Genomic DNA, 60,948 nt, shown 5'->3' with positions numbered 1-60,948 from the left:
AAAATCTGTGACATAGCCCATTTACTGTTTCTTGATCTAAAGGAACATTTAAACTGCCGAATTGTAGGAAAATTTCTATGCCCGTATGATTCTTACTACAAATGGGATATCACATCCCAATGTTTACGATGATGTTGTTATAATTCCAGCAAATTTAGATTATATTCATGTAATTTCATTTATCTTTGGAATAAACTTATTCTGAAAGGTTATCAATTTTACACCATAGAAAGATCTTAAACATGTTAAAGTATTGTTTTTCATCGTTACTGAAATTAATTTTGTTATTGATAAATTAAAGCATAGTCTGGGAGAACATGATTAATTTATAAGTCGTGTTTGGCCTTAAACTAGCTTTCAAGGACTATTATAGCTGGCTGTTTGGTGTGAGCCAAGGCACCGTATTGAAGGCCGTACTTTGACCTATAATTGTTTACTATTTACAAACTGTGACTTGGATGGAGAGTTGTCTCATTGGCACTCATACCACATCTTCTTATTTATATTCATTAACTGCGAGTAATCTTAGATCAGTACTTTGTGACTTTTGTCTTTATGTTAGTTGTGTTTTGTGCTTAGTGCCGGTCTGATGAACCAAGCTATGATCTAACTGTTAACCACTGTTCCGGGCTACAGAAGGGTTGAGCGCTCATTATCGTGTTTAACCCCTCCACATTCTTTATTTGCCTGTTCCTATAAAACAGAAGCTGTCTATCATATTTATTTTGTGTTTGTGTTTATTGTTTTATCGTAAACCAGGTTGTTGATTTTTTCTCGTTTGATTTTTTCATGTCGGTGCCTCTTATAGCTGACTATATGGTATGGGTTTTGATTATTGTATGAGGTCGTACGGATACCTACAATTGCTTTCATCCAAATCTATATATATAAAAATAAGAATATGTGGTATGATTGCCAATGAGACATTGCTCCACAAGAGACCAAATGAAACAGAAATTAACAACTATAGGTCACCGTGCGGCCTTCAACAATGAGCAAAGCCCTTACCGCACAGTCAGCTATAAAAGGCCTCGAAATGACAAATGTAAAACAATTGAAACGAGAAAACTAACGGCCTAATTTACTTACAAAATAATGAACCAAAACCAAATATGTTAAGCAGCAACAAACGACAACCACTGAATAGCAGGCTCCTGACTTGGGACATGCGCATACAGAATGTTGCGGGGTTAAACTAGTTTGTTGGCGCCAAACCCTCCCCCAACCTGAGACAGTGGTGTAACGGCACAACATAAAAACAAACTATGCAAAACAATTAACGAAAAACAAATATGAGAAGCATTCAAAAAAACGACAACCACTCAATCGCAGGCTCCTGACTTGGGACAGGCACATATCGAATGTGGCGGGGTTAATCTAGTTTGAAGGCAGGCACCAACCCTTCCCCTAACATGGGACAGTGGTGTAACAGTACAACATAAGAACAAACTATAAAAATCAGTTGAAAAAGGCTTAACTCATCAGATGAATACAAATAGAAATACATCTAACAAAAACACAGAGTGGACGTGGCAGGGTGCTTATACCTTCCCACAACAAAAAGACACAGAGTAAAGATCTGAGAGTACTTGCAGTTACTGACAGCTAGTTAAAAGCCAATAACAACTAATAAAGAAAAAAAATCATGCATCTAAGACTAAAATATCAATCATTACACATCCAACACCCAATGGATTTAGTAAGGATTTAGTAAATAGAATTGAGAATGGAATATAGAATATGGAGTGTATAGACGTCATTAACAGTCAGAGAAAAACATGACCTTGTGCAATGCCAAGATACAGGTATTGACAGATTGTAGAGCCATAAATGTGCATATGTATATAAAAATAATATTTAGTTTGATTTTAATTTACTGATAGCAAAATCAATATTAATACCAATAAGATAAATATTCAAAGATCTAATTACAGTGTTGAATTGGTAACCTTTTAAAATAAGCTTATTTAGAGGTTCGATAAGTTTACCCGGATCGTTTCTTTCCGTGCGCGGTAAACAACATCTCCGTAAAAATTAGGTTGTGCTATCAAGTTTGAAATAAGTTTTCTACAGGTACAACCAAACTTCAAAACCAAATCTTTATATCTATGGAAGAATTTAGTAAAGGTTTTAAGTAATTTGTGGTAACGAAATCCCTGACTTGATAATTTACCAATAATACATAGATTACGTTTGTTGAAATCCAAAACGTCAATATACAGTCACGGGCATAACGAACGAGTTGTGATACATAAACACCGTAAGATGGTGTCAAAGGAACATCACCGTCCAAAAAAGAAAAATTAACAATAGGAAAAATCGTCCCTTTTGTCGTAAATTTTAGTTTTGAGTTTCCCGTGTAAAACTGAAATATCTAAATCTAGGAAAGGACAGTTATTACCGTTTATATTTGATTTATTTAAAGTAAGTTCCTTTGGGTACATTTCAACAGTATAATTAGAAAATTCTCGATTATTTAACGAAAAAATATCATCAAGATAACGGTAAGTGTTGTTGAATTTATCAATTAAATGCAATCTAAATGGGTCTTTACTGAGTTTGGTCATAAACTGTGATTCATAACAGTACAAGAACAAGTCTGCTATTAAAGGGGTGCAATTGGTGCCCATAGGAATACCTACAACCTGTCGATAAACTTTATGGCCGAAACGTACATAAATATTATCAAGCAGAAAATTACTTTAACAGCTTCAATTATCTCATCACGCCTCCAGTAAGTATAGCTAGCATATTTACCTTTCTCATTATAGAAGAAGGCTTTAAATGAGTTGCTGCAAATATATTTGCATTCAGATTTACCAAACAAGCATTTAATTAAATAGGAAAACTTTTGTTTGATAATATTGTGTGGAAGTGTAGTGTAAAGAGTTGAAAAGTCAAAACTGTTAACAGATAAGATTGTGTGGAAGTGTAGTGTAAAGAGTTGAAAAGTCAAAACTGTCAACAGAATCAAAAGGACAACCAAAAGCACGTAATTTATCTAAAATATTTTTTTACATTCCAAAAATAGTTAATTCCACTATTTTCATATGTTTTATTACAATAGTCTAATATAAGTTCTTTGAAAGTAGTTAAAGAACTAGTTAAAAGCACTAAAAGATCAGTTGTAGAACACTTAGTACAGGTGGAGATGAAACGATATTTGACTGTTTTTTGTGAAGTTTAGGTAACCAATACGTAGTTGGGACCTACAAATGTTCAGAAGAGGCCTTAAGTTGTGATTTGGTTATGATATGATTGTTTACTATATGACTCTCTGTGGAGCGCACGGACTTGAATGTAGAAGAATTTAAAATTTCATTCTTAAGAACGTCCGTGTAGTATTTACGGCATACCACCACCACATTGTTGGCTGCTTTGTCGGTCGGTACAAACTCAAACCGCTTTGAAAGTACTTGAATACAAAAATAAGGAGATGAGGTATGATTGCCATTGAGACAAACTATCAACCAAAGTTCAATTAAAGTAGATGTAAACAACTATAGGCAACCGTACGGCCTTCAACAATGAGCAAAACCCATACCGTATAGTCGGCTATAAAAGGCCCCGATATAAAAACATGAAACAATTCAATTGAGAAAACTAACGGCCTAATTTATAACAAAACAATTTACGAAAAACAAATATGACAGACATGAACCAATGACAACCACTGAACTACAGGCTCCTGACTTGGGACAGGCACATAAATAATGTGGCGGGATAAAACATGTTAGTAAGCACTCAACCATCCCCTTACCCGAGACAGTGGTTTAACAGCAAAATATAAGAACAAACTATAAAAATCAGTTGAAAAAGGCTTAACTCATCAGATCGATACAAAGAAGAAAACGTCAAACATAAACACAGACCGGACGTGGCAGGGTATTTATCCATCCTTCATCCCTAACAACAAAAGGACACTAAGTACAGATCTGAGAGTACTCGCAGTTACTGAAAGCTAGTTCAAAGCCAACAAAAACTAAAAAAAAAGTATCTAAGACTAACATATCAATCAGTACACATCCAACATCCAATGGATTTAGTGTAAAGACGTCACGAGTCATTAACAGTTAGAGAAAAATATGGTTTGTTTCTTATTCTAGAAATAGGCGTTTTAGTTACTCTTTTATTTATTTCTGAATTATTTTCAAAATGTGATATTCGAATATCCATAACTTTCATACATTTATTTAAATAAGAATGATTTTTTATCAGTTTTTCCCCCCGTTTACACCAATTTTACAATACGTTGAAAGAGCATCTTTTGTGAGATGACGACACTGTTTCCAATCTATTTTAGATGGAGGACGATATTTTGGTCCTTTTTGTCAAAAGGTTTTTAAACTCTCGGTCTTGAACGATATTGAGGTCCCCCGTAATAACATGACCATAGGGGTCATATCTAAAATTCGACGATTCACAGTTTCAAGTTAGAGGAGAGTTATTTTCTACACTGACGTCTGATGTTACTGATGTATAATTCAAAAAAAGATTTCTGCTGGTTTTTTTGTATGTATACGAAATAATAGGTGGTTCGATATTATCGAAATAGGGAGGTATAAAGTTTTGAATGGTAGAGTCATTAAATATACTCGATAAGTTATTGAAATCAATACCTCTGTTAATATATTTAATTTTCAGAAAATGCCGTTTATGATCTTCAGGTTTATCGCCGATGATATGCAGGAACAGCCTATGGTGGCAAAAAACTGTAATTATACGCGAATATTCATTGAGTGGGCTGAAGAACGAGATTGTGTCACACTCCTTGATAATATCATGTAATTTACTAATTGGTATTTGGCCAGTTTTAAGGCAAACCGTTTTACTATTTATTCTAACTTCAAGATATCTCATATAGTATATCAGATATCTCATATAATATATATGGTTCTAAAGTTTTATAAAGAATATAAGAAATCTTATAAAGTTTATTAGATATCTTATAAATATTTTTTATATCAGATATCTTATAAAGGAAATTATATGAAATATCTTATAAACTAAATAAGATATCATATAAACTATATGAGATATCTTATAAACAATATAAGATATCTTATAAACTTTATGAGATATCTTATAAACTATATAAGATATCTTATAATCTTTATGAGATATCTTATATAATATATCTTACATAATTTATAAAATATCTCATAAAATATATAAGATATCTCATATAATATATCAGATATCTCATATAATATATAAGATATCTCATATAAAATATAATATACCTATCTTATATATTATATAATATATAAGACATCTCATATGATATATAAGATATCTTATATAATCTAGTTTTGATTAGATATCTTATATATTATATAAGATATCAATTATATGAGATATCACATATAGTTCATAAGATATTTTATATACTTTATAAGATATCTCATATAGTTTATCGATATCTTGAAGTTAAAATAAATAGTAAAACGGCTTGCCATACAGTTTACATAATAATTGATGCCTACCATTGTTTTTAAATACAGATAGATCATCAAATGTATAATTATTACGATGTTTAATTTGTTGATTTCGATTGATATGTTTGCCATGAGATCTATTATTACGTTATCTTTTATCAACAATATTCATGATATAGAAATAAGAAGATGTGGTATGAGTGCCAATGAGACAACTCTCCATCCAAGTCATAATGTGTAAAAAGTAAACAATTATAGGTCAAAGTATGGCATTGGCTCACACCGAACAGGAAGCTATAAAGGGCCTAAAATGACTAGTGTAAAATAATTCAAACAGGAAAACCAACGGTCTAATCTATATACAAAACGAGAAACGAGAAACACTTAAGAACCACACCAACAAACAACAACCACTGAAACAGGTTCCTGACTTAGGACAGGTGCAAACAAATGCAGCGGGTTTAAACTTTTTAACAGGCGCCAACCTTCACCCTAACCTGAAATAGTAGTGTAACATTACAACATAGAAAGACACACTATAAAATATCAATTGAAATAGCTTAACTCAATTAAAAAGACATATTAACAAAAACAAGTAAACACACACTGAACGAATAAATTTGATCTATGACACAATATAAATACAATATTAATAATAAACTAGAGGCTCTCAAGATCCTGTGTCGCTCACCTGACTCTACTTAGGTTTTAGAAATCATGTAAAGATAGATAAAAATCATAACAGATACCCAAATAATGATTGAGGCCAAATTTTGATTAATATTGGTCCCGTTATTTAATAAAATATCCTGGTGGCCATCTTGAACAGTAAATCGGCAACAAAGTAGCAACACTTGGTCAGCACTTCATAAGGAACATTCATGCCATGTTTGGTTCAATTCCATTCAGTGGTTCTCTAAAAGAAGACAATTGTATGTATTTCCCATAGGGTCCTATGTTAAACTAAGTCCCCCGCTGTCGGCCATCTTGGATGATGGATCGGCTGCAAAGTAACAACACTTGGTCAACATCTCATAAGGAACATTCATGCCATGTTTGGTTCCATTCCATTTATTGGTTCTCTAAAAGAAGACATTTTTATGTATTTCCCAAAGGGTCCTATGTAAAACTAAGTCCCCCGCTGGCGGCCATCTTGGATGATGGATCGGCTACAAAGTAACAACACTTGGTCAGCATCTCATAAGGAAGATTCATGCCATGTTTGGTTTCATTCCATTCAGTGGTTCTCTAAAAGAAGACATTTGTATGTATTTCCCATAGGTCCTTTGTTAAACTAAGTCCCCTGCTGTCGGTCATCTTGGATGATGGACCGACTGCAAAGTAACAACACTTGGTCAGCACCTCATAAGGAACATTCATGCCATGTTTGGTTTCATTCCATTCAGTGGATCTCTAAAAGAAGACATTTGTATGTATTTCCCATAGGGTCCTATGTTAAACTAAGTCCCCCGCTGGCGGCCATCTTGGATGATGGATCGGCTACAAAGTAACAACACTTGGTCAGAACCTCATAAGGATCAATCATGCCATGTTTGGTTTCATTCCATTCAGTGGTTCTCTAAAAGAAGACATTTGTATGTATTTCCCATAGGGTCCTATGTTGAACTAAGTCCTCCGCTGGCGGCCATCTTGGATGATGGACCGGCTGCAAAGTAACAACACTTGGTCAGCATCTCATAAGGAACATTCATGCCATGTTTGGTTCCATTCCATTCAGTGGTTCTCTAAAAGAAGACATTTTTATGTATTTCCCATAGGGTCCTATGTTAAACTAAGTCCCCCGCTGGTGGCCATCTTGGATGATGGATCGGCTACAAACTAACAACACTTGGTCAGCACCTCACAAGGAACATTCATGACATGTTTGGTTTCATTCCATTCAGTGGTTCTCTAAAAGAAGACATTTGTATGTATTTCCCATAGGGTCCTATATTAAACTAAGTTCCCCGATGGCGGCCATCTTGGATGATGGATCGGCTACAAAGTAACAACACATGGTCAGCACCTCATAAGGAACATTCATGCCATGTTTGGTTTTATTCCATTCAGTGGTTCTCTAAAAGAAGTCATTTGTATGCATTTCCCATAGGGTCCTATGTTAAACTAAGTCCCCCGCTGGCGGCCATCTTGGATGATGGATCGGCTACAAAGTAACAACACTTGGTCAGCACCTCATAAGGAACATTCATGCCATGTTTGGTTTCATTCCATTCAGTGGTTCTCTAAAAGAAGTCATTTGTATGCATTTCCCATAGGGTCCTATGTTAAACTAAGTCCCCCGCTGGCGGCAATCTTGGATGATGGATCGGCTACAAAGTAACAACACTTGGTCAGCACCTCATAAGGAACATTCATGCCATGTTTGGTTTCATTCCATTCAGTGGTTCTCTAGAAGAAGTTCAAAATGTAAAGAGTTAACGCCGACGACGGACGACGCCGGACGACGCCGGACGACGGCGGACGACGGACGACGGACGACGGACGACGGACGCCAAGTGATGAGAAAAGCTCACTTGGCCCTTCGGGCCAGGTGAGCTAAAAAAGGGGGATGTAAAACAATGTAAAAAAAAACAAAGTACGGCCTTCAACACAGAGCCTTGGCTCACACCGAACATATGATATGTTCCCTTGTCCCAGTATATTGTCATTTAGATATGCTGTCTGCAGTCGTTTAATCCAAGACAGTTCGATGATTTTACGGGAACCTTCAAATTGTTTATGCGATTACCCTTGTTGTTTCTAGATCGTTTCGAGTGGTTGGAATCTTATAAATTTAATATTGCGATTGTGTTTACCTAAATGTTGGTAAATTATACTTTCGAATTTCTTATTTTTTCGGAAGTGGTATAAATGTTGCTGTGTTCGTCTAAAAAATCCCGTCCTGTTTGTCCTACATATTGTATACCAACCTTTGGCTTTTTTCAAGTATCCGGATAAATGAGTCTTTGAGTTTTTCGTGTTATGTCACAGGAAAGGAAAGCGAACTGTTGTCCTAACAATATTATTAGAAGATAATCTAGAGCAGGTAAGTCATTTTCCGGCATATATGTTTATCCAATATATTCATATTTCAGCAAGAAAGAAGAAACAGAAGAATATTAAAGGTAAGATACACAGGAACAACTGATCAAAAACACAACATTTTGTACAAGTTCATATATATATAGAGAGAGATATATTTTTTGTATAATATATAACTGATTATTGAAATAAAGAACAACCCCCTTTTTGATACAAGATTCATATTACAAATATTCCCTAACGGTACAAATCAGCTCCATTTGGATAGCATTTATATTTCAAAACTCGTTGCAATTTATAAAAATAGGTTATAGAGATAGTTGTGCATTTAATATATATTACGTTTTTTTAAATTTATGCTTTAGGCAAGAAGGAGAGTAACAACGAAGTAACAAGAGATTATTGATCTAACGGCGGAAGAAAAGACCAGTCCTGTCTATAATTAAAGGTTATACTAGTATTTCTAGGGGTTTAGTTGTGTTTTTTTTTATGTTTCGATAGATTTTTGATGGGTTGGTCGAATGAGAAATCCAATTTTACACTACATGGTTTTATGTGAACTTATAAAGTGCGTCCTTGAAAACATGTTCCATTGTAAGGGAGATAACTTGTTTAACCAGTTAACCATTGACTTATCATTTGAATAACATTTAAAACTGCCATCAAACTAAGAGACCACTTTACCGCGCCATACAGGCAATCTCAATTTAAACACCATTCTAAACGATGCTTGTATCTAAAACTTTGAGAAATGCACTATCTGACCAGAGTTACATATCTCGGGTTAAGATCGTTGTTGTGATTTAGAACTTGACATGTGATTTGTTCATTGCATTTATGTTAATGTGTCTTTTTAAAGTGTAGAATCTCGCCAGCATCGTTCTAATCGCCCTTGTTTTGTTTTGCTAATTTCTAACAATAAAAAATTTACCCGATTTTACGGATTTCAGACAATAAATTTGATTAGTTGTTACGAAATTAATTCAGCTATGCATTAGGTTATTCTGTTATTTTTTTTATTTTTTTGGTCAAGAAAGTTCCTCACGTATTCAGGTATTCATATACCTATATAATTCTTGGCTTTCAGATGTTCCTGAAGAAGATAAATCCAGAAATGAGAGTTCGATTTGACGCACGAAAATTATAAAGTGTTATTTTCATTTAGTACAGATTTTATTGCAAATCATGTACACAACACTATAATGAATTCAATATATAGTACATGTAAATGTAATTTTATTTGTAATTATGAATTCCCCACAATTTTAAAAATCTTATTGGGTATCTTCCGACAGTAAAATAATACAATTATGGTACGTTATACTCAGTAAATATTTAAATTTGAAATGGTAATTAGATATTTCGCGCACTTTTCCGACTGGTCTCCTAGGATTTTCGGTGTTTGTTCTCCTGCAATGTGTTACGCTAGGACCAGTTTATTTTCCCATAGAGACAAACATGGCAGACGGTTAGTAGAAAACGAAACTATTTCATTGTATTTTAACCGTAAAACGAGTAAAAACATGTGTTATTTACACATTAAAGCAATATCAAATACACAATATATCGAAATAATAACGGCTACAAATTATCAATATACCTGTCTCTGAAAATAACACTGTCATGACAGTTGTGATCTACTGTTTTTCTTTTAAAATTATTTATTACCCCCCCTTTTTGTCTTTTGTACTCTCTTAATTTGACATTAAAAACTTTCTGATCCTGTAAAGTTTCTGTTTCCCTCCTCCCTGTCCAAATCACATGAAGAAAATTTAAACAAGGGGTTTTGGTCAAACACTTTATTGCGCTAGAAACTGAAGAGATTGATTGATTCCCTTACATGTATAAATGCACAGTGCTAACTGGCATAAAGGGGTACCACGATTTCCAGAGAACTCCCCAGAATTGAATATTGACCTGAGAACCCATAAATGTTACCCGAAAACTTAATTTTATATGGAGTTATAGTTATACTGCTTATAGTTATATTATATATATATATATATATATATATAAAAGTATATAATTTTGAGATCTACATGTACAATGGTGTAAGTCATTTTTACTCAAAAAAAGTACAATTTCACTTCAAGAATTCGATTTGTGTGTCTTGTAACAATATGGCGGACGTAATTATTAAATAGGTAGATAACTATCTAAATAAAAGAGTAAAAAAAGTTCTGAAGGATTAGTTTCTTTAATCATGTTCATAATGGAAATTTGATAAGTAAATACATCATTTGGAAACTAAATTTAAAAGAAAAATTATTTATACTTTTTTTACTTTTATTTAGATAGAGTTATCCACCTTTTTGCTTCGCATCACAGTGCAGAGCTATTAGTTTCAGTTGATATACACGCCATCTTGAAATAATTACTTATCTCATATAGATTATGATTGGTTGCTTTATGATGCGGCTGAGATACATGTACAGCAACAGCTATTGGCTTAAATGAGATAAAGAATTACAGACTTTTTCTCGTCTTATGATAAGACATCAAATGCCTGAAAAATTTACTATGTGTATTTCAGTTCCGATCAACTGTCATTACTGATTCATGTTCGTTTTTTTATGCATACATGTATATTGCACACTAAAATTCAATATTGAAATATCAATTATAAATATGTGTTTATTTGCTTTGTTAATCTGCAATATGCACGATTTGTTTTGCTAAACAATGTTCCAATACAATGTTTACAAAAATGCATTATCTGTATTTTATAACTTCTGCCAATCTAGGCACACCTCCAGAGAGGCACACCTCAAGAGTGTTTATTCATAAATGTTTAAATTTTCAACAAGTAAAGTGGACAGATTGATATTCCAAGTCTAAGACATCCATTTTATATCAATCAATATATAAAAATACCACATTTCCAATACTAAATCAACAACCACATGCACACATATTATCTTAAAGTAGGGTAGAGCGAAGCAGTCCATAGCTTTTTAGAAAGCTCAAACTTGTGAATATTTAGGTCTGCCATATTGTTATCCACACTGGACTTGCATACAAGACACACAAATCAAATTCATGAAGTGACATTGTGTTTTATTGAGTAAAACGAGTTGTATCTTAAAATTAAATATACTTTAATATCTATTACAATAGTATAAAACCATATAAAGTAAAGTTTTTGCAAATTTTATTGGAAATAATTGGAAGGCACATCATTTGGCCTCCTCATTCATGAGCCAAAGAAAGCTTTGGACATATCCCAAATTTCATTTCTCCTCACACTAAATTTTACCCCTTGTTTTTTGTCTATTTTTGCCTCTCTTCATCTTTGTTTTCCTTTTGAATTTGTGACCCCAAATATTTAGAATCCTGTATGGATACAGACAAGTTTCAGCTCAATTATAGTCTGTTATTTTGTGGCGCAACTCAAAAGGCAAAAATAAATGTTAATACTTATACTTCTGTCTTTTATTTGATAACTTTTTTTGTTGATTTAGAAGAGGAAAATGAAGTAAAACTTCCCGTTTCCCCATGAAAGTAAACTGTTTTCATTCAGGATGTCTCTGGGTTTTTCCCACTGCAATTGAAATTTTCCTGAATGAAAACAATATATTTTATACTTCCTGTTACAAATTAAATGATTGATGAGGATTGATCAATAATTTGTAACTATAGACAAATTTACACTTGTATGCAAATTTGACTGCCATTACTTAAAACCACACAATAAACGCGCAAGTTCCCATAAAATTTGACATCGCAATTTAAAAAATTTGACGTCATGCTTAAAAGTGATTGTTGCTTGACATCAGAAGGTTATTTGGAGACAGATCTTGGGTCATTCAGAGATAAAATTGAGCTAAATACCAAAAGTGTAAATACGTTAATTATAGCAGCAGACAAACAACTGCTTTTATGGATTGTATAAATGTAACTCTAAAAAGTCTGATCAACTTGAGAAAAAAACCCAATTTGTACAGTCCTCCAAGGGGTGCAACAAAAAAAAAAATTTAAAATGATGAAAAATACAGGAGTCGTATAGAGGTATAAAGGTAGATGAGACTGAATAACTCTTTAAACAAGTTTTAACTAAGTTTGTTGGAATTGCTTTGACTGGAAATATTTATTGTTATTTTTTTTCTTTAATAATAAAAATATTGCAACTTTATTTCTTTGAATTACATACATATACTGTACAATGTAACATGTTTATCCACAAAACATTGATCTAGCAAATGGTGTGTTTATATATTTGTTTAGATCAGAATACAGCAGGTTCAGTCGCCGGAGATGCACTTACAGATCAACAAAGTAGTACACCTTTACCATCAGGCGTGCCAGAAAATGTACAGGTAAACAAATACATTCATATAAATATGCACTTACACACAGATTAATAATAATTATAATGTCCACTAGCTTAATGAGGATTGGCGTCAAGATTTGGATATTCCCTTTACCAAAAGTTACATTATGTTTTTATGCCCCACCTACGATAGTAGTAGGGACATTATGTTTTCTGGTCTGTGTGTCCGTTCGTCCGTCTGTCATGCTTCAGGTTAAAGTTTTTGGTCAAGGTAGTTTTTGATGAAGTTGAAGTCCATTCAACTTGAAATTAGTACACATGTTCCCTATTATATGATCTTTCTAGTTTTAATGCCAAATTAGAGTTTTGACCCCAATTTCACAGTCCACTGACCATAGAAAATGATAGTGCGAGTGGGGCATCCATGTACTATGGACACATTCTTGTTTATGCCTCAACTACAATAGAAGAGGGGCAGTATGTTTTGTTCTGTGTATTTGTCTGTACTTCCCTTTTTAGGTTAAAGTTTTGGTTTAAGGTAGGTTCAAGTTTTGGTTTAGGGGTAGTTTGTGATCACATTAACCTGAAACTTTGTGAACATGTCACATGTTCAATATGAAGAAAGCTGTTTAATATTTATACAAATTTAAGCTTTTGATCAATATTTCACAGTTCTCTGAACATGGAAATAAAATATAGGTAGTGCAAGCAGGACATGCGGTGTCTTATGGACCCATATTCTTGTTTAAATTACTTGACCAGTATAATTAAACTGTAAGCATTTCTGATACAATGTAGCAATATCTAAATATATTTAAGCCTTAAACATGTTAAAGTGCATAATGCAATTTTATATTAAAGCCTTATTGTGTTTTTCAAACATTGTGTGGATTAGCAAAATTGTATGACCTAATTTTCAAAATCTTAATATATGTGTAAGATTAAACAAAACATGTTCATTAACAGCAAAAGTGGCTAATCAAACAATATTTAACATACGAATCTCATAAGCCACCAAAAAAATGTTCATTTTTTGTTTGGGATGATATACCAGTAATTCTGTGGTTTTCAAAATAGATCTAAGTCATGAGTCATATCTTTGAGATTGAAGCTTTCATAACAGAAAACATAAAATCTACTACATGTAATACTTTTTTCTTATACATGCATCTTAAAATTTAGTGCTTTCAATTTTTGTAAGTAGGGTAGAACTGATATTTTTTTGATTGTTCTGTTTACAGAAAATCATAACTAGTGAAAAAGAATTACAAGAGAATCCATCAAAAAGACCTAGGGTTGACTTGCAGTCATTGCCAACGAGGGCCTATCTAGACCAAACAGTGGTTCCTATATTATTAAATGGAATGTCTGTTCTGGCAAAAGAAAGGTAAATATTGTATGGTTAAAAAAAAATCTTGAGAAAAAGTATGTAAAAAAATGAAAACTGATTTACTTTTATATTTTCCGGCACTAGTAATATTGAAGTATTGTTCATATAAAAAACTCAAAGGAATGCTAAAGAAATTAAAACTGATTACTTTTTAACTGCAAAAGCAGGTCTAGTAACCACCTCACTTACATTTACTTACTTAAAATTTTCTTGGCTTCTTTGTAAGGTAATGATTTTATATTAAGTTATCTTGATAATGTTGAGTTTTAACATTTTTAGCAATTTTTACATCTGCCGGGAAGCCACTTCATGTTTGATGATAGTTTTAAATTTTACAACACTCATTAATATTGTACTGGGAAAATTTTCGTCAAAATCAAATTTTTCTTGGCTTCAATACAAGGGAATGATTTTATGTTTTATCTGCAACTTGGATGTTGACTTTTAAGTTATAAGCAATTTTTACATCTGCCATGTATCCACTTTCTGTATGCCCATTTGTTTGAAATTTTACAACACTCATTGCACAAGAAAAATAGTCATTAAATTTTCTTGGTTTCAATGAAAGGAAATAATCAGTTATGCTTCAGTATACATGTTACCTCAATCAATTACATGCAGCGACACAGGTGCAGACAAGGTATTGGTCTTGTTAAATCAAGAAATGATATAGATACTCATAGATTCTACAGCAAAAAAGCAATCTTATTATTAATTAATACAAGCCTCTTAGAAACCTGGCCTTCTTTGACTCATGAGTAAAATCTGAATATGTTGTCACTAAAGGCAGTCAATCACATTTACAAAGATTACATACTGGTACACAGTTTTTAAAAATCAAAGCCACTGAGAATACAAAAAATGATGAATCAGTTAGAAACAAATGCTGTTGTCCATAATTTTTTCCATAGCAAGTGAGGTCTGGTAAACACAGTCTTGAATAAGATGAAATAAATTTTTCGAACATTATAAGGTTTCAGTCCATTATTCTTTTTAAGCTTCAAACTGTCAGTTGCTTTTGAATAGAATTGAATGCATGTCAAACAATTGATTTGTTTTTTGATAACAAAGATAAACAATAAAACTTGTATGCACAAAATATGTTTCAAATGGTCAGTGTGAACACAACCTAAGATGTCTACATGGATCATATTTGAGTTCATGTAAAGCATGTCAACCAGAATGGAAAATAAAATCTGGCTGCTACTTATTATCAATACAATATCCAAAACAAAACAAAATGATATGTTAGATATTCAAGTTACAATATGATGTGTATTTGAATTACTATACTTATCAAGAAGAATTTTCTTTATTGTACATTTGTAATTTACATAAGTAATGTGTGGTGTATGAATCTGTGATAAAAATAGGTTCAACTACAAATGTACAATCATGAACAAAAGAAGATAACTCTAATTCATATTTATTATTTGCCAAGCTAAATACAATTCAATGTTTTATTTTAAATTCACAAAATTGCAAAATGAAAGCAATCTTTACCCATCAGTGTTCACAAGTACTTTGATTGGTAAGTGCCATTGATTTTCATAAAAGATTTGTATGGAGTCTGAAGGCTTTCTGTCATATGGCGGTCAATGGAACAAATTAAACTACATTTTTATGCCCCCGCCGAAGCCTAAGTTTTACCCTTGTCCGTACGTCCCAAAGTTGGTTTCTGTTCTCTAACTTAAGTTTGCCTCAACCAAAAGTTATCAAACTTATACACAATGTTTGTAACAACAAAACACAGATCAAGTTTGGTGGCGTCATTTTTACTGTTCTAGAGTTATGCCCCTTTACAAATGGAAAAATTGCTAAATTTTTCATTTTTTTTTCCAAAAATATCAATGTCATTATTCAAGTAATTTTTAAAATTGGAGTTATCTTCCTTTGTCCATGATTAAAGTTAAATCAACTACAATCAATGCTTTATACAATGCAATGTTTAATTTTGCCTTCCACTGATAAAACACAGATCAAGTTGAATTTGGGTAGTGTCACTTTAACCATTATTGAGTTGTGCCCCTTTATAAATAAAAAAATTGTTAAATTTTTAGTTTCCATTCTGTAACTTAAGTTTGCCCCAACCAAACATTATGAAACATATACACAATACTCATTACCACAAAACTAAGATCAAGTACAAATATTGTTACGTTCTCTAACTTTAGTTTGCCTCAACCAAATGTTATGAAACTTATACACAATGCTTATTCCTACATAATACAGATTAAATACGAAATTCAGTGGCGTCACTTTTACCATTCTTGAGTTATGTCCCTTTATAAACATAAAAATTGCTGAATTTTTCGTTTCTGTTCTCTAATTTATGTTTGTCTCAACCAAATGTTATAAAACTTATACACAACCGGTCTAGAGTTATGTGTGTTTACAAATAGAACAATTGCTGAATTTTTAGTTTCTGTTCTCTACTTAAGTTAGCCTCAACCAAATGTTATGAGACTTACAGTCAATGCTTATTACCACAAAACTCAGATCAAGTTCAAATTTGGGTAGCGTCACTTTTACCGTTCTTCAGTTATGTCCCTTTATAACTATATGATATGCAAGCGGGGGCATAATCTTTGTCCACATGTGGACACAATCCACATTTATTTTTTAACTTAAAATTATGTATTTCAAATCTAAAAGTCAACTAAAAAGATGAAATAGTTTTGGAAAGACAGATAATGGTATAACCGTACATGTATGATTAGGTCACACAATGCCATTGCTAAAAAATGTAAATATACAATATATGTATTTGATTTTATCTTTTATAATTCATAGCTTCAATGATTAATTACTTCTTATTTCATTTCAGACCACCAAATGCTATAGAATTCTTGGCAGCATATTTACTGAAGAATAAGAACCAGTTTGAATAGCAACTTAGGAATCATCTTCTTTTGTAATAACTTCATCTGCAATAGACAGGAATATATAAAATTTCATCATGTTTTTAAATTCATATTAAATGTAAAACCATTCAAATTTGTTTCTTGTTATCTATTTTCCCAGAACATTCAAGTATTTGTTCTTTGGAAATACACAAGTATTTGAAGGTTCAATAAAGTTAAACTACATGCATCTGATCTCAGCTGTTTAAAAATAAGGAGATGTGGGTGGTATGATTGCCAATGAAACAACTATCCACCAGAGTCAAAGGATGCAGATGTAAGCAACTAAAGGTCACCATATGGCACTCAACAATGAGCAAAACTCCTACCATATAGTACCATATAGTAAACTAAAAAAGGCCTGACATGATTTAATGTAAACAATTCAAAAAAGAAAACCAACAGATGATTTATGACAAAACAATTAATGAACAAGAATGTGTCCATAGTACACGGATGCCCCACTCACACTATCATTTTTGTCTCCCCGGCGACAAAAGTCGCAGTATGCGAGACATAGGTATTACTATCCGGCGGCGGCGTAAACTATTTGTATAAAGCTTTATATTTCAGAAGGTAGAAGACCTGGATGCTTCATACCTTGTATGCAGATACCTTATGTTACGAAGTTTCAGTCATATGCCCATTGAAAAAAAATTACAGTTTTTTTGTCATGTGAATTTCTCACTTATTATGAGTAATATGATTACTATATTTGGTATACTTGCAACGTCTACATGTCTGTCAGACAGGGTTAACCTGACCTCGACCTCAGTTATGTCCACTATAATGTGATTTGGTCCGTTTCTCAGATACTACAAGCAGCAGGTCAACTGTATGTGGTGTATGGAATGATTGTAAGGGTTACATGTCAGACTGGCAGGTTTCATCTGACCTTAACCTTATTTTCATGGTTCATTGGTCATTGTTAATTCTTTGTGTTTTGGTCTGTTTTTCAAGTACTATAAGCAATAGGTCAACTATATTTGGTGTATGGAATAATTGTAAGGTTTACATGTCTGTGTGACAGTTTTATCTGATTTGACCTCATTGTCATGGATCTTTAAAAATGTTAAGTTTATGTGATACTTGTAGTAAAACCTTTATCTTTAAGACTTTCAACATAAAATCAATAGTCAGTAAAACAGGCAAGACATTTCAGCATGTGCATTCTTGTCTATGTTCAGTGGACCGTGAAATTGGGGTCAAAAATCTAATTTGGCATTAAAATAAGAAAGATCATATCATAGGGAACATGTGTACTAAGTTTCAAGTTGATTGGACTTCAACTTCATCAAAAACTACCTTGACCAAAACTTTAACCTGAAGTGGGACAGACGGGCGAACGAACAGATGCACAGACCGAGAGACATAATGCCCCTCTACTATTGCATAAAAACAGATATCAGAGACAGCAATTAACAACAACCACTGAATTACAGGCTCCTGATTCTGGATAGGTACATATAGAATGTTGCAGGGTAAAACATGTTTGTGATCACTCAACCCTCCCCAACCTGTGTTTAGTACAACACAAACAATGAAAAGAAGGTAAAGTCTTAAATTATATCAATATTACCTGATAGCAGTATGAGAGAGATTTACAACATATTTCACTGCTTTTTTCATAAACTTTGAGTAAAATTGGAAAAAGAGACACTATATATGCATGTTCATACCGGTACATGATACCAAGAAAATACAATTAACATCTTTTAACTGATGTAAAACCATTAAAAAGTACCTTAGAATAAGAGAAAGTATAAACTCTGGACCTCTGGGATACCCTTAATAAACACAACTCTGTCTATGTGAATAAAAAGACCATTGGTGCAACTGTCAATGACAGCATCCAAAAAAAACTAATTTAAATTTCAAGAAGTCACCATATAGGGATAATTGTAAAGACCTTAATTGGCACAAATGGACTACATACTAAATTTTGCAGTAAATCAACAAACATGGCTCCTTACTTAGCACAGGTATACTGGCTATTAGAGTTTTACCTAAGCTTGTTACATTCATGTCAGATTCAGAATCCAGTTGAGTTATTGAAAATGATAAAATTGAAAATAATTCAGTTCAGTATAAATTGCAAGTCATTGTTCCTGCCTAATCCTCAATATATCTTTAAACTGTTGAACACTAGAGGGTCATCAAGTATTTGAGAACAGAAGTCAATGAAATGACAATCATGTAAAATCCAGGGTTGTCTGCTGCATAGTGTTAGACTAAATTAAAAAAGGTCTAAAAGAAATTCTCGAGCTCTTTGCTTGCAAATTTTGCCCACATCAACTTGTCAGAACAAACAAGAAATTGAATGTATATCACCAGTGTTATCTAAAACCAAAAATAACAAAAACACAATTTACACAACAACAATTTATTAAAGTGCAAAAAGATGGATTTATAATATTGCTGAAAGATTCGGTGGTATCACAGTTAACACAAAACAGCATTAATAATTTAATAAATCTTAACATTCAAAAGGGGAGACAACTGTTAACATGGAACATGGCTGGTCTCCTGTGGATTATTAGCAATAACAAATATTAACATATTTATCAAGATTCAAAGTAACATTCAACATGCATTATGTTCTAACAAGAATACAAATAACAAACAATTAAATATAATGTCCATACTTTTCAGAGTTTTCAATTTCAAAAAATGACATTTCCTTTTTCCTGTGATTATGCTTTTTACTACAAATACTATGAAGTACAATACTATAAAAATTTTTTTTTACATATTTTCATCCATTTGGGTTTTTCCGAAAGGTTGACCATCCTTATTAAATTTAGCAAATACCAAATTACTTATAAGACAAGCTATATATATTATGTTGTCAAGGACATCAATCAATAAAGCGGCAAGCTTTATGAAAAATACTCTGTACTAGTAAACTGGTGATATATAATTTGTAAACAGTGCAATGTTTCATCAAATTGACATGTCTTAGTCTTACTGTAGATTCCTTTATTTTCATGGTATCAATTATATGGATGCACGGAAAATTTTTAGTCATAGATACCTGATTTTGCAATAATAAAACCATCAAAAGAATTTTTGAATTTAGAGTACCGGTATATTGTTCCAACATTCTCATAACACCACTTTTGTTAGGACATTATATAAATAACACATAGCTAAGAGGGTGACAGAGCAGACTGTTACCCCAAGAAAACATTGTCAACCGAGGCGAAGACAAAGTTTGACAATTTTTTTCAAGAGGTAACAATCTGCTCTGTCATTTTAATTAATTATACTGAATGTTATGTCATTATTCTCTTTTAAATCAAACTGAAAATTATTAACTATGATGTCATGTACATAACAACGTTACAGTTATTAGAAAATAGAGTGATGCAAGATGTATTTTTTTATTTTGACACTTCATGAAAAAGTACGAGGTCAAACTGTAGAACCTAAGCATTGTTTTTAAAACAATTGATGTAAATTCAATTCTTTGTCCATTAAACTATCAATTTTTTATTGGTCTACACGAGAGGGTGACATTCCAAAAATGTCTCCCGCTGAGCCATGGGATAGAGTAAATTATCTCCCTTGTATTAGCTAATCAAAATCTGGCATTTTATCGTGAAGTATAATAATACAAAATGTTAACTGTCTGATATGTAAAAGAAAAGTAATATAAAACACCATTAACAAAATTTAAATGCATATTAGTAGATTAAATAACATATAAAATGTACCAACACTTTCCATTATGCATATGCAGTTATATAATTACTTTCTGATTAATCAATGTAAAAATATAACAATGTTAGTCCTAGTAAATTAATGAATATATTTGTTATTTGCATCATGGCTTTTCTCCCAAAACAATATGAGACTTAGCATTTGGCAAACTTTTTTTTTCAAGTGTAACAATATGAATAAATACCATTACATGTAACAATACAAGATCTCAATATATAGGATTCAAATAGAATGTATGAGGGTCAGGATGGGGTTTACAGACTGGAGAATAATGAACAAAAGGTGCAGAATAAAGGGTTAAAAATATAAAGAATAGAGAAAATATGTATAAAAAATAAAGAATAGAGAATAAGGAGGTGTTAAAATATAAAGAATAAAGAATTATGATCAAAACTGATAAAGAATAGAGAAAAAAATATCTAAAAACTTACAGAATAAAGAATTGAGGAACCCCCATCCAGACCCTCATGTGTAATATTGACTGACACATATATCTATGCAATTAAGAACAAGGATTTCTGCTCTGGGTAGGAAAAGATAAGTAAAATAAATTATACACATTTACAAATATTCACCTTGAAGTGACATACTGGTTCTAGAACAAATCAAAGTGCTGGTCAGTACTAAATGGTAAACATTGCACTTATCTTGCATTGGGAACAAAAAATTAAGAAAAACATCAGGTCTTTATCCTTCTTGTAAAGACAAGTTTACAAGACATTTCAAGCTGCCAAGTCATTTCAGCTTATTATTAAAGTCATGGCTTCATTGGTAATGGCAAGAATACAAGATAAAATTACTCTCATAGCAAAAAGTTTTGTTATCAATATGAATGTATTTTTATGTTAGTTGTGATTATTTGCATATTAACAGCATATGAGCTTCATATATGGATTTTGTCTTGCAAAATAATATACATTTGATTTTCTGGTAGAAAGTCTACAAAAAGTTCGAAACAAAAATGTGACTCAATAAATGTATAAAACCCGTATAATTAGTTTGAATATATTTAAAACTAAAGTTATTTATTAAAAATCAACAACTAATATAATAAATAGTTAATTAAATTTATACATCAACTATATACAAATATAACTTGAATATATTATATATTATGTCAATTTTTTTATTTGATTTAAATGACTACTGTCTACTAGTTTAGTCTTTATGTGACATTTTTGTAGCAACTTACTTTTAAACCTGTATGAGTTAAGCATCTATACAATTACAGAGCATTAATGAATAGTCAAAGAGAAGAATGTTTTGGCCAAATTATAATAAAAAGACAGTTCATAGGAAAATAAATCAAGTTAAATGTTACTGCATTGACATAGTTAGATGTCAGAAGTGTTCATTTAAAGTTATGATTTTTGCATGTGTACATATTTTTTTATTAAATAACCAGGTGACCCCTGCTCTTTAATGTACACTATTTCTTTCTGCTCAGCTGCCAAGTATAAAAATTTGCATTAAAAAAAATGGGGATTTCATTTTGTGCTTAAATGTACAATGTAAAAACATATGATAGTAACTGGAACAAATATTAAGTCCAGAAAATTAATGTAGTAGTCTCTCAATGATCATTTTATTTATTTATTTTTTTTTTTAATTGGTGTTTGAAATTCAGTTGATCATTTACATGAAGGTCATATATATCCCCCTCAGAACCTGACACATAAAACTGCCTTGTAAGAGCAGTTACCTTTAGATTAAGGTTCAAACAGTGGGACAAGAAGAGGGTGACTTGGCAAAACAGGCATTAGCTTAATAGAGGTGACCTTTAAAGAAGGTTTGACTATTACCTAAAAAGATCTCAAAAGTATCACTGACTTTCCCATAGGAAGATATTGGCTATATAATGATATAGGAATTCAATTGAATAGGGATATCTTTTTTGGAACTCATGCATCAAATTGAATAAAATTACTTCATTTATTTCAAAGCTGCTTTACTATAATCCGAAAGTTAACAGTATGTCTTATTATCACAAATCTGAATATCTATAATTGCAACAACTAAAATATACACATATCACATGGTATATATCACAAAATTGCATATTTAACAATAAGTTAATACAGTTTGACAAACAATATATGAATAACATGGGTAAATATTATAGCCAAATAATTTAATTTTGGATGTAACAAGTCTTCAGATTGGCTAAAAGTTTTTTGTCTATCAGCTCATAAACATAATTTTGTCATGAGACCGTGACGTCATCAAGGTTTTTTCATGATTTACTCCTTAAAAATAGAATTTAGAATTAAATTATAGGGGCTGACTTTAACATTTTTTCTGTCTATTTGAAATAACCTCAAAAATGTGGTGCACACTTGACTTTTATATAACCTGCTATGCGGGTTATTCAGTGTGCACCACATTTTTTTATGTTATTTCTTCAAAGACAGAAAAAATATAACATTCATTCCTTAAATAAATATTGTTATGTAATTTTTAGCCTAGGTATCATCAATTATGTCACTATCCATTCAAAGGAAAGTCATATACCATGTATTTTGAAATATTGTTTTTGATTTTGAAACATGTGTCTGTTACATTGTTATGTAATTGAAACTATTTCAAAATAAATAAATTAATTTTCAAGGTGTCAAATGCTTGTCTACAATAGCAAAAATTAATCTAATAAGGGCCTTCTTATTACAAGAACTGTCAGCAGTGTTACATTTCACTTAAATTTTGATATTTTTATGTTTACACATCCTTTATTGAAGTGAAAAGACCTCAAAATTATTATTTTACTTTTGCATAGAACAATATTGGCTATACATTGATATAGGAATTCAATTCAATAGGAATTTACTTAAGTTAATGCATTAAACAGAATAAAATCTCTACAATCATATCAAACTTGATTATCTGAAAGTTATAATCAAAATGCTGACCAGTAAACATTATGCAACTTTAGATCAAACGGCTGGCAAGGAAGCTAAACTAACCAATTAAAAAAACAACAAAAAATGTTAAAAAAAAATTATAAACATAAACCTACTCTAAAATTATGCTTTAACTTATTGCATTAGTTCTAGAATTTTAAGAGCTAGACTTTGCAGATCTTTAGCCCTCTTTTGGCCTATAGCTAAAACTTCTTCGTGTGTTGTAACCTTTGCAGTGGTGTAGTCTAGACAACATTTATCTGTAATCAATGATATACCAAACACTTTCATACCCATGTGACGTCCAACAACAGCTTCAGCTACTGTACTCATACCTATAGAGAAAATACATTGTCCGTATTAAAAATATTTTGACATTCTAATCCACTTTCTTAAAATAAAAATTTCTTAATTCTTATAAACATATTGTACAATGTACTTTGCAGGAAAACAACATATGCTATGCATGTCTTTATTAACTTTTATTTTACAATGACATTTTTAAAACCTGAACAGATATGTAAATCATGTAATGTGGATCGTATGCAGTTTGAGCTAAAATTGTATTCTTTATGTGGATATTTGTTGTCATGGTTTCAACAAAATCTCTTTACAAGCATATATAAAATTGGTAATTCATTGAGCACTCAAAAAAATTTGGTTGACTTTTAGGCTTTACCCATGAAATCCACAAAAACTATTGATTAGTACAGTAAAATTAAATAAGAATCCACATTACATCAACTCTGTGTATGTGTGTGTTTGTACATGTGTATTTTTACATTTTAGATTGAACATGTTAATAATTGAATCAGAATAACATGATAATCCATATATTTTTGTGACAGCAAAGTATTTAGACACAATAAATTAGATAACATATTCATGTGTGTTTTATACTAACCAACTGCATCTGCACCAAAATTTTTCAGCAGCCTGGACTCAGCTACAGTTTCAAATGTAGGTCCTCCTATCATTACATAAACGCCTCGTCTCAGTATATCACCAAGTCCTAATTCCTTGGCAGCTTTCTCTGCTAACTCATTCATAGCATCATCCCATGTTCCAACTGTTGCTAAGAATCTGGGTCCAAATCTGAGTATAGATAGCACAAACTTGAGGTAATTTTGTATTGTAAACACCTTCAATGTATTAAGTGGTCCTGCAACCTATCAACACTTATATTTTGGCACAAAAACATGCTTTTCTCAGACTGCTTATGAGGTCTTTACACTAAATCCATTGGAGGTGTACTTAGACTGATATTATTGTCAGACAGAATATAGTTTATTTATGAGTTCAAATTGGCCTTTTAACTAGCAAATAATAGTACTCTTAGATCAGTACTTTGTGTCTTTTGCCTTTTTGTCATTTGTTTTTGTTCTCAGCACTGATCTGATTAAACACTCTCATAAAACCACTTAAGTTAAGATATCAAATTGTAGTACTAATTTATCGTAGGACATGTAGAAAAATCTGTTCTTTTTGAACAATTCTTAATTTAAGTACTTTTATGCATATCACCCAGGTCCTTTTCCTTTGGTCTTTGGATGGGTGTCTCATTGGCAATCAAACCACATCTCCTTATTTTTACATAATTTCTGTTAAATCACCTATGGGTAAACGTAAATGGACAAAGCTCCACTGTGTTGGATAAAATTATTTCTTTCTGACTCACCTATCATCGTTAGCTCCCCTGAGTACACATTCACCAGACAATCCAGCAAAGTCTATATGGTCTCTAATAATCATGATATCACCAGTGTTAAATTCAGGATTGATCCCTCCAGCTGCATTGGTCAGAAATAATGTTTCTACACCTAAAGCCTTCATTACCCGTATAGGTATTGTTGTCTGTAATAAAGAAAGTTCATCTTTTAATATAATATGATATCTGAATTTTTTGCTGAAGTCTGCCCATCTGATTCAATTAAATTTCATTTATTTTATCCATCTTTAATAACAAATTTGTAAACTTGAAAATAGGAACTGCTTTGGCTTCTCCAGCACCAGTGTTCACCATTTTGTAAAGTGGGGTTCAAGTTTTCAGTACCATACTTATCTTTTGTTTTTCTGTATTTGAAAAGTTCTGTATATTGAGATGCTTGTCTTTGTATTTGGCTTTGGTATGCTTTTTTGGCTATCATACTTTTGATATCTACTTTTTGAATCCCTTATCATTTTATTTTGTCCTATCAAATCATGAAAAGTCTACTTTGTATTTGGTCATAATTAAAATAAATGCCATTCTGTAATTCTTTTGGTCTTTAGGATATTTTTTCTTATACACAGACAATTTAGAAATTGAGACTAGATCGAAGAGCTATAAAAAAAAATACAGAAACTAAAATGATGCCATCATAGGACAATCTTAGTAAAAACAAAATAGTTGCTGTTTGAAAAAAAAATAAATTGCTTCGCCGAGCGTAGCTGGATACGACCGCAGAGGTCCAACCCTGAACAATTGGGGCAAAAATGGACGCAATATTCGCGCTTGATACAGGTCTGAATTTGGATTGTAATTAAATATTTGACACATAAAAGGTCTCTGACACAGAATACATGTAGTCAAAGAACTTAGAATTGGTTATATGATTTGAAAATATATTCAATTTTTTGCTTTTGTGCAATACACTTTGCTGTTGCGAATTGACCCCCCCCCCCCCAAAAAAAAAAATTAAAAAAATTACCCCCCCCCCCCTTTTTTTTTTGCTTTTGTGCAATACACTATGCTGTTGCGTATTAACCCCCCCCCCCCCCACACACACACACACACACACTTTTTTTTGCCAAAAAAATAATATTTGAAGAATTACCCGTTTAAATTTACCATAGTGCTAACTTAATCGATTTTATAATAGAATTTAAAATGTGGTGTCAAATCTTTCATATGGATTTTTTTGTAAAAAAAAAGATGCAACATTTGCAGATATTTTTACTGGTCTTCCTTTATAATTATAAATTTCTTTAAACATAATTAAAAGCAGTGTAAGGGCGGTAATCAAAACGTTGTATTTGGATTACCTTCCTTACACTGCTTTTAAATTGTCTTACTTGTTCATTAACCATTACTTTATACATAATTTAAAAGCATTGTAAAAGGGAGGTAATTCAAATAATGTATTTGAATTACCTCCCTTACACTGCTTTAAATTATGTTTTGTACTAAAGTATTTGTCCATTAACCAGGACACCCTTGTTTTCCCCCTTTTTTGCCCCTAATTGCTAAACGGTTTGAGCCCAAAGCAAATCCTAACCATCCCTTTGTGGTATGGAAACTTGTGGTATAATTTCAGACAAATCCATATGCCGTTCTACAAGTTATTGTCTGGAAACTAGAAAAATGCTTATTTTTGGCCCCTAATTCCTTAACTGTTGATACCATAACCCCCAAAATCAATCCCAACCTTCCTTTTGTGGTATTGAACCTTATGGTAAAATTTCATAGAGATCCATTCACTTAAACTAAAGTTATTGTGCGAATACCAATGTGTCTTCGGACGACTCCAACACCGACACTGACGTCATACCAATATACGACCGCAAAATTTTTTTGCGGTCGTATAAAAAAAAAAAACACTTCAAGATTTAATCAATTCGTTTGAATAGTTTTGTGTTGAGAATTTATTTTACTTTGTATGCCAAAGTCTACATACAATTATGTATCAAAGTATACCAATGTTAGATGGGTAGATAAAAGATCTTCTTGAGGTTTGACTATTTTTTTTTATTTTTCTTATTCACATGAGAATTTGCGGAAAAAGGATTCATAAATAACTTTTATAACCTTGCTCAATTTTTTATATGTAGTTGGATACTCAATGGGCACACAATTCTTTATCATCATACATGTAGTGCGAGATATAAAGGTGTTTTAGTTATATTGATTCTAGTGTATTTATGATCTACCACATTACCTTCCACATAGGATATCCTTCATAACAATGTAATCTTCCTCTCATTAATACCACTATCTGACCTTTCAACTTTCCAAAAACCAGCTTTCCCATATGTCCAGGAACTGCAAATAAAATTAAACATTAGAATTTAATCCTACCCATTTTCATGTTTATAACAGATAGCATATTTTCTCAGCATAATTGATATTATTTCTGTCCAAGAACTGTAAACAAAAAAACATATTGATGATATGTCATACATACATGTAACACAACTATATATTATATTTTATCATATACTGTAAATTCAGAAATTATTGTGAGGTTTTTATTAATGCGAATAATGCGACTTGGTGATTATTGCAATAATAAGAACTCGCATTAAGACATCTGATACCAATATCTGTATGCAGATTTTCCTAAAATAGCAATAATTAATCTCACATTTTTGTCCATTCTTCAAAAATTGCAATAATAAATGCACGCAATATTTCTGAATTTACAGTACTTAGCATTAAAATAGTTTTTCCATATGTGTAACAAGCAGAAGTAAGCTAGCCATAAATTCACACCCAGTCTGATAACCCATATCAGTCCTATGTGTTGTCACGTGCCTGGATGCGTTCGTACATCGGTAGTACTGTAAACCAACTTATTTTCGCGGATACTTTATTTCACGTTTAGCCCTTCCTAGTCCACTTCGCAGCAATTTAATTTCACGATTCGTGCTTGATACAGGTCAGAATTTGGATTGTAATTAAATATTTGACACATAAAAGGTTTCTGACACAGAATAACGGTAGTCAAAGAACTCAGAATTGGTTATATGATTTGAATTTATATTCAATTTTTTGCTTTTGTGCACTACACTTTGCTGTTGCGAATTGACCCCCCTCTCCCCCCACAAAAAAAAATAAAAAATTTACCCCCCCCTTTTTTTTTGCTTTTGTGCAATACACTATGCTGTTGCGTATTAACACCCCCCCCCCCCCCCCCCCCCACACACACACACACACACACACACTTTTTTTTGGCAAAAAAAATAATATTTGAAGAATTTTTCTTTTTAATTTATGAAATCTGAAATGAGAAAAAAATTACCCCCCACAATTTCTTTTTCACCCCAAAAAATTTCTTTCCCTCAAGATATGGTCATAATCTCAATTCAAATTTCCAATGGAGTTTGCAACCATAATTACCCATTTAAATTTACCAGAGTGCTAACTAGAATTTAAAATATGGTGACAAATCTTTCATATGGATTTTTTTGTAAAAAAAAAAAGATGCAACATTTGCAGATATTTTTACTGGTCTTCCTTTATAAATATGCATTTCTTTAAACATAATTTAAAAGCAGTGTTAGGGAGGTAATCAAATCTTGTATTTGGATTACCTCCCTTACACTGCTTTTAAATTGACTTAATTGTTCATTAACCATTACTTTATACATAATTTAAAAGCAGTGTAAGGGAGGTAATTCAAATGATGTATTTGAATTACCTCCCTTACACTGCTTTAAATTATGTTTTGTACTAAAGTATTGGTCAATTAACCAGGACACCATTGTTTTTCCCCCTTTTTTGCCCCCAATTCCTAAACGGTTTGAGCCATAACCCCCCAAAGCAAATCCTAACCATCCCTTTGTGGTATTGAAACTTGTGGAATAATTTCAGAGAGATCCATACACCGTACTATAAGTTATTGTCTGGAAACTAGAAAAATGCTTATTTTTGGCCCCTTTTTAGCCCTTAATTCCTTAACTGTTGGTACCATAACCCCCAAAATCAATCCCAACCTTCCTTTTGTGGTATTGAACCTTATGGTAAAATTTCATAGAGATCCATTCACTTAAACTAAAGTTATTGTGCGAAAACCAATGTGTCTTCGGACAAAAATTTTTGCGGTCGTATAAAAAATGAGAAATACAACATAAATGGCCTCTACATGTACTTGCTTTCCTTTGACAATCATGACAATACCCACCTGTGCTGACAGGAAAGTGTGGTATTTCATCATAGGGTATGATATCAGCTTCTTCTACTAAATCACCAAGTCCTCCCAGTCCTGATCCACAAACAATACCTAGCTTCGGTCTGTATTTTGTTTTTCCTTCTAGAGTCTTAGCAATCTCATGGACTTCCTCATAACTTGGACTGAAAAAAAACCCAATTAGTATATGATGTATTTCATGTATTTTAAGAAATGAAAGCTTAAATATTAATAGATCATAGTTTTCAACAAAACTTTTTGACCTATAAGCCTGAAAACCAGTTTTTGTAAAACTTCTTTAAATTAAAATGTGACAGTCTTGAAATGCCTCATTTCGGGAATTTTTTTACGAAATTGTCTGAAAAAGACTATTAACTGGTTTATGGTTTCAAAACTATTTACCTGTTACCTGTTAATAGTCTTTTTTATGGGATATTTTCCCATACTTACTGTATCGTTTGAATTGACTAAGTCTCCAGGAAATTCTGAATGAATGTTTATACTTTAACTGTGCTATTTGCAAAGTCAAATTATTATGACGTCAATACAGAATATAATTTAACCAAATTTTTTTACGCTTGTGAAATTATGATTTAACTACTTGATTAGTGGCTACTGAGTGTCCCGTAGCAAATATTTTATTCACGTCGGGAAATAATTGGTGCCTCGGGGGACAATAACCTTGCTATTGTCCTCATAGCCAGTATTAAAATAAGTGTATACTATTATATATGTTCCTGTTGGAATAAATATTCTATATCCTACTTTTTTTAATAACAAATTCTGTATTATTTCCATTTCCAGTGGAAATAATACTCCAGAATATTTCTTCCACTAGGAACTATTATTATAGAGGATATTCTATTCCATAACAGAATGACATGTCTTTCTGCTGACTGTTACTCTGTAAACTAGTACATCAAAATAACAGATGTCAGTCTAGTATGATTGCTTTATGTCCAGTAGCAAATATTTCATGCATATTCAGGATGAGAAAAAAGTAACAATCAATACAATATAAGACATGTCTTGCAATAGGGGTTGATCAGGATGAAGGGCATGCAAGGGTTCTCAAAGTGCTCAGGGCATGTCTATCTCTTTACAAGAGGCATCCCTTTTCTGACAGGAGGTGCCTGCTTATTGGTATATCTGGTACAGCTAGCCAAACAGATGCCCCACTTTGGCACAGATTTTATTATCGGTTGTAAGAAGACCAAGGGATGATGCTCAGGCACTTGTCTCTGAAAATCAGGATGTACAAAGCAGGATTCATATTCATGTAAAATTTCCATGTTCTTGACCTGCTATGCATGTAATATTTGCCACTGTGCATTAGACATGCTAAACACAAAATCATCACCATCATTCTATTATATTCTAGATTGCTGTTTAATCAAAACCTGTAACATTTGTTGATAGTATAGCATCTGATTAGCAGGGCATTTTTTTCTTTTTCAGAAATTATGAAGACGGGCTAGGCAATGTAATTAATAACAATATTAGGCCTCTACTCAATGGAAACACTTGGAAAACAAAAAATTTTCCCGTTCCCCTGAGTTTTGAAATTATATACCACTTGCGGTTTATCGATTTTTTGTGAAATTTCTGCATTATACGATACCCTAATTCTTAGATCATAAAATATTACCCTTGTCCCATCCACATGATGAATGTGTATGTGCTGCCTACAGGAGAGAAAGCAATAAATATTCAAGGAATTTGTATTTTCTGTTTACAAAATTCTACCCTTACAAAGCAAGAAAAGGCCCGATATGCTCCGAAGAAATACGATAGGCCAAACGAAAAAAAATCGTTGGTTACAAAGCTAAAATCACAGATATCGCTTAAAGCGATGAGAACAAAGGAGTTTAATGACCATTTATTGTTATAAGCTTGTACACTAGTCCTGATCATACTGTTTTAATGTCTTAAAACAATATTCCTATCAAATACCTGAGATCTTCTCGGAATCTCAAGTACAGAATACTGTATAGTCGTTTAAAAAAAAACAGAGCTCACTCAACTCTATTTTTTTTTATAAGTTTAAATCTTGGATTGTTGAATAGCAGAACAAAATATATAAGTATAGATTTTTAATCAAGTCAGCAAATTTTTATGCAGAAATGCAATTAAGTAACGTGAATTTTCAATTAAATGAACATTTTTTTGTAATTTTAACTTACAACTGGGACTATTACTAACATAATATATTATGTCCCAGCTTATAATAACTAATATTTCAACAAAGGTAGATTATTTTTGATTGATTTCATTTTTGATCAAGTTATTAAGGGAAGGTAACTCAGAAATAGTATTGTTTCTGGAGGAATCAACATGAATTTTTCTATTTTATTTTATTGCAGGTAAAAAACGTACGGTGACCCCATTTTTTTTTGTTGATATTCTAAAAGTATTTTCTACTGAAAGCTTATCTTCTCGTATTTTATTTCACAATCAAATGTAAATAGTCATAAAAATGTAAATGATACCAGAGACATATATATACACAATGTGTATATATGTCTCTGATCATGATACCAGAAGACCATAACTAGGGTTCTAGTAATAGACATATACATTATACACAGGGTTTTTTATGCTTTATGATTATGTCTCTTCTTTTGTTGAAAGCCTCAATGTGAGGTGAAGAATAATTTCATATCCTTTGTGATCCTTTATATTTTTTGAATAAACCTGCAAGAACCATCGGAAAATGTTTCTGCATACAAATGTTTATAAAATGTGATGAAACGCAATGATTCATTTAATCAAAGCCAGAACAGTATTTTCTCCTTACAATCTAATTAAAATATAGATCTTGGAATTCGTTATACTACTATATGTAGTATAACGAAATCCGAGTTCTATATTTTAATTAGATTGTTTCTCCTTAAAATCGTACAACGTGATCCTCCGGCTCGGTGAAAGGTAAATGTATCATGTAACTTATTTGACTCTTTGGTAAAACCAGTACTTACAGGTAACTCTGAAGTTTCGAATATATGGAGAGCTACATGGCATATCATTGAGTAAAAATAGCTAAACAAAGAAATCAGTCAAGAGCCTTGAGCTGATTTCTGCTCTTTGGTCGAGTTTGTTTCTTTTTGACACATTCCCCTTTTCCATTCTCAATTTTATTAATAGATAAACTTCCAGTGACTTAAATAGACTTCCTGGGAAGAATACATATTTTCTCAACTTTACTATATAATTAACGTTTATAAACACGAATAATAAACCAGAAAAAAGAGCATCAAACAAAATGCTTATTTAATCACGAGGTAATGAATATCATAAACATCAAAAGAGAAAAGAATAAATGACTGGGATGAAAGCAACAACACGTATATATATATATGTAAAGCCATTAAGTTAACTTAAATAGTGAATTTTACCTAAATGGCGATTATTTTGATTTTAGAAAACTAATAACTAAATAAAGAATGAGTGAACACACTCTTTAAATAGAAAAATGCAGACATTAAAAGATCCCTAGAGACTAGAGACGCGCTCTGCCTAGAGACGAGACTCTGTAAATTTTGCAATATATACTGGAAGACGAAAAACAATTCTTCCTAAATTGCAAAAAATATAATAGAGTATTTAAAAGATATGAAACTATAAACAAGGACATCTTAAATTTTGATAAAAATAGATGAAACAATCAAAAAATGATAGTTAACCCAACATCTCATAGTCAAATTAAACAATAGTTTTCGCTCAGAGTTTTCGTCATAAAACAGTCATTGGAACTGAGGTGTGGAGTCATATTGACTTATTTATTGACTATCACAAGACGTTTATATGTTAGTGTTATATTTTATTTTATCATCCTTATTTGATTTTGTGTCGATAACCTTTGAGTTATTATATATATAGTGATTAATGGCAATACAATATTGAATTGAATTGAATGTATAATTATGTCTCTGCTTTTGTTGAAAGCCTCACTGTGACCATAGATGTATAAATCTATGCTGTGACTATGAGATGAAGAACAACGGTAACAGGTTTCAGATTTGGGGTTTTGTTAAGGGATTATTTCTGTATTATTAGAGATACAGTTTTCTTGAATACCTCGGAATCCCGGCGATGACTTGTTGAATTCCTAGAAAGAGGATAATATATAATGCCCCAGTTGAATACTAATAAGTCTAATCACTATATACATGAATACCTTAACTAGTTCTTTGCCTCAATTTTATGCTTTCGTGGACCTAAATTTGGTTTAGAAGAAAGTGCACAAGGCTCCCCAAAGAAGTCCGGGAAGTTCTACAATTATGCCATTAGCTACCTTGTGAGTTTCTTGACTTTTTGAAACTCTAGCAAAAATGATTATATCAATTTTTCGTGGATTGTTATTGTAAGCAAATACATCAGTCAAATTCGGTAAAGTGCATAACAAAATTCTGTTCGATATTATAGCAAGGTGTTTGTCCTGTTTAGGATTGATAGACGTTATATGTTACATAATAAGTAATTAATCCTCATCATTATGACACTAGACCTTATTTTCGATCTCTTTGCTACCTTCTGTATACGCCATATGAATAAATCCTTAAGCAGTTAATCCGATTGTCCGTACTTGAAAACATTCAGTGCAGTATTCAGCATGCAATGAATAAAAGTACGAACTGTAAGCTGTGTGACCTAGATGGTCATTTTTCGACAGACTGAAAGGAATACTTGAATGGATGGTTCGGAAGTATAAGTAAGCAATGAAATAATAAAACACAAGCCAAGCTTAAAGGCAGATTTGTTTTCATGCATATAGTATTTGATATTACTATATACATGACTGTATATTTTCCTTTTAATTAGCAAATTAACAACTCAAAATGACACAGAACTTGGAAATATGATTATTGAAAGAGACAATATGGACAAGAAGTAATTACTTGATTGTAATATAAATGGATATATAAGACAAATGGATGTCAAACCTACTAATCAATAAACACATAACAGTCAGAATTCTTATGTAAATGTACAGAAAACATTGCTCCCTGCGGAAGAACAAAAGACTTACCCTGCTTGTGTGTTTTCACTATCGGTCATTGTTCCTTCAGAGTGTTTGAGGTTTTGAATACAACCTTCTGAAAATTACTCGACCTTCTGTCCTTCAAATCTAATTGTGATCAGCAGGAATTATCCCCACATGCATAATTCATGGGACTTTATCCAAAAGGATATAATACATCAATTGTAAAACAAAAAATATAATTGAAGAATTTCGTGAATTTTATCTTTAAGATAAAACTGGCTGTATAAAGTTCTAATCCGGGATTTTAATTTTAAGGAAGACTCTAAGTAGAAAGAACAATGTCTATGGCAAACGTCTCCAATTTGTAATGTCCTCCTCAACCCATAAATATGTAAATTCATATATAACGTATGTAATATGTTATAAAATATTAAACTATTTCCCTTACGTAGTCGGATATCCGTTCTACACATTAATGTATAAGAAATATGTAATAACGCACGTACATCATAATGCATGCATACTGTAATACATAATCTGTTAAGTAAGATTAATATGACTAGCATTTGCTATAATTAATGAGATTGATCAGTTCAGTATGTTATACCGAACAATAAAATAACTGATAGCGGGGGCCAGCAACTCTTTTCATAAAAAATCTTACGATTAAAATTGATCGTAAGTTATACTGAAATGTGTATGACTTACGAGTATTTTTACTCTTAAGATTTTTTGTGAAATGAGTCGCAGGTTATAAGTCGAATGCCATTCTGTCATGTTACTATGAGTCCGCATTGAGTTTGCAAATTCTGCTTTGGTAAGCCATCTGTTCACTTCGTTCATTTATTACTTTAAGGACAAACCTACTTTAAGGACAAACCAAGTCGATCCGGATATCGTATGAAAAGTTATATATGTATTGAGTTTAAGCAATAGCAGGGGGAAAACTGGTGACACGATTTTGTGTACTGGAACTCTTCAATGTTTGGCACGTTGTTTGCTAGAAACGATTTGGTTTTTTTTTTCTAGCAAAAAAGAAAAACTTGAACACATTGCAATAAAACACTGATTTACATTATAATAATATTAGTTTCTTCTACATAAGTTAACGATGAGAACAGCAAGGCTTGTTTGTTTTACGTAAAATAATATTTATAATTGTTTGTATTTACACAAACACACTATTGTCATTTTGAAAGTTCAAGTGACAAAAAGTAAACCGGCTTGCTCAATAATTAAGTTGCTTTAAGGTACATTTTGGGAAAGGAGTAGCCCCGGTAAGACCCCTTTTTGGCCCCAAAATATATCATTTCAAAATTTGTAAAAAATGTGAACTTTTAGCTATTTATTGGAAAGAAGAATACTTTTGTTACATAAATATGGGCTGTCTTTGACATTACACTGCACATGTGTCAGGTACTAGCATCATTAATTCATGCAAAATTACTGAAATCTTCACAATTTTAGCATTTGTGCTAATTTTTAGACGGTTTTTGTCTAAAATGGAAGTCGACGCACTTGTGTTCAGTCTTAATATTCAAATATATGTTGTATTTGATGATGATACATAACATATATGAAGCATGAGACTGAACACGAATGCGGCCACTTCCATTTTAGACAAAAACCATTTGAAAAGTGACATTTTGTCCAACTTGTAATTTGATAGATTTTTCATATTTAAACTTGAATTTATGCGTCTTTAACAACCAAAATCCGTTTAAATCGTTTACACAAACTATTTGAATCGACTGAAGTTTAAAAAATGTAAAAATCTTTCATCAGATAAACTTCTAATTTTAGGCCAAAATAAGCCCTTACCGGACGTTCTCTTTTTACCATTATAGGTGTATGAGGAACAATCAGTATGGAAAAGGCTCAAATTCTGTATGGATACATTTTTACAAATTATCATATGCAGCAAAGATTAACATCTTTATATTATTACTGTAACAAGCTCCTAGTGCAATTTTGTCTATGGATAATACAAAAAGAACAATATTTGTACGAATGTTTATTTGAAATAGAACAGTTAATTTAACTCGGAGATAAATCTGAAAAAAGGTACACTTGTGGTTAATCAGTGTAATTCTTGTATCGTTCTCAAATCACTAGTCATTCCACTAAATGTTGGGACGTCTATTATAATTTGCGGATGTGCGACTTTAATTTCTATAAAAGGCCAAATACTTATGGTCAAGAAGGTCACCGTACTACTATGTAAATTTATATATATTATATATAAACGAATCAAGAATGACTTATTTCCCTTCCGCCGAAGGTGGGAGACTACACTTTTTCAATCGATCTTCAGAAAATACATAAAATTCAAATATGCAGAAAATTAGAACCAATTTCCCATTAAAAGATATAAACGTTATCAAGTTGTTCTGTCATTAAAGAGAATATATATATCTTGTGCTATAAAAACATTTTTCAACAGTTTTACATGTGTGCTCAAAAATAAAATGTTATACGGTGCTACATGCGGCATGTTGTCTTTGAAGGCATTTCATACAAAATAGAAAATTTTACAAGTTTTTGTAAAATTTAGTATTGAAGAACTTTTCTAAACAACTTGATCTTACTTGTATTAAAAAAAGTCTAAAGCTTTATTTAAAACTGAATTTTGGTTTTGTTGAGCATATCTTATTTATACATTAAAATTTGGGTTGAAAACTCAAAATTTGTCCAAAATTGGTCAAAATGGGGTTGGTCTATCTTTTGTTATCTGTTTAGAAGTGAGCCATGATAGTTTTAGAGTCAAACAGTACTCATATGGAGATGCATTAGTGTGAGCTTTAGTACAGATTGGAAAAAAAGTTTAAAAATAGAGTTGTTCAATAGATTCAAGGGAAATTGGTTCTTTCTCTTGAGGTGTTGATATCAAAATTTCTATAGTGAAACTGGTCATTGATAACAAAATAAACCAAACGAAAACCGTTTTCGTACGTTGCATATGCAACAGAAATTGTATTGGTAACACATTTAATTGTATGTTTGTATGTTCAAATGTAGAAATTAAAAGAATTCACTCGAAATGTATACCAAAACGTTAGTGAGACAAAAATTAAAACGACATCAAAATGAAAGGATTATTATCATTATGTAATGTACTTGTATTGCATGAACGAACAATTGCTTCCTTTTGAGCCCCTCTAATTGACAGAATAAGCATAGTCGTGCACGAAAAAGGGGGCGGTTGAAAAGGAAATCTTGCCGAAAAATATCTTGCTTTATGTTATACCTTTCAAAATATTAAAATAGACAAATCGATATGATTGCCAAAGAGACAATTATCCCTAAAAGACCAGAATGTAAACAACTTAAGATTACCGTATGGCCTTCAACAATGACCAAAACTCATATTTATGAAATGGTATAAAAGTCCTCTGCTAACAAAATTTGAAACGACGTAGAATACTAACAGCCTGATTTAAGCAAATAGAATTAAACGATAAATTGATTACGCTTCGAATTGAGATTTAGACCAGGATTGAAAACATATTCCACTGATTGTCAGTAAAAAAGACAAAGTATGGATCCAATACTGCAAACAAACAAAAAACCTGAATTTGTGACTCAATATAAATATCACATCAACAGCTATAGAGATAAATGTCAAATTGATAAAATTTGTTAACTGTATTATTTACCCATGATATTTTGAAGGTCAGACAAATAAATGAAATAAAGGGCAATATTTGGACAAACGAACGACACCTTACTGGGGACATAGAAATACCGGGCGCCCGTCTGTTCGTCCAGTCATATGAGCACTCTCACGTGTACAATCCTTATCAGATTTTTATGAAATTAATCCAAGAAAGTCTGGGCTGATCAATTTATTTTTGCAGGAGTTATGTCCCTTAGAAATGTTTACCCTATAGAAAATTGCATTATAAGCGCTCACAAGTTTACAATTCTTGTCAGATATTTGTTAAATTTATATCAAAGATTCATATCAATAATGTCTCGGACGAGTTCGAAAATCAGCGATGATCAATTATCTTCACAGGAGTTATGTCCCTTAAAAATGTTAATTTTATAGAAAATTACATCATTACAATTCATGCCAGATATTTGTGTATGTACCGTAGATATATAAAGTCTACATATTAAAATTGCATTGTACTTGTAATAGTGCCTATTAAGTGTACAGCTCTTGCCTGATATTGATGAAATTTATGTCAAAGGTTTGTACCAGTCATGTCTAGGATATATTTGAAAATCAGTGACGATCAACTTTTTGCCCTTTGGAAATAGAAATAGAGATGTTACACATGTTTTTTGAAATGATGCAATAATGAAGAAGAAAAAAAACGTCTTTAGAGCCTAAATAGTGTATACTACGAACCCACCCTACCAAGTATATGCCTTGGGTGAAAAAAGCGTATGATACACGACCGAAGACAGTATATGGAAAATAACATTGTAAGCGATCTCGTTCCTACATTTCTTGTAAGACATTTATTAAAAAGTTTTTAAAAGATTTTCTTCATGTATGTCGTTTTTGCCCTTTGGCAGACAAATATCGCAAAGAAAGGGACATTGGCGCTCTGTTCAAGCAAACAATTCTCATTCATTAACTAAGAGTAAAACAGATGCCACTGTATGCTATACCTTATTTGAACTTAAGCTACAGGTACATAGAAAATCAATATTTTTTATTTGTTTTATGACACATAATTAAATTGTGCAATTAGATATTATCGTGAAATGCAGTTCCGGGTTTTCCATTCATAAAACACTTTAGGTTTGTTTGGATTCAAAATTATCTAATGAGAATCCGATACTATTTATAAGTTGCTGAAAGTACTAGATATTGGTATTTAAGTTAAAGCAATGCAATAAGAAACAGACAATATCGAATAACATGCCACTAACCTTGGAAACACCGACAAATATATTGACTTTTTTATTTTAGATTAAGGAGATGCATTTCTGAAAACTGCAAAGATTGATATTTGTTCAACTCTTCAAAAGTTTGGATTCTATATTGACTTTCATGTCGTCTAATTCCATAACGGATCTATAAATCGGTTTATTAAAAAACAACTTCAGAAGAAAAATCCAAACGTTAATTAATAGGTGTCATAGACATAGTACCGTGATTGATTTCCATAGGAAGTACAAATATTTGTGATTGCAAGAGATATTAAACTCTCTCCAAATACGCCTCCAGTGATTTATTTCAATGTTTCGGCCCCGACCATCTCTGTTGTAAATCTTTATGTCGACAAAAGCCAGAGTTTTCCATCTCCAAGAGAAAACTAATCACACCTCATCCATTCCTAAAGAAATAATTCTCCAATCGATTCAATGCAAAACTATATGTCGTCCCTTAAATCTTCATGTCAGAATTCTTAACAACATTCATAAATCTTTTGTCAATTAACTTTTGTTAAAAGAAGCTTTATTGTAAGATAAGCTTATTGTTTCGAACTGGGGTCAATGCTAAACAGAATATACCATTGAACAATCTTATCATGAATGAGTGTATCGACAGGGAAACTTTTCCATTGCAGATCACCAGAATCGTATAATGTTTTCTTTTTGCGCAAATTGCCCCATAATGTAACTTGTTGCATGTTTATGTTTCATAAACCATCGGAAAATGACAGCTACTGAATAAAGATTATCATTGTTAAAAATTTGCAACTAATTTAAGGTGATAACTATGAATAATAATATGAGAGATGGTTTGTGTGCATCAATGAGACGCCAACAAAATGACACAAATATCTTTAAAATGTCAGGAGGCATACCAAATCATGAGCAAAGCAGTAAAAAATTATTACACATACTTACTCTCCTTTTTCGCAGAATGTGACCTACCGAATTAGATTTAGCAGCGCGTTTTTACATACTAGTATGTGAGCAACACGATGGGTGCTACATGTGGAGCAGGATCTGCTTACCCGGCCTTCCAGAGCACCTGAAATCACCCCGGTTATTGGTGGGGTTCGTGTTGCTCAGTCATTTTTTTCTATGTTGTGTTTTGTGTACTGTTGTTTGTCTTTTTGTCTTTTTCTTTTTTTTTGCCATGGCGTTTGTCAGTTTTTTTTTCGACTTACAAGTTTGAATGTCCCTCTGGTATCTTTCCCCTCTGCAACTGACCACATAAATAAAAAAGTTAAAAATATATATATTATATATAAAAGTCTACATACTATATATATGCAGATCTAACATTGTTGGGCTAAATTTGGGACGAATTATATCCTTAAAATTCAAGAGTCTATCCTAAATTGAGTTAAAATTGTATGGCTTTCCAAATACCGTTTCGATTCCTAACATCACTGTAGAGACATTAAATGTCGAAATCCGGATATGGTGTACAAAAACCTTTGCACCTTTTGTTTGCGGTATACCATCTTTTCCGCAAGTTTATTATTTCCTGTTTAGTGTTAAATTTATAATTAAGATCCATTTATTACATCGGTGATCCGTTTATTTGGCAATCGCCAATGGCAGTCAGCAGGGTTTAAGAACATCAGTTGTTCGACCTGTCAGTCAAATGCGTTTTGTTGAAATATACATTTTCACTTTTTTGGTCTTTGGAAAATGTTGTTTGTGCTGTATTTAGACCCCTCTCACAAGAAATTTGTTTTGCATGCACACGTATAAAAATTGCGGTTACGCAATCATAGGTTTGAACGTTGTTTTCAATTTAGACTTGTTTATATTTTTTCGTTTGGGCTTGTATTATATTTGCCTTCGGGTTTATATGATCCGTTCATCCTATTTTGACTCCTTAAAATTCAAGAGTCTATCCTAAATTGAGGTAAATTGTATAGCTTTCCAAATACCGTTTCGATTCCTAACTTCACTGAAGAGACATTAAATGTCGAAATCCGGATATGGTGTACAAAAACCTTTGCACCTTTTGTTTGCGGTATACCATCTTTTCCGCAAGTTTATTGTTTTCTGTTTAGTGTTAAATTTATAATTAAGATCCATTTATTACATCGGTGATCCGTTTATTTGGCAATCGCCAATGGCAGTCAGCAGGGTTTAAGAACATCAGTTGTTCGACCTGTCAGTCAAATGCGTTTTGTTGAAATATACATTTTCACTTTTTTGGTCTTTTGGAAAATGTTGTTTGTGCTGTATTTAGACCCCTCTCACAAGAAATTTGTTTTGCATACACACGTATAAAAATTGCGGTTTTTATCCAACGCAATCATAGGTTTGAACGTTGTTTTCAATTTAGACTTGTATATATATATTACCAGCTTATATCGATCAGTGCTGTTTTTTTTTGGGAATGTATTTACACGCAGTTGTTGTAACATCTTAACTGACGTCATTTTGGAATTTTAGAGTTGTGCCAGTTCATATCTCTAATTACTATTTTCATTTAAGGCATGTCTTTGAGTCGTTTTTTTGGAAATTTTAAAAATTTATTAGCGTCTCTACATATGATGTTCGGGTGAAACTGTTTCACTTTTTTTATTGTATAGAATTCAAGATTGCTATAGTTTAATAATCAGAATAGATTGATCTGATTCATTTTACATCGTGCTCATACTGATGAAGGATATCTGTTATCCGGAATATTTATAGTTACATTTGTTCGTTTATTGTCATTTTTTGGTAATGTTGTACCCTTTTAGACTGGTTATATATATACTCTTTCACTCATTTGGTCTTTTGGAAAATGTTGTTTGTGCTGTATTTAGACCCCTCTACCACGAAATTTGTTTTGCATGCACTCGTATAAAAATTGCGGTTTTTATCCAACGCAATCATAGGTTTGAACGTTGTTTTCAATTTAGACTTGTATATATATATATATATATATATATATATATATATATATATATATATATATAATGGTGTTAGACCTGTATAACTACGGGTTATCCGATGGAGAATGTCTGTCATAAAGTTGTCACATGTTTAGACGTATTATATATCATATATATATATATATATAAATTATGACAAAAAATAAAAATTATAATTTGATGTGATGGCATGGTATTTACATTATCATCCTTTAAGACGAAAAAAACAAAGCTGATCTGAAAGATATACCATCCTACTTGCCATTATACATCATGTACTATGTTACAGCCCTACATAAAGCTGACGAGGAAAGTCATAACTCGACTAACGAAAACTATATTTTTATATAGCCTAGTAGTTCGAGTGGTCTAGGACGCTGGACACAGTGCAGGCGGAGTTGCCACGATGTCCCAGAAGCAACGGTTCAAATCCCACTGAGGGAAGAACAAATATTTGCGCAAATTTACAGATCTAACATTGTTGGGCTAAATTTGAGACAAATTATAAATATATAATATATATATATATATATATATATATATATATATATATGTATTTTTCAAGTGTTATTTCTTTTATTTAAAATTGTATGCTAGCTGTTTTTATATTAATCAAAATTTTGTAAGTAAAAAAATGATGATTGGGAAGATTTTTTATGAGGTAAAGCTATTTGCGTTGTAATATTTTAATTGAATACCCAATGGTTTTATCTGAAATGAACGATGTCAATTCAAACTCGAAATACATATTAATCATTGCAGCGGAGATGTAAAGCAGTGGTTCTATCTATTCCATTTCATATAACCTTTGGAATAATCAAGTGGTACGTTGATTTCTGTTTCATTGCTTTCAATGGCACGGCGTCCTAGAGTTAATGAGACAGAAACATGCAACAAGTTACGTCATGGGTAAAACAGAAAAATCATCATTGGAAAATCTCAAAGAAGATGGGATATATAGAACTTAGTAATTTCCGTTCATCAAATTTGTAAATATATTTTTATGTAAATATTTGCCATGCATTACAGTCTATTTACGTATTAATAAAGGAGAAAGGTCAGGAAAGCCTAAATTTGGCACTAAAACTGGACTTTCTATTGTAATATCTCCGATAGTTACGATCTAAAATGTGCAAATTTGGAAAAGCAATACATTTTTCTGTTTCTTTACTGTTCGTTTTAGACAATGTTGATAGCAGGAAACGTATCAGTGAATACTGCCAGATTTTTAGCCAAGTTTCCTGTTTAAATGTAAGCTATTTCAAAATGTTTAGCCAAGTTTACTGCTATAAATCAATACGCAACGTCTATTTCCACATAAACAACATTGATAACACCCGTCGACCAAATTGAATTGATATACACATTCTAACAGAACATCATATTGGTTCATGCAAGTGGTACATATTGCCAAAGCAAAAATATCTGAAAATTTGCAAAACATAGTCAAAATTGCATAATCATGATGCCATAATGACATCAATACTGATGAAATGTATCTAGGTATGTTTATTTTGTATTTGTATTGTATATTTTCATCAAATAACTGAATCGCATGAAATTTTAAGGCCATTCCAACCCTTCGTGGTGAATCTTCTGCTTTTCTACCAATTATCAAACTAAAATTTATAGATTTCAACAAAAGTTAAAAAATGGGAGATATTGAAATCATTATTGTTCTGATAATACAGTTTGAATAAAAGTCACTTTATCACTGACTATACCAAAGAAAAGATCAACCTGAGAATTTTGAAGTCCTTGTTACAAATTTAGAATATCCTTATAATGTTGGATGTGTACTGATTGATATTTTGGTCTTGGATGCATGATTTTTTCATTGGTTGTTATTGGCTTTGAACTAGATGTCAGTGACTGCGAGTGCTCTCAGATCTGTACTTAGTGTCTTTCTGTTGTGTGGATGTATAAGTACCCGTCCACGTCAACTCTGTGTTTTGTTAGATGTATTTCTATTTGTATCCATCTAATGAGTTTAGCCTTTTTTAACTGATTTTTATAGTTTGTTCTTATGTTGTACTATTACACCACTGTTCCAGGTTAGGGGGAGGGTTTGGCGCCAACAAACTAGTTTAACCCCGCCACATTCTATATGTGCCTGTCCCAAGTAAGGAGCCTGTAATTGAGTGGTTGTCGTTGTTTTGCTGTTTCTCATATTTATTTTTCGTTTATTGTTTTACATAGTTTGTTCTTATGTTGTGCCGTTACACCACTGTCCCGGGTTAGGGGGAGGGTTTGGCGCCAATAAACTAGTTTAATTAACCCCGCCACATTATGTATGTGCCTGTCCCAAATCAGGAGCCTGTAATTCAGTGGTTGTCGTTTGTTGCTATATGTAACATATTTGTTTTTCGTTCATTATTTTGTACATAAATTAGACCGTTAGTTTTCTCGTTTGAACTGTTTTACATTTGTCATTTCGGGGCCTTTTATAGCTGACTATGCGATGTGGGCTTTGCTCATTGTTGAAGGCCGTACGGTGACCTATATTTGTTAATTTTAGTGTCATTTGGTCTCTTGTGGAGAATTGTCTCATTGGCAATCATACCACATCTTCTTATTTTTATATTGACATCTAAAACGATAAATAATGAACGAATTATGCTGCAATAAAAATCTAAATTTCGTTTGGTTCTATGATTGAAAGTAATTTGGTTGTCAAGGTTGTAACTCTTGGAAAATTTAAACAGTTTAAATAAGTAATACAAATTAAGTCATGTTTCATATGTTGTATCATTGCAGGCAACAGGACAAAATCTAAAGGGGTGAACATTTTGTACAATATCAAATGACCAAAGAATATATTTTTTTTCTGAAAATTGTTTTAAACGCCACATTTAACAAAAAGGAACATAAAACGTAACACGCGCACTTAAGACAGTAAAGTTTACATTATATCTTCAAATAAAATATTAAACTTAATATAGTATGTAAAGCTTAATTGATAATTCCAATCTGAAAAAAAAACTATATGTTTGTATAGAGCTTTTTAAGTATCAACAATTTCCAATGTGTGAAATGCAATATACATTGAAGTTTTAAAAAACATGTCATGCAAGTAGGAGGTTTGCACTCTCATGTTTTAAGCCAAATACATTTTATTAAAAGTGTCGTTATCAAGCCAGGGATATGTTAACTCACGAAGGTATCGTCTGACTTAAAGTCAATGTTTTTGGCATTGATCACGTTTTTTAGTACATCTTTCGGCCAAATAGCAGAGGATTTTTTTTTATTTTACAAACCTTACTGAAGTAAATTTGACGTTTGACTGTTACGTTTGAACCCTTCCTGGATTACATGCTCACCCGTGTAAGTATTATCCTTTGATTGGGATTTTTCCTAGTTTGTTTAAATTAACAAGTGAATTTGTACTTTCAGAGAAATTTTGATATTATCGTGGAAATTATCTTTTAATTGTTTTTTTACAGAATGTGATTGGACCAACATGTCTTTTATAAAGCAACAAACGTCTTTGGATTGAACGCTGCTTTGGATCGATCGCATAACCTCCCGAATGCTACCACAAGACGGTTAATCATAGCAACATTCTTTGCTTTTGTTTTACGTATGCATTTAATCTTATAAGACTCGTCGATGTATGTTTGGAAGAAACCTACCGGCTCAATCATTTGTTTCAATTTCAAATGAAGACAGACAATAAAACAACAAACCACCAAATAACAACCGACCTAGATGGAATTGACAAATAAATCTCTTCATTTAGACAGTTAGGTTTTAACCACAATTGATGGATAACTGAATGATGAATCCAATAGCTTGTACTTAATACAAGTAATCCACGTAGACTCCTAAAATTTGCACATATAAGCAATTTTATGGTATGTTCTTAATCCTCTGTCGGACATTTTGTTTTGTAGTGTTCATTTTACACTGATCCTGTATAATGCCATCTTAACGAAGACACAGACAAATTATATTGCAAAACGAATTATATGTCCGTCAGTTTTAAGATACTTTTCTTTTTTGTTTTGCAATATAAACTATACATAGTTGTTCCATTGTCGTCTTTTTACACGTAGTTTGAACTAACACATATATGGTTTAAAATACCATGTTAAGAATTCAGTGAAATCTTCAAGAAGATACTAAGCAGAATTGAATATTATAAATAGATACAGAATATGGAAAAAAAAAATAATAAATAATCAAAATATTTGTATATCGCAGCTATGCTTATCTGACATATGGCGATAACATTATTTATACCACCCTCAATCTTTTTTTTCAATTTCAAAATGAATAAAAAAAGACCAATAAAACAACAAACCGTCAAATAACAACTGACCTAGAAAGAATTCACAAATAAATCTCTTTATTCAGACAGTTAGGTTTTAAATACAATTGGTGGATAACTGATATATGCTGTATTGTCTACGTTACAGGCATTAATTCAGTGTTCGAAACATTGTCTTGCATTTATATATATATCCTCTGTAGCGACTATTACATTGACACTTATAAAATTTATACGAGTCAACTAACTTACTTGAATCTAGTCAATTCTCTTTTCATTTCAAGAACAACTGTCTATAAAATAAACTCATCATATATACCAAGATTCCAATTTTAAAGGTAGACGCGCGTTTCGTCTACAAAAGACTCATCGGTGACGCTCGAATCAAAAAGTTAAAAAGCCAAGATAAGGTACGAAGTTAAAGAGCATTGAAGACCCAAAATTCCGAAAAGTTTTGCCAAAAATAACTAAGGCAGTCTATTCCTGAGGTAAAAAATACTTAGTATTTCGAAAAATAATCGTGCGTTGAAATTAAAATTCAAAAGAAGGGATCAGAGAGGGTATCCCGGTAAATTTAAGGTACACAATCACCCGATGCAAGCTATTTCACCATAGCAGTATTGATGTAAATGCTTAACAAATGTTTAAGTTGGAATAGCCATGCAGTGGCACGAAAATGAAAACAACATTGGTATGATATCATGTGTTAGTTGGTGTAAAGAGGACAAATCAAGCCAATAGAATTTTTATATTAAAAATATCAAACAATTATGGTATTAAACACGGGGCTGGGTCGCTCGTATATAAAACAACTTAACAGTACGTGTCAAATATCTATATTTATGGTTTGCTGTAACTGAGCTGTTTTGTCAAAGACGATTGCTTTGGTTTCCGTTTGATATCAAATGCACCGTTGTTTACCGAATATATTGTGAATGATGTGAAAAAAATTACTACTTTGACCAACAGAAAGATCCAAAGGAACCATGCCATTATGATTGATGCAGTCGAACCATCTGAAAACCTCACGAATAGGAATAATTTTTAGAGAAGACTCAAATCATTCGGATGGATTGGATGGATTGGATTCTAACGTCTCTGAGCCAACATGAAGTTTCTGTGACCTTATACAAATCATTGATGCCTTTATCCATTTTGAAATGTCTGAGAAAAATCTTTACTAATTCAAAGTCATTTATATTTTACTTTTACTAAGAAATTTGTAGCCCTCGATATATATTGGTACTAAATGAGCGGCATCTTAAGAAAAGTTACTTTTTGTGAATAGCTTGGAATCTGGCAATCTTCGCAATATAATTCACGGCATCTGGAAATAATTTATAAGTTGTAAATGATATTCTCGAGTAAACAAGTCGACTTGTTTCATTATTGTCATGGTCAAATTGATAAAGACCAATTCATTGGGGTATGTTTTGTAAAACAAAGATGCCTAAATACTTATATAAACAAATGTAAAATTTCAGTAATACATAATGTATGTAATGTACAAAAGCTTAAGTGGACCTTCGATGATTTTGGCTGTTTTGTTTAACCTCTTATTATTTTTTGAAAGGTTGTATGTACTTAGTTAGTACTAATCTTTATAATGTTAACCATCCTTTTCCCTGACTTTCTAACAATTAGAGCTTAATTGTGTTTCGTGTGCATATGTTTGTAATAATATTTTTTTTTAATATATTTCATTGCTTTGATTTCCAACAGTTAATGTTGTGAAATATATAATCTCTTTTCTATGTGTTCATGGCACCATTTTGCATTTATTTGCCATAACATATTACTAAAAGTGGCATGAAAATGTTACAATGTCATCAAAATATGGTCAAAAGTAGAATTTCGATCCAATTAAGTACACATAAAACAACCTTGATGTTCATATAGACCCATTTTGAAGGTTTTATCATTCCTCTTCTATCTAGGAAGGAATTTTATTGCATTGTTATTCTCATATTTTCGGAAATACATTAGGGTCGAAATGTGCAACTACAAGTCTAACTTTGAATTGCTAGCTTAGATTCACAAACCTTTAGTTCCTGGCGTACCAGACGATTATTTTCGCGGTTATACCAGACACACGTGTTGTGTGCACCAAATTCAGTATCAAACGTTGATACCAACCATTCCCCTCATAAATTAGTAGTTAATTACTATCAGAGTCAAGTTTATAATCCCATTCTTGTGTTGGCTATAATCTATACATATTATGTATAAGAAGCTTAGAATTCCATTAGGGACATTTTGTACGTTAATAAAAAGTAATGGGAAGACACGATACAAGGAAGATACATTAAGCTGATTAAAATAAATTGTTATTAAGATGCCTTTGTCTAAGTAATTGATCGGCACTTTCCAACAGCTGTCTTTTGTTATATATTTCTGTCTTCACGAGGAGTATATACATGTTCAAGATGCTAAAAGCACAATGGTTTAGCATGAGGATTAATGACAAACATGGCTCAACAATTATTTTAGTCTATCTGAAAATAACAATATCCAGGTTAATAAAGAATTGGGTTGGAACTGACAGATATATTTTATTCAACCATGTAGCCCATTTCTACTTCTCACAAAAAATATTATTCTTTAATGTTTCTAAGCATTTTCGAGCTAAAATTTCGGGTAACCAGATTTTGCTGCGATAGGTCTTCCATGGTCGCAAATAGCGCAGACAAGACAAGTCCATATTATTTAGGGAAATATGGATTAATTACGAGTGAGAACATTAGTAGTCTCTGCCAGTATTAAATAAATACTATTATAATCAGATATATTTTAGTATGAGCCACAATTTGTTTTTGATTTGAGAACGAGAATTAACTGTTTTTAATATTGTTAATTTCTTGTTCTTTTCGGTTAAATATACTTTATTGTCGAGAATCACGATGTTTGAAGACATTAAAGATAGTGACAAGTTTGTAAACTTAGGCAACAACAACCGATGTTAAAATCTAATAAATCGATTATTACGATACAAATCAAGGTAAAAAACAAAAATTGTGTAAATCGCATGAACTCCAAAAGGAGCGACCTTGCGCGTCGACAGTGTAAACTCAGTTTAAGAAATTTTCAAGGGCACGATTTTATTAATAGTCATACATTAATTGTATGCAGACTTGTTTTTCGTATTGATTTTTGTCTTGTTAAGAATCATAGGTTATGGCCAAAGTCAGTAAAATCTGTCTATATACTATTTACAGCACATAGACTTGAGTGTGTAGGTAAAGGTAGTATCTTTGGTTTGCTTGCTTGCTAGATGAACCATGAAATCATAATTAGCTAAGTTTTAAGATTATCTTCATCGGTGCTAATGAATTTAATAAAATACAACATAACTAAATGCATAAAGTTATGAACACTTATGGTCCTACATCGATACTTATAGTTGGGCAATGCGCAAGGTCATTCTTTCTCTTAACTTAAATGTGATGTGACAAAAATTTCAATGATTTGAGATAAAATCCTTGTCCAGAAAATCAAATGGCTGCTAACTGAATACTATTGGAAATGATAAGGTTTTGAAACTTTCTATCCTGCTAATACACAGATAAATTTAGAAAAAAACTTTATAATACTAAAATATTTATAAAAAGGATAACATTAAAATTCAATACCATAACAGGATAAACACACTCATTTCGCTGTTTTTCCGATACTAGACTAATAGTCTCCAAAGTATTCATTAAGGCTGATGAACCACTTAATCAATGATATTAGTTATATCTTCAATAAAGAAATCTGCAATTAATATTGATATATTATTGTAATTGTAGCTGTCATTTATGATATATTGCCGTCTTATTTTATCTTTTCGGAAATCTATGTATTTTCTGTGAAGGCTGATCTGAACATTTTAATCTTTTCCAATATATACCAGACCAAACTAAAGATTTCTGTATTGAATTGAAGTGTGTTTGAAAGTATGCCAACATATTACATCATTTGTGCCATTTGCTATATAAAGCAGACGAACAAGCAATAAGCAAAGATAGGGATGTGGGCGAGCGCCTGATTGATATGGTATTGATATAGTGTTTGATATTGCTATATTTATGAAGCACCAAGAAACGCTCCAAATTGTGGACCGGAATCAAGTTGTCAGATAGGGCCAAGTATAACACTTATATTGGATGTTCATACCAAAACATGTATACACTGAAAGGAAATTTCAACTACCTTCAAAAAGGCTTTCAGGTATGCTGAAATTAAAAAAATCAAATGTACTTTTGCAAGGATCTACTTACCTTTCCGGAGTACATGAGATCAACCCTGTTTTTTTTTGGGGTTCTTGTTGCTCAGTCTTTAGTTTATTATGTTGTTTTCTGTATACTGTTGTTTGTCCTTTGGTCGTTTTTCGTTTTTTGTCAATTCGTTGTCAGTTTGTTTTCGACTTATGTGTGTCAGTGCCCCTTTGGTATCCTTCGCCTCGCTTTTTCAATACTAGTATCTTGAGGCATTTTAGGCAACTCAGCCCGCTCGATCTCATGATAATAATTTTTACAAAAGCCCCTTTTAACATATAAACTTTGGAAAATTTCAAAATCTAACTAATTCTGAACAAGCATGAAATATTTGCCACTGGACTTTTAGCAACCAATCAACAATCAAGGAATCATAATTCACTGACTGGTTGATTATTTGATATAAATTTAAAGTCTGCAAAAAGGTGCCGTGCGCCCTACTAGTATATTATACGTTAATTAAACAAACTAATATTCATTTTTCGTTTGTTGTTTTGTTCATAAACCCGGTTCTACATCATTTGGTCTCTGGTGGAGTGTTTTCTCAATGGCAATCATGCCACATCTTCTTATTTTATATTAATAACGAACACACTAATTAATTGTTTCACATTTTGTTATGTCCGGACTTTTTATAGCTTACTGTATGGTATGAGTTTTGCTCATTGTTGAAGGCCGCACGCTGACATATAGTTGCTTACATCCAAGTCATTTAGACTCTGGTAGAGTTGTGTCTGATTAGCAATAATACTACATTTCATTATGTTTACACCGATGCGGAATATATAGTTAACTTTGTTAAACCAATAACTTAAAACAACATGTAATTCATTCCATTTGAGGGCTCCTTCTGTCTGATTTTTAATTTCATAAAACGGGCTAAGTATTCATTCTTTGGCAACCGAAATAAAGACATTTCCAAAGAGAACCGAAAAGGTAAAATTCAACAAAAACTGTAATGGATGAACTTTCACAGATGGAGAGAATAGCAACATGTATGTCTGATTGAGAAATTGATAACATATACAAATATAATCATATCCACAATAAATGGTCTGATTCGTTTGAATTTACCACTTTCGAAGTGATTTTCTGAGTTGGTTTTCATAATTGAATCTCTGTGCAATCCATGAGAAAGAGAGACAGAGAGTGACAGTATTAAATATATTAACATGTATAAAATATTATTAAACAATGTTATCATGTTTGCATAACAAACGTCAAATAAAATCTAATTTGGCACGGGATTAAAAAAATATAAAATATTTATATAAAAATCAAAGAGATGTTTCCATAATTGTTAAGTACGGTACGCTTTCAGACTGGGGTGTTAGCTGTCTATCCGTTTCATGTAAAGGAGGTTTCACTTTTGGCAGAGGACGAGTCATCACTAATGCTTCATTGTATGGTGGCGGTTCCGGAAGCGAAATATTGACAGGTAATTCAGATATGCTTGATGTTGACCTGTAGAAATTGTTGTTATTACTTGTTCGTGTCAACCGAGCTGTAGAAGTCGCTGGGTTTATTCGGACAAAAAAATCTTGCGGTGATTGCGGCGAGGAAATATTACTCTGTGTACCGTCGTCCCTCCGAAATAATGTAAACATTCGTCGAGGCTTATATCTTGAAGTACTCGAACTAAAAGTTGCATAGTTTGAATCCATATGCATACAGTTTTGTAAAACAAGGCCTTTGTTTACAATAGAATAACTCTTGCATCGTTTTATAAAAGGAGACGTATCAGACAGATTTTCATCAACTTTATCTGTCTTCGATAAGGCAGACAAAGAAGTAAATGTTAAACTTCGAGGAGTTCTTTTATATTGTGAATTGTTAATATCATAAGACATGTCTGGTGCTATCAATAAGGCTTCGGAATAACTTGGTATCATTGCATAGTTTTTCTGTATAGTCTGTTCTAGTTCTACACTTCCCATGGTATTAACTCGAGTCATTCGACCTGTTGTTGTAACTGGATCTATGTAATGTGTACCAAACAATTTATGAACATGATAATGTATATAAGCCGTTTTGTACTCAATTACAACACGAAGTGGCCAAGATAATAGCAAAATCGATGCGATCCAAAATAAAACTTGTGACGCGTACCAAGGAAGATTGTCTGGATCGGAAAAAGCTATCATATATTCCCTAAAATTGACATTCAATAAATCCATTCCTTCACGCGTTTCCATAAAATCATCTCGTCTTTCGTTGTCGTTGAAAAACCGACTCCTTTGTTCGTCGAATTCATGTTCTGATTCAGAACATGTATAAGAGTATCCTTTAGACAACCTTATTTTCGTTGCAGGATATGTTTCTAATTTTGACAAAACTGGTGAAATATCTTTTACACCACACCGTGAGAAATTAAAAGCAGAACCAGCTGTGTGAGTGTTTACTCTCTCATAATAGACCTGGGTACTTGTATAGGAATCTCCATTTCTGTATCGGGTTATGTGTCGTGTCTTCCTAACATAATGATAACAGAGAGCTTTCCACCACAAAATCGGAACGGCATCTCTCATACTATTTATCTTGTCATAAACAGTGTTAACATCCACTTTATATTGTAATTCGATTCTAGTGTGACAATGATAGCACTCGACCAAATATACAAAGTAAAGCATGATAACAAAAGCCACGGGGATGTAAATATAACCAGCGTCACATGGGCTAGTCTGTTTTGTTCTGGTATCCGGTATGTAAGCAGTATAAAAGTTGACAACAAAAGTAGTTACGGTAGCCAGTCTACAATACACTATTGCTATGAGACATCCGAACATCAACACAGTCAGAATCAAACATTTCCAGTGCGCATCTCGTCTAAGGGAACCACAAAAGGACTGTCTGATTGGTTCTAGCTGAAAATATACAGATTTTGTTTGAATCATTATTATCTAAAATTGGTATGTAAAACAAATGAATATCAAAGAGATAATCAGAAAAATAACAAAAATACCAAACTCCAAGGAAGATTCAAAACGGAAAGTCCCTTATAAAATGTTCAAAACTCAATCGATGTAAAACTGACATGGCCATGGTAAAAAAGGAAAAACGACGAAAAAAACAAGTCATTAAAAACCTACACAAGATAACTATTATAAGACTGAGCAGCACGAACATGAACGGTACTGTCACAAAAAAGGAACGTTTGAAAAAATATAATAAGAACGATTGTAGTATATATTTTAAATAAAGGGAATATTCTTTACATGTTTGTTTGCATCCAACTAAAAAACGATCAAGAGTTTTACAAAAAAATCATTGTTTTCTGTTTTCAAGAAGGAACATGCAAGTTAAATGATAGTATCAGTCTATGGCTTTATTGCACTTATAAGTTGTGCACTATATTTGCATCAATTTTCGTTTAATCTTGTTTTTCTGTATTTCAGTTGACAGAAACACGTTTAATACGATGCTCTATGGTTGTTTACATCCTGGTCCTTTGGTCTCTGGGGGATAGTTGTCTGTTATGTACCAAATAAGAGACACCGTTTTACACTTGCAATGCAATTGTGTATTCTAAGAGTAGATATGAAGACATTTGTTTATATTTAATCTTAATATCTCAATCAGATAAAGAATAATTTCCTATTCATCAAAAGTATAGTCCTGAAAGCATTATGCATGTAAACACGATACGGAGGGATTAAAAGGAATATATTGATGATTGTTTCTAAAACAAAAACCAAAGGAATGACAATCAATAGGAATTCCCCAGCTTACATCAACCTGAATGACATCTCCTGATTTATGCAAAATAAAATAGACTAAAGTTACAGTCGCTTATTCGTTAATTGAAAACGTTAATGTTACACTTTTGACCGTTCCAAATGAAGATCTTCCTGAAATAAGCATTGAATGTATTGAATTGTTAGCATATGTGAAAACAACGACCAAATGAATAACGCTGCTGCTGGTAATTCCGTCAATGAAAATATCAATCGCCCAGTAGCCAGAGCAAGTGTTTTTGCAGTAGCATGACTTTATGATTGTGAACCATCAACTTATAAATAAAAAATAAGGAAACTTAATCAGCAAGGTTGAACTTGGACTTCCGGTTCTTTCTATGTCTCTTTCGTTTTTTAATCTTCTCAAACGATTTGTATCTTGAGATTAGTTTTGAAGAAATACATCTTCATGGGAATACACCAAAATTGTTCTCATGTATTTCTATCATAAAAAGTATGCAAATTAATGCGATTTGATCACGAATTTCCATTTTCTTGTTAACGTTTTAGAATATATATCAAGATGAATTCACGTATAGATGGTTGAATATTTTCCCTAAAGTAAAAGCATAGTTTTATTCCACAAACTCGATTAATGTGAGATTGATAGAAATGTAAGAGAAACTGACACCTCAATGAACATCATTATAACTACGTGAATATTTTGTCTCTTCATTCCCTAAACAGCAATTTTGTATATTTGAAATTGATGTACTAAGAACTAAAATCAAAGCTATTCTTTCAATGTAAATACAAAAATCTTCGACACTTGATATATCTACCAAATAGTAAGTAAAACGTATTTTGTGTATAATGCATTTATTTTGCGCGAACACTTCTTTGATTATATACAAGCAAAAATTTGCTGTAGAATATTTAATTAAAAAGGTTGATTTTAAGGAGACAATACCCTCCTAAAGAAGACAATGTATTGTAAAGCTGTTATTCGAGCGAGTCTGGACAAATTGTGAATGAATTCAAGAGAAACTGCCAAAGAGCTGCCAAAAAATATAATATGTAAAAGGAAAGATAGCATACAACATTTAAAACCAACTAAACAACTGTTGTCAGGGTTCCTACTTTGTTCAATTGTTTGTTTGAATTTGCCATTACTAATACTATAAAAAGGGAGAAGTTTCCTGCCATAAACTTAAAGGTTACATATGTTACATACTATGTCCACCTCTGATTTTCGTTACATGAACGCTGATAATTTTGTGATGTGAGCTGACAAAGGAAAACCAAGGACGTCTACGTTAAAGTAAGGAAACTTTAATCTGGAAAATGGATTATGAGACTTCGATAAAACATGTTGTCAAATCATTAGTCAGGCAATATTACCAGATTCCAAAATAATAAACCAATGATTAAAAAACGCGTTAGGCAAACTGACAGAAAAGTTCAAACGATTTTAAAAAAAAAAGTATGAAGACACCAATGGGCAACCAAAATTATAAATAGAAGAACGACAGACCACACCATGGACAAAAAAATAAGACAAAAATGCAAACTGCAGTCGACAAAATACTAAGCCGAAAACTAAAGGTTTAGTTCAGGAACCAAGTTAAGAACGTACGTGAATCTGAGTACCCTGCATTAATGTTTCCGTTTCAGTAGTAATACTAGTGCGTTATTTTTGTTAAAATCAGTATTTCGTAGTCGATGGGTTTATAACAAAACGAATTAGACGATTTTTCTATTCTTATCCTCATATACTGACAAATGTACAAACCCTTATTTGTAAGTTCTTCAAAGTTTGAACTCAAATACGGAGTTTTCCAGGATAAAGATATGACCGATAGAAACCATACATACATTTATAAGAACCCTAGGGGTGAAATTATGTGCTTGGGAAGGGAAGCAGTATCAGCTCCAATAATAGCTCCGTCGTGTTGCTCAAGACAAGATAAATTCCGGAATCAATGCTCTCTTGATAATCGTTAATAATCAAGAAAAGGAAGACAGATATGTGGATATGACAATAAACATCCGTGAACATATTCAGATTCCGAATAAAAAACCCGAATTGTATGATTATCGTGAATTAAAACACATGTTTCTAGAATAACCTTGATCGAGTATGCTCGAGGTCAAAGTTTAGAAAGCCACACATATAATAACTTTAAAAGAAAAAGTTCCTAAATAGAAGGGATGAATATGGTCAACTTTGCTTGAGGAAGTTGCAATCTTTGTTTTTATAAAAAATGAAAACAACACGTTTTAAATTTCGTGCGTTCGAAGCACTTTTCTGGATTTAGCTCCATCAAGAACGCTCAAAGCCGAAAATTTGAAAGCCTAGGATATATAAGAACCGAAACAGTTGAAGAGCTATATGACCAAAAAGGACCTAATAAAACAGCCAAATCCATCTAAGATCAACTTTGACCGAAGGAGTTGAAACCTTAGTTCCTTTATAATTCAAAAATTTATAAACGGACAATTTTAGAAAAGTTTGTAATAATTCATATCATTATCAAAATACTGACTACTGAGCTGATGATAGTCCACCAGCAGAGGAATCGACCAGGTGCTGTAAAACATGAAAATGACACGTTATAATAATTGCAAACTATTATGAACTGGACCTTTACAGACTAAAGGTATCATTGAAATCAAGCCACAAACTGAAGCATTACTGGGAAAATGATACCCAAGAAAAATAAAAGTCCACTGATATATGATACAACTGTGCCATTTACAAAAGTTAACTTAAAGCCGATAACATATATTTGTCTAGAGTAAATGATAAAAGTAAATATATTTTCCCTTTAACAAAAGATTTACACTTGCATGGAAATCATAGAAAAGTAAAGAAGGATATAAGCGAATTAAACAATCGTCTTATCAGGCTTTGATCTATATTATTCATTTGAAAAAAATATGAATGATTTATAGAGTATTACAATAGAAAAAAATCGAATTGTAAAAAGAGGCAGAAGATACAAAAGGACAATCAAAACTAAAAAGCCGAAGAGCGACCGACTTACCCATGACAAAAAAAAAACGTCGAAAAGACCAACAACAGTCTAGAAAACACTACATACAAAATTAAAGAATAATTGAATGGTTTTTTTATAAAAAAAAGAATAAATAACTGCTCCTGCGTGAGTTTTTTGTTGTTGTTGTAAATTTGCCAAGCATGATTCAAAAAAGGCAAATTAAATCATAGATGTGTTGAAGAGATGAAACACGAATTTACCGATGTTCAAAATAGTAAATTCATTATAAATATACAATCTAAACTAAAAAAAACAACCCTGAGTAAATTGAAGTAACTCCAAACGAGACCAAGTGCGTAGACTAGTTAAACGTCTCATAATGTGGATGTCCAAACCACCGTGCAAATCGAAGTGGAAACGACAGTGAATAGGACACAATCGGTATATTCACCGGCCAGACGACTATAATGGTCGCAAAACATGTCTCTTGTCAGTTGAGACACAGACACAAAACACAACCTATTGGTCAACCTATTCGGGATAGCGACCGGAAAACTTGTATAGTGTTTGCACTACCCGTTCTTCTTAGTAAAACAAATCTGTTCTACATGTCCAAACCCATATTTGAGTACGAAATATACATGGACCATATCGGTGATTGTTTGGAATAATGATGACACGTTACATTTTTCTAACTCACAGAGTTTTTACTTTTCTCTTCTTAGAAAGAAATAAACGAGTTCAGCATTCAAAGCAGTAATTCTTGTGTAGAGCAATGGTGCTCTTTACAAACGAACACCACACATTCATTTAAGAATGCCATCTTAAATGACTGAAATGTATTGCTTAAAAGACAAATACATACGTTTTCATAACTATGCAAAAGTTGACCGTATTTGATTATGTGATGGAGTTTTTTTGGATTCAAATATAGAAGCATTCTTACTTAATACGTTTATATAAGAGTTCATAGAGGTACTTTACACACATTTCGCTCTTCAAAATGGCTTTCACATTATAAAAAAACCGAAGCAATCCTTGATTGTCAAATACTTTCTTCGAGAAAAAATGTTCGTGTTAAGATTTATAACTTTACACGATATTTGAAGCTAAAATCAGACGTTGAATAATCGAAGTAGACCGAAAGCTTTAAACACTTCACAGCTTTCCATCAACTTTAAATTACAATAAATTAAAGTTGATTGATAATTGATTAACATCCCCGGTGAATATTACCGTCAAAACGAATCAATATCCAAACATTATTACACGAAAGGCGATAATGAAATGCTTTTTTAATTATCAACATGGAGTCTCGGTAGACACTAAGTCACCTTCACCACCAGTATTACAGTTTGCTTATAGAAAGCGACAATTATCCAGGGTATTCGATTGTATTGACAATGTATGAACAAATGTTCATATTTGGAGGAATCTGTAACTGGCAATTTCATTACTAACAACACTGTCAGCTGTCATGGATGACAAACTGACAATATTAATCATTGTCTACTTATCAATCATTGTCAAAGCTTAGACTAGAAATACAAAGACATTTTACAGAATTCGTTGTACCCCAATTCAGTAATCTAATTGTTAACAGGTTTTATACAAAGTCTAACAGTTGGGGTTTTTAGAATTATGTCACTACCATGAAAACCACATTCTCTTCTCTTTGCGGTAAACGGATAAGAAATAAATAGAATTTAAAAAATACAAAATCAGTAAAATGTTATTCATAAGGTCGGTATCTCTATTACATTTATTCGATTACAAGCTTTTAATTTGTAATCGCATACTCCAATTGGGCTTATATTACCTGTTGCAGAATTAAAGAAGTTGTATTTAATGTTAAAAAAGAGATTCGGTTGATTGGATAATTGATTGGCGATTTTTAACCTCACATTAACATCTTATGGATGGATGCCTTGGTAAAATATTTACCAACAGATAAACTATAAAATCATGAAATATGATATCACCTGAGCATTCTTATATTGATGGAATTTCCTGAAAGGCCGATTTAAGAGTTCTCAGGTATACAACCAACACTATTAAACAAATCATCGTTGTATTTAAAACATATAATAAAACGATTTATTTCAGATCGGACAAGAAATCTTATCTCATGTTGTTGGTTGTCAGCTTTAAAGTTTACAAACCTTGACCACAATTCCGCGTTATGGCAAATACTTATAACGACATTTTAAATAAGTATATATATATATATATATAAGAAAATTAATATAAGATAATGACGTTTCAATTCATCAAAAGTGATGAATTGAAACCGTCATTATCTTATATTAATTTTCTTATATGTTACCAGCATACGGACTATTTGACTTTTTTCTATATATAGATATATATATAAAGTCTAAATTGAAAACAACGTTCAAACCTATGATTGCGTTGGATAAAAACCGCAATATTTATACGTGTGCATGCAAAACAAATTTCTTGGTAGAGGGGTCTAAATACAGCACAAACAACAATTTCCAAAAGACCAAAAAAAGTGAAAAAGTCTATTTTAACAAAACGCAATAAACTAACAGGTCGAACAACTGATGTTCTTACACCCTGCTGACTGCCATTGGTGATTGCCAAATAAATTGATCACCAGATCTAACAAAATGGATCTTAATATTAATTAAATACCAAACAGAAAACAATAAACTTGTGGAAAAGATGGTATACCACAAACATGAGGTTCAAAAATTTGTACACCATATCCGGATTTCGACAATAAATGTCTCTTCAGTGATGTTAGGGATCGAAACGGTATTTGGAAGGCCATATGATTTACCTCAATTTAGGATAGACTCTTGAATTTTAAAGAGTCGAAATAGGATTTATATATATACAACTCTAAATTGAAAACAACGTTCAACCCTATGATTGCGTTGGATAAAAACCGCAATTTTTATGCGTGTGCATGTAAAACAAATTTCTTAGTAGAGGGGTCTAAATACAGCACAAACACAACATATTCCAAAAGACCAAAGCGTGAAAAAGTATATTTTAACAAAACGCATTTGACTAACAGGTCGAACAACTGATGTTCTTAAACCCTGCTGACTGCCATGGCGATTGCAAAATAAACGTATGACAAGATGTAACAAAATGGATCTTAAATATTAATTTAATACCAAACAGAAAACAATAAACTTGCGGAAAAGATGGTATACCGCAAACATGAGGTGCAAAAATTTGTACACCATATCCGGATTTCGACAATTAATATCTCTTCAGTGATGTTAGGAATGGAAACGGTATTTGGAAGGCCAATTATTTTTATAATTTACCTCAATTTAGGATAGACTCTCGAATTTTGAAGAGTCGAAATATATAAATATATATATATATATATATAAAACCAATACATTCTTACCAGGGCTGTATTGAAATCTAGCTCTTTTTA

The 60,948-nt window shown here is 32.0% G+C and overlaps 3 protein-coding genes and 1 long non-coding RNA gene across 5 annotated transcripts; 2 read left to right on the top strand and 2 right to left on the bottom strand.

Annotated features, from left to right (window-relative positions):
- Nucleotides 1-9,864: 9,864 nt before the first annotated feature.
- On the top strand, nucleotides 9,865-17,137 carry LOC127738622 (protein dpy-30 homolog). The gene is made up of 4 exons (XM_052249956.1): nucleotides 9,865-9,948; nucleotides 12,705-12,796; nucleotides 13,992-14,137; nucleotides 16,968-17,137. The coding sequence occupies exons 1-4, from the start codon at nucleotides 9,939-9,941 to the stop codon at nucleotides 17,029-17,031; spliced, it is 312 nt and encodes a 103-aa protein (XP_052105916.1). The 5' UTR covers nucleotides 9,865-9,938; the 3' UTR covers nucleotides 17,032-17,137.
- Nucleotides 17,138-20,810: 3,673 nt separating this feature from the next.
- LOC127738610 (purine nucleoside phosphorylase-like) lies at nucleotides 20,811-34,914 on the bottom strand. Of its 2 annotated transcripts, none has more exons than XM_052249942.1 (6): nucleotides 34,581-34,914; nucleotides 29,546-29,715; nucleotides 27,581-27,684; nucleotides 25,342-25,517; nucleotides 24,568-24,758; nucleotides 20,811-23,998 (listed from the first exon to the last, which is right to left on the bottom strand). In XM_052249942.1, the coding sequence occupies exons 1-6, from the start codon at nucleotides 34,607-34,609 to the stop codon at nucleotides 23,799-23,801; spliced, it is 870 nt and encodes a 289-aa protein (XP_052105902.1). In that variant the 5' UTR covers nucleotides 34,610-34,914; the 3' UTR covers nucleotides 20,811-23,798. The 2 variants fall into 2 exon arrangements, with proteins under 2 accessions (XP_052105902.1, XP_052105903.1); XM_052249943.1 differs by lacking the exon at nucleotides 34,581-34,914 and adding an exon at nucleotides 31,200-31,298.
- On the top strand, nucleotides 25,701-28,539 carry LOC127738638 (uncharacterized). The gene is made up of 2 exons (XR_008000132.1): nucleotides 25,701-26,166; nucleotides 28,301-28,539. It is a non-coding gene; the product is annotated as an uncharacterized LOC127738638 (long non-coding RNA).
- Nucleotides 34,915-52,099: 17,185 nt separating the features above from the next.
- On the bottom strand, nucleotides 52,100-53,748 carry LOC127737094 (transmembrane protein 151B-like). Its single transcript, XM_052247627.1, has one exon. It carries the CDS (start codon nucleotides 53,746-53,748, stop codon nucleotides 52,132-52,134), a length of 1,617 nt encoding a protein of 538 aa, XP_052103587.1. The 3' UTR covers nucleotides 52,100-52,131.
- Nucleotides 53,749-60,948: the final 7,200 nt, after the last annotated feature.

This window comes from Mytilus californianus, unplaced genomic scaffold (genome assembly GCF_021869535.1).
Source record: "Mytilus californianus isolate M0D057914Y unplaced genomic scaffold, xbMytCali1.0.p SCAF_4, whole genome shotgun sequence".
Lineage (NCBI taxonomy): Eukaryota > Metazoa > Mollusca > Bivalvia > Mytilida > Mytilidae > Mytilus > Mytilus californianus.
This window is presented reverse-complemented; position numbering and strand designations above follow the sequence as displayed.

Bases quoted from the DNA above. Each gene is read 5' to 3' on its own strand.
- LOC127737094 (XM_052247627.1), bottom strand. From the start codon at position 53,748: ATGATTCAAACAAAATCTGTATATTTTCAGCTAGAACCAATCAGACAG.
- LOC127738622 (XM_052249956.1), top strand. The intron at 12,797-13,991 runs GTAAACAAATAC...TTCTGTTTACAG, and splicing joins GCGTGCCAGAAAATGTACAG to AAAATCATAACTAGTGAAAA. The intron at 14,138-16,967 runs GTAAATATTGTA...ATTTCATTTCAG, and splicing joins TCTGTTCTGGCAAAAGAAAG to ACCACCAAATGCTATAGAAT.
- LOC127738610 (XM_052249942.1), bottom strand. From the start codon at position 34,609: ATGACCGATAGTGAAAACACACAAGCAGG. The intron at 25,518-27,580 runs GTAATGTGGTAG...TCTTTATTACAG, and splicing joins AAGGATATCCTATGTGGAAG to ACAACAATACCTATACGGGT. The intron at 24,759-25,341 runs GTGAGTCAGAAA...ATCTATACTCAG, and splicing joins AGGGGAGCTAACGATGATAG to ATTTGGACCCAGATTCTTAG.